Source organism: Aedes albopictus, chromosome 2, assembly GCF_035046485.1.
Source record: "Aedes albopictus strain Foshan chromosome 2, AalbF5, whole genome shotgun sequence".
Lineage (NCBI taxonomy): Eukaryota > Metazoa > Arthropoda > Insecta > Diptera > Culicidae > Aedes > Aedes albopictus.
In genome coordinates, this window is record NC_085137.1 from 498,247,302 (window position 1) to 498,319,390 (window position 72,089).

The 72,089-nt window shown below is 40.3% G+C and overlaps 3 protein-coding genes and 1 long non-coding RNA gene across 4 annotated transcripts; 1 reads left to right on the forward strand and 3 right to left on the reverse strand.

The window, feature by feature from the left end:
• Positions 1-27,600: 27,600 nt before the first annotated feature.
• LOC109622575 (uncharacterized) lies at positions 27,601-28,761 on the reverse strand. Its single transcript, XM_020076971.3, has 2 exons — positions 28,653-28,761; positions 27,601-28,589 (listed from the first exon to the last, which is right to left on the reverse strand). Exons 1-2 carry the CDS (start codon positions 28,669-28,671, stop codon positions 27,625-27,627), a joined length of 984 nt encoding a protein of 327 aa, XP_019932530.3. The 5' UTR covers positions 28,672-28,761; the 3' UTR covers positions 27,601-27,624.
• Positions 28,762-41,792: 13,031 nt separating this feature from the next.
• LOC109407258 (probable serine/threonine-protein kinase DDB_G0281745) lies at positions 41,793-42,684 on the forward strand. Its single transcript, XM_019680270.3, has 2 exons — positions 41,793-42,264; positions 42,346-42,684. Exons 1-2 carry the CDS (start codon positions 42,160-42,162, stop codon positions 42,619-42,621), a joined length of 381 nt encoding a protein of 126 aa, XP_019535815.2. The 5' UTR covers positions 41,793-42,159; the 3' UTR covers positions 42,622-42,684.
• Positions 42,685-44,109: 1,425 nt separating this feature from the next.
• Positions 44,110-48,321, reverse strand: LOC109425613 (uncharacterized protein K02A2.6-like). The gene has a single exon (XM_062848692.1). The coding sequence runs from the start codon at positions 48,319-48,321 to the stop codon at positions 44,110-44,112; it is 4,212 nt and encodes a 1,403-aa protein (XP_062704676.1).
• Positions 48,322-56,102: 7,781 nt separating this feature from the next.
• Positions 56,103-57,677, reverse strand: LOC115262673 (uncharacterized). The gene is made up of 3 exons (XR_003895402.2): positions 57,081-57,677; positions 56,785-56,997; positions 56,103-56,718 (listed from the first exon to the last, which is right to left on the reverse strand). It is a non-coding gene; the product is annotated as an uncharacterized LOC115262673 (long non-coding RNA).
• Positions 57,678-72,089: the final 14,412 nt, after the last annotated feature.

A 72,089-nucleotide genomic window follows, 5' to 3' on the forward strand; every position in this document is an offset into this window, starting at 1 on the left:
GTTATATTGCTGACTGCACCCCAAATTGGACTGACACAATAGTGTGCACACACCTTCAAAGTGTGATTATAGCGCAGGGATACGTCGGATCGAATTGAGGTCTTCGGTGCACTTATTCCTTGTAAATGGAGGAATAAGTGCACCGAAGACGTCAAGACGATCCGAGGCAAATGTGCACTTTTATCACACTTTTTAGGCGTACCAAAAAAAGTGTGATAGTCCAATTTGAGATGAAGTCTGCAATAACAGGCTCATCATGGGCTATGCTTCTTGAGTTTTCTAACAGTTTCTTAACGCATTATTCTCTTCCACTTTCCCTTCATGACAACCAAATCTACCTTCTCGATCCTGGTTCGTTTTGCTCCACGACTAACGTCCTTGGCCACCTCGTGTGTGAAGACAGTCCAATGCTTGATGTCGAATCATTGTTGATGAATCACCACATAATCCGTTTAACAGATATTCCCCTTACAAGCCCAGGTTAATCATCATCATCTAAATTTACAATTTGACAATGATTGTGGTCGGTTGTCAGTTTCCTGCAGTCCGGCATCTTAAATAGTTCACGTTAAGGGATAATGGATGGCTATCCGCTTCTCTTCCGACCTGGTTAAATTAGCTACAAAACCAAAAAAAATAGGAAGAATATTATCAGACAGCATGAGCCCAACAAAATCAGCAGCAATAAATTCCCATAGTATGTATGTATGTTGCACTCAAATATTCTACAGGTCAATACTGGCTTCACTAGGCCAAGCCCTTCGCCTTTCTTTTCTTCTATTTTCCTATCATTACGAAAGACGAAAGTCAACAAATTCCTTTCTACGAAATCGCTATTTGTCTAAAAATTTTGGAGTTATATAACTAATGTAACATTTTTAGGATAATTTGTTTTTTAGAAATAGTCATTCGTTGCCCAATTCATTTTTTTACCTCAAAACTAAATAAGCACGAAACTACCTGCAGTTCTTCATGATGTCGTCTTTACTTTAGGAATTACTAATTGAATAATATTTTACGTCATTGTTATCGAGCTCAACTGCTTGACTTATAATGTGAGAAAAGAACTTGCGAAGATTTCACTATCTGCTTTAAACTCTACTTAAATTTGTATGTATATAATTTTATGTAAACCGCTTCCCCCTATCATGAATTACAGGTCAAGACTTTTCTACAATATAAAAATAATTTAAGTTTACTATAAGAAAACAAAAACAAAAATTTTATATTGTCTTTCCGCCTAGTATATATCAGAACCTGGGAACAACGGTCTTTTTAATTCATGCTGTACTGCTCCTAAATTGTTTTAACCTTTCTACGATTGGATCCTACTCACAATTTTTACACTGGTTTAATTAAATATCTCCAGAGACTTCAGCACTGCTATGATCAAAGAAATATCAAAACTCCTAGCATTCTAAGAAAATACTCCAAACGAACAGAACTTCAGTGAACTGAAACTAATCCTACACATAATTGTACTGTTCTCCTGAAACTTTCATTATCTCCAGCCTGCATTTGTGAACATACAGTATTTTTTTCCAGCACCATATGTTCTACATGATCGAGTTGTATGACTTCAGCTAACTTCAGACTATCACACTGCACCAGCAGGAATCACATTAGCTTCTTCACCCAAATGATTACCTCCTTACCCCGTTCCGTAGAAGACGCAGTTAATGCTTGCTTTATCGCTGGATCTCTTCTTCAACCACTCCGTGCAATATCCGCTAGGCTGATATCTTAGGATACGTCGACCAAACTAATGGAAACATATGAATGTCTTATTTGTTCATAGAAGTAGTTTGGTATTTAGCCAATGAAGTTTCTCACTCCTACAAGGATTATGATAATTCCTATATAAAATCGAATCAAGATATTCCAGAATTCAAACGGATGTTCTCATCTACTAACACCTAAGTCTTTGATAGATTCCATTTCAAGTAAATGCTTTCCATGATGTTGAGTGGTAAGTAAAAATTAGTTTTTTGTACACTCAACGATACAAAGTTAGAAAATATGTTAAGTTCCGGACGACAATTACTTATTCCTTCTATCCTACATTGTTGCCTACTTTTTATAATTTTCCACCAGCGTACGATCTTATTCTCTCATTCTAAGGTCAACTGTTGTTGATAAAATTTAGCGTCAACCTCAGTTATACAGTTTTCTGTGGCACCTTAATTAGTGGTGTTAGTATTTCAAAATAACAATATAATGCAAAAACTCTGAGAAATTCAATTATTTTTCTTTGTTTGTCTATTTCGGGTACATCTCGATATGAGAACATTTATTTAATTTTGGTTGTACTGGTTACATCGAATTAAAATGCTACATTGTTTAATGAAAAACATTGAGATACGCCAGGAGTGACGCTCAATTGAAAATCAGTTATAATGAATAATCGAATTCTCACATTGAATTAACTATTCCCTTTCAAACAACCTAAAGGTAATTCAATGCTCTACTCTTCTACCGGTTTCGCCAACGCTTTCAATGAATCCACTTCAACTTCACTAAACATTCCTCATGGGTTTTAGTTAATGCAAAATCGATTTTGCCTATATTTACCCTCATCATCGTCAAACTGTAGAAAACCTTGCACCTAATTCATCAAGATTTGCTCTATCAAATTATTGATGAACAATAACGGTAATAAGTAAATTCAATTGGGGTTTTAAATTTTGAAAAACTTAATGGCTCCTTAATTTTATACGCAAAAGCACCTCCCTCTTAGCCATTATGACTCTCTTTAGCCCTCCAGAAATTCACCTTGGCACCCAAAATCAATCTTAAGGACAGACTTGTTAGGATCCCAAAATGGCCCTCACAATGGCCGACTTTGGTACCTACTCAAGATTTCGAGCGCACAAATCTCTTCGTAAACAAAACCAGCACGCTTGAACTTTTTATTTTAGGCTTTTTACAAGTGAGCAAGAACAGAATAATAAAATGTACTGTTGTTTGAAGCTCGCTTTTTGAGATTTGTGCGTCTGAAGTTCTGATGCATTGTTGAAGCGGGATTTCAAGACGTTTGTCCTTAAAGAATCGCCCAGTACAAAATCCGACGAGAGCGATGCAACAAATTACCTCCACTCAATCAGCCAACCGACCCACAAACAGGTTCCCGGGTCCCAAAATCCATGGAAACCCGAACCTTGGCCCAGCCTGGCATGCAGACTCAGAACATCTTGTCATCACAACACCAGCAAAGAAGCCAACACTCAACCGACTCCATTGCAGCTACTGTTTTCTTCCTTCCACAGATTATCGTGCCATGTTCTTTCACACGCGAACACCGATTACTCGATACACCAGCCACAAAACGCATTCGCATACCATGCCTGCTACTGACAGTTACAATACTTTCACCATTTCCGACACCCAATACAGCACTCATACCACATTACTCCATGCAGAATCCATCTATAATCGTCTATAAGTTCGGCACTTGACACCTGGCACTTAATTCCCCTTTACTCATGCTATCCCCTTCCAATAACCCTTTTTTGTAACATCAGTGAATCCAGTTCTCAACTATTTCACTTTATTTAGTTAGCTGTTCAACCCCTCCACTTCATTCATTTTTTTTAACAACTATCGCCAGTGAATCCGGTGCTCGATCCATTTCACTGTATCCATCACGACTGTCTCAAATGTCTTCCGGTAATCAATCCATCTCATCCTAAATAAATTCATCTGCAATTATTGGTGAATCCAGTACTCGACTCATTTCACCATCTTTTTTTTTCACCCCCGAAGCGCCTAACCACTTGTGAATCCAGTACTCGACTCATTTCACTTTATTTAATTCCATCACATCCATTTTTTTCCGCAACGAAATTCACCAGTGAATCCGGTACTCGACCCATTTCACTGTATTCATTACGACTGCTTCAAATGCATTCATGAATCCATATCAACAACAAACCCATCCAAAATTTCCAATGACTCCAGAACTAAACTCGTGTCTCATCACAAAGTCTAAATAGTGAATCGAACACTGCATCTTGCTTTGCTTCATAGATTACCGTGTAAATGTTCAATCGTCCAACATATTGGTTCACACGTCCAACATCAAGGAACGCAGCAAGTAAACAAACCGATAATTCCATGCACCACCCAAAAAGTGTAACCGACGCCAAACATTTGCAGCAGTGAAACGAACCAATGTTTGCTGAAACTGGTTGGAATACATTGTGGTGTGACAAAAAACTTCTGCAGGGGGTCGAATACGGTAGAAAAAAAACAATACTCAACCCACTATACTTCATTCAACCTTTCACCAAGAATCACCAGTGAATCCGGTACTCGACCCATTTCACTGTATTCATAACAACTGTCTACAATGCATTTAGGTAATGATTCCAGTTATCGACCCATCGCAATTCTCAACAAGCCCATCAACAACTATCAATGAATCCTTCCACTTCGTTCCACTTCACCACGTCTACACTCGCGTCTACATACAAATATCAGCCCAAAGTTACTATTTCCATTTCCAACATGCAAAGGCTTCACTTATTTCACACATAAAAGACAAGAAAAGCCATCTAGTGCAACAACAATTACAAAGTACTCTCCTCTTCCCAACCTCTCTCCACAACATGTCCTGTTAAGCATCTGTATCAACTCAGTAAGAATCCTCTCAATGCTGAACATGAAATAAAGGCTAGAAATATACAAAATTTCTGCCCACTGTTTGTCGATGAATCAAAAATTCGCCTTGCAATGGAACACAAAAAAAAATATACGCTCATCACAACTCCACCGCAATTACAATGTTGTGTTGACCACTAGGTTGACCATATACAGTGCTCTCTGTTTTGTCGCAATGAATGCCAAAAAAATAATTCCATTAAAATTTCACTGCAAATAAATTATGAACCACAATGTACAACGAAATGGGAACCGCTGTTGATACCGCGCAGAAAAACAATACCACTACTGGAACGCAACCACTTCCATATAACAAAATATGATTCGTCTCTTTCTACATTTCCTAATGGGAGCTTGTAAAGTGTCATTATCATCTTCTCTTTCTCTCGTTCGGCGTCGGTCCATCCTTGCCCTCAAAACAAACATGAGGTTTGGTTTCTACTACAAGCCTCTATCGCCTTTATCCGCTTTGTCTGCGCACCTAAATAAAACACAATCATTGACATCTTCAGCTGCAGTCAGAAGTATCCACGCACACATTTGAGCAAAGTGTCAACACTCGTTATTCTCACTCTTCCCTCATTTATCTCTACCATCCACGTTGGCAGCATCATGATAGCCTCCGTTACAACAAATTGCACTGAAACCTCCACATTCCTTGCTTCCCCACAATCCTATTTCCATTCTGCACGCGAAAACAATCTTTCACTTCATAAACAAAAACCGAAAAATTTATCCTCGAAGCCAAATGTAATGTCGGATGTTGGTCTTCGGATACGATTGCAGAGACACGTCGTCACGCGATGTTGGTCTGAACAGAACTGAACATTATTTATTTACATGTCATTCGACTACGGGTAGGTGACAGCATACACTCTAAGATTCTTTTACACAAGATATTCACAATAGTAGTAGTGTGGACACTACAACTATCACTACTCCTCCTGACGTGGAAGGCTCCTGTTTGGTCACCTCTTCAACACCACACTTCTCGTCGAACTTTGCGTCCCTGCTAATCACGACTCCTTTCGTTTTCAGGTTCACGAAACGATAGGCTTTCTGCCCCTCCGCGTAACCAACGAACACGAGCTTTTCCGCCTTATTGTCCAGCTTTCGCCGCTTCTCCTTCGGGATGTGGACGAATGCTTCCGACCCGAAGACTCGTAGATGATCATACGCCGGCTTCTTCCGATACCACAACTCGTAAGGCGTGGACTCCACAGACGACGATGGCAAGCGATTCTGCAGGTAATTTGCAGTCGAAATCGCCTCGCCCCAGAACACCTTCTCCAGTTTCGAATCCGCCAGCAGGCACCGCGTCATTTCAACGAGGTACCGATTTTTTCGTTCGGCCACCCCGTTCTGCTGCGGGGAGTACGGAGCCGTCCGCTGATGAACTATCCCGTGATCTGCAAAAAACTTCTGCAACGACTTACTTGCATATTCGCCGCCGCCATCCGATCGAATGACCTTCGGATATCGCCCAAACTGGTTCCTCATCATGGCGCAGTACTCTCGAATTCGGTCCTCGGCCTCCGACTTCGCATGCAACAGGTAGACAACCGTGTAACGGCTGTAATCATCCACCATCGTCATGAAGAATCGACTGCCGCGCGCCGTTGGCTCCTCCATGGGACCGCCCAAGTCCGTGTGCACCAGGTCACCGACGGCAGGTGCTCTCGAACCTGACACTTTTGGGAACGATTCTCGGCTCAGCTTGCCCTCGCAGCAGGGGCCACAAACGGACTTCACGTTGCACTGATCCACCTTCAAGCCGCTCCCCAGATCGTTTCGAAGAATCTTCTGCACCGCTTCCGCGTCACGATGCCCAAGTCGACGATGCCACAGGTGTAGGCAGGAGACTCCGTGATTCGAGTTCGCTAGCATCACTTTCTCCGGAAATCGCTTCAGGTGATAGAGCCCACCCTTACGTTCTCCTACTAAAAGCACTTTTTCGCCTTTCAGGACTCTGCACCCACTCTTATCGAATGCAACTTCAAACCCCAAATCAGTTATCTTACTCACCGATAGAAGATTGGTGGCGAGCGATGGTACGTGGTACACGTTGTCCAGCGAAACGTTCATGCGACCTCCGTCTCCTTTCACGGTCACAAGCCTGCTGCTTCCTACACCGGCCGACTTGATGCATTGGCCATCAGCCAACGAGATTGACGAGTGCTTCGATTTGTCCAGCTGCTTCAGGATCGACGCGTCGTTTGTCATGTGGGAAGTGGCACCGGAATCAAAATACCACAACCCGCCTTCATCCGCTTTCCCGACGAACAGACACAAATCCACACTTTCTTCCGCCTCCGCAGCAATGTTTGCGTTCTCACTATTTTCTTTGTTCTTTTTGTCCGCTGCCCACTTCCTGCAGTCTTTCCGGAAATGTCCCTCCTTCTTACAGTAGTGGCACAGCTTTACTCTCTTCTTCTCACTATTGTCATTTTTTCTTCGACTCTTTTCACCGAGTCCACTAGACACCAGCGCCTTTTCTTCTTCCACCCCCTCTTGCGCGCGCCGCCGGCCTTCGTCCAGCAGCTTTCCCTTGACGAAGTCAACCGTTAGGTCCGCGTCCGGCCGACTTTCAAGGGCCACGATCAAACCGTCGAACGATTTTGGCAAACTCGACAGCATCAAGGCGACGAAAGACGGATCCTTCATCTCCTCCCCAAGCGCAATCAACCGCAGCCGTAATGACGTCAGCTGCTTGAGGTGTTCTCCGATGTTTCCCCCCTCCGGCATCTTGGTGGCAAACATCTGGCGCATCACGTGTATTTTGCTCGAAAGGGACGAACGCTCGTGGTACCCTTTCAGAGCGTCCCACATCTCCTTCGATGTTTCCGTCTGCATCACGTGAATGAGCTGGCTGTCGTCCAATGCCAGACCGATCAGAGCCCTCGCCTTCTCGTCATTCGCGAGCCACGCGGCATCAGGGGCCGTCGGCGCTGCTTCCGTGACGACCTTCAGCACTTTTTCACGCGACAATAGTAGCTGCATCTTGAACTTCCATATTGTATAGTTCTGATCACTCAGCTTCTCGATCGAGACGTGTGACTCCGCCATCTTGTTTCCGAACAAGCACGATCGCGTTTACTACCGACCGACTACCGACGTTAATTTCGCAAAATTCACTTTTCCACTACCGAACCGCAAAAACTTGATCTTCCCGCGACTCTCTGGGCCAATAACCTCTTGGATTTGAGATTTGCAGCGGAAATGAAAGACCAGTTTTAGTTCACAACGAGAAAAGAAATTTAATTAACATAAACGATCTGTACGGTACAAAGTCTCACACACTTCTGAAATAAAATGGCGCCACGCGCAAGCGTCGTCGTCGTCGCTTCCGCCTGTTAGCAGTGCTGCCACCTTTTGACAGCATAGAGATCTTTTGACGAATAGAGTGGCGCACAGCAGTTGTACTCACAACAATACAGGCATGTCAAAGGCGTGTTTTGAACAAATATTCGTCATATGCGTTAATTCCCGTCATATCAGAGGTAAAATATCCATTAATTACATATATTCCTACTTACATTTACAAATGACTCATCAGATGGAAGCAAAAAGATGTAGCCTAACGATAACCACCCCTAGAGCATTGAAAATTAAATAATTACACAAACTTTCAATCCAAAATTTTGTCGATTTGCGTAGGACGAAGGCAACCGCACCAAATCAGCAGCAAGCCGAATTATTCTTCATCACCGTTCAATTTTCACTTCGCCAGATTCATTTGTTGAACCAGCCTACACTCCACAAAAGCTCTGCGGCACTTCAAAGTTGGATTTCACTGCTGTTGAATGCAGCAAAAATTGTTCAATTAATTAAATAAATTATTTTTTCCCGTCGGCAAAATGTAAACAACAGGTTGTCTTCGTCTAGGGAGGAAGCAAGCAAATGTGTGCGTGGATTTTCTGCATACGAAACATCGTTTTTCACAACCACAGAGAAAGATTTCTTCGTTGCACTGTGATGGCTTATTATGTTCCGGTAGGCAAAACATTTTGGTCGTTATTCTAAAGCTAGACCCATCTCAATATAAAGGCTTTCTGTCCTAAAGTATTTTGAACACACGATTTGATTTGGATTGCGAAGACGTTGATAGACTTTTCGAATAAACACCTACGGTCAATTTTTTTTTGACCATCCTATTTACCATAGTGTCACGTAAAATGTTCGCCGGGAATTGAATTCATCTTGTGCCCGAAATAGACGTGGACTAGACGGAAACAGAATTCGAAGGACAATTATTCAATCTTATTATTTTTTGGGAAATTGTAGTTCTTTCGCTATGTTTTTGACATGATATGAAAGTTAATTTATAAATTAGGAATTGATACCAAATTGGCCGTGAGGCGTTAGGCGAGGTTCATGAATAAATTCGATCATTGTTGGTCGGTGCTTAGATTGACGGAAATTAGATACCCAAGTAGCACATTTGTTCTACATTAGTTTGTGCAACTTTTATAAGACCTAAATTGGTCATATAGGATTTTGTTAGTTTGTATTATTGTGTATTTTAACTTATGCTAATTCTACACATGTCAGGTTGTATAGGAGTTATATACGCTTTTATAGAACATGTGTGCTAATAGGGTAGCAATAGGGCAGGTCGGTGAAGTACTAGATTTGTAGTAATGAGCTGAATTTTAGTATGGTGAGAAGGTCAGTTCTCTGTTTCTGCAATGAAATGATACAAAAAGCGTGGGTATTATGATTCCTTGCCTAATTTGATGCTGTTTGAGCAAAACTTTGGGCAACAATGTTGTTGTTTTTTTTTCATTTCTTGCTACATAAACAACATAGTTATCCAAAGTTTTGCTCAAACAGCATCAAATTAGGTAAGGAATCATAATACCCACGCTTTTTGTACCATTTCATTGCAGAAACAGAGAACTGACCTTCTCACCATACTAAAATTCGGCTCATTACTACAAATCTAGTACTACACCGCACGTGCCCCATTTTCAGTAGTTCGTATGGAAATAGCACAGAGAAACAGACGTAACACATAGAACAAATTTCATTAAAAAACATCGTCACGAAAACGTAATCGCCCAATGCTAAATGTACAGTGCTTGGCCGGGCCGCCACTAGATGATGGTAGTGAGCAAACGTCAAATAGGAGAAAAACGATACCAGCGCCGCGAGTGGTCAATCGACCTACTACTGAATATTTGAATCAACTGTTAAAAAGGTGATCGATGGGAAGCGATGAGAGTGTCACGTCTGTTTCTCTGTGGAAATAGTATTTAGTGTCGTAGACAAAGTTCTTCAGAAAGCCAAGAGCCATCGGGTGATGCAGGCACTTAGTTGTTGGTTGTTTCCCCTAGGTTTCGCTAATTCTCAAGTAAAGCTTTAAACTGATGTATTACTGGATCCAAAGCAGATAGAGAAGTGTCATATTCAGCAAAATGCTTGAGGAGATCAAGAGCAATCTGGATGAACACCAAAAGTTTGCTCATTTTGTCGCTAGATGTCGAGCAAAATCCTGTACCGTCTTACTCCTCTGGTTCGACACGTTTTAATACGACACTTTTTAATTCGTACCCCGCTTATACGACACATGTCGAATTAAAAATTGTTCAAATGTCACAGCGATGTACACTGTAAATGCAAAACAGCTGGATATTGCGCTCATACTCGTACCCGAAGCAACTCCTCTTGCAGCCGCAAATTTCGGAAGCTTTGAGTTGGTGCTATTCAACACCCAAACCGCCTGGAGACCAACCGGAATGAACTGAGGATGGCAACAATCGTAGAAAGAACGAGCTTTCATTCGCGCCACCGCAACATTTGATGAAATTATGTTTCATAACAAATCCGGAAATCAAAACAAAAACAAAAATAGAGTTGCCAAATTTCAATGAGCATGGTGGTGTAGGGTGACCAGTTTGTCGAATTAAAAGTTTACCCCGGTTATACGACAACAGTCGGTGTCGTATTAGCGGGGTAATACGGTATTGGTGTATCTCAGGATCCAAGGTAGATAAACCCAGTGACGTCTTCAGCAAAGTCCTTCAAGTGGTTATCTGGTTAATATTCCTCATACAGTTTGTTGTAATTCCCTGCAGGAATTCCGTAAGAAACTTTGTTCAATAGTTTCATCAGAAATTTAAAAAAAAAAGTTTTTTTTTCGAAAATTAACTAGAAATTTCTCTGGGTTTTCCTCTGAAGCTCTTCAAGAAATTCTTCACGGGCTCTGCCAGAAATTCATCAAAATTTTCCACCAAAATTTCGAGAAAAAAATCCTTCAAAATTCCGTCAAAATATCTCAGATATTTGAACCTTCACTTTAATCATAATTTAATTAATAATTCTTATAAAAATGTTTCAAAGCGACCCGTAACAATTTATTATTTGGAAAAATCCGTCAAACCCACAATTTAGTTTCCTTGAACAGATTTTCCAAAAAATTCTCGAGTATTCAATTCGTAAATTCTACCATACTTTTTGTAAGCCGATTTTTCGATTGGTGATGACATCTGAATGGTGACCAAAACATCAATTTTTAAAATTGCTAATACGCTTTAAAAGACACCAAAAACAAAATTTGAGATGTAAACAGATCAGTCCTTAATATCATCCAAAAATATATAAGTTTTGATTATCCCAGAAAGAAAAAATGCAAAAACGCTCATACTATACCATGTCTTCAAGCGGGCTTGGGTATTAGAGGGTTAAAGAAATCCCTAAAGGAGCATCCAAAATTTCGGAACTAGGGTATGTGTTCCATCATTAATCTCACGCTCCCATATTCATCCTATTCGAAAACAAGCGATTACGGCACCGATTGATTTCGTTCTTTTTGTTTTCATGGGTGCTCACTTCTAACAAAAAATACAAAAATAAGAAACAAAACAAACAGCGCTTCAATCCTTTGTTTTTCGTAGGATGAACATGGGAGCCACATGCTTAAGAAGGGAACCAATACCCTATTTCCGGTAAAGATTCTGGGAAAAGTTCTGGAAATAATGCAAATCTGTAAAAAAAATCTCAGATGGGTGACTGCAAGAAATTCGGTATAACTACGAGGAACAGCCTGGCCCTGGAAGAAATCACGGGAAGAATTCTATGAGAAATATCAGCAGTACTAGCTCTTGTAGAAATCCCAGAAGGCACTCCGGAAAAATCTTAGGAGGAAGAGTCCAGGGTAAATTCAGAAAAAAAAAACCTCTGCGAGACATCCCAGGACCAACATCGAAAGGAATCTTCTGACAGAAGTTTCAGAAGAAACTCCGAGAGAAATCTCAGTTGAACTTCAAAATAAACAACGCGAGAACCTTTAAGAAATATCCCAGCTGAAACTCCTGAAGAAATCGTTGAAGGAACTCTAGAAGAAAACTCACAAAAATTTTGTGAAGAAATACCGGAAATTGGAGGAAATAAAACTTTAGAGGAGATCTCGGGAGGAACTCCTGCAGAAAATTCTTGAAAAAATCCTTTAGTAATTCTTGGAAGAACTGTAGTTGAAATCCCAGGAATGACTCCTGTTGCAACACTGGGAGAAACTCTGGGACGATCTCCTGGGAAAGTCCCAGGAGAAACACCAGAAGGAATCGCGAGAAGTCCCGAGAGAAAATCTAGGAGAAATTCTGTGACGACTTCTATGATTTATCCCGTTAGAAATTTTTCGTCCAGTATTCTGTGATTTCATCAGCGAATGCAACATGGCATTCTCAGAAGCGCTTTATATGGCGTTTTCAGATATTTTTTGATTTTTTTCTTGAAATTTCTTTAATTATCTCGAATTTCTTCCAAAAATCCAGTTTAATCAGGAATTCGAAGGCTTATCCAAACAGGGATTCCCTCAGCTGTTCATTCCGGTATAGTGAAGGTTTTTTCCGTTTTTTTTTTGCGTTAGTTTATAAGAACATCATGAGTTCAAGCCGTTTTTGAGTTACATTTTTTTTGAAAACTTTAAGTTTTGTGCTCACATACGTATGGAATAACTATGCGTCTTCATCACTTTAAAATAGACGATCATTTGATTTATTATTCATTTATTTTTATACATACACAGCCATGGGCTACTAGGTCGACTTTAGTCAGTGAAATTCTGGTGTTCTTCCAGGAATTATTTCTTGGAATCCTCAAGAAGTTTCTACTCGGATTTTTTGAGAGTTCCTGCAGCAGTTTCTTCTGAGAATTCTTCAAAAGTCCCATCTGTGATTTTTCAAAGAGTTCTTTCTGAGATTCCTCCAAGATTTTCAAGAATGACCGGGCGTTGCTTTTAGTATTTATCCAAGAATTCTTTCAAAGATTCCTCCTTCTGGGAATTCCTGCATTCCTCCAGAAGTTCCTTCCGGAATTCACTCCTTCCTTCAAAACAAAGAGATTTTTGGGAGTTTTACATGAAGTTTCCTCTGAGGTTCCGGAGTGATTCTGGAAAACTCCAACGCGATTTCCTATGGGCGATTCTATTGATATTTTTCGAGAATTTCTTCAAAAGTTCTCTCTGTGATTCTTAAAGGAGTTTTTTCTATGATTTCCAAAGAGGTACCATCTGGCATGCATCTAGGAATTATTGTTGGAATTCCTCCAGGAAATTCTTGTAAAATTTCTATGAAGGATCGTGAAGGGAATGGGGTTCCTTTTAGAATGCCTTCAGAATGCCTTCTTCCGGGATTCGCAGAAAAAAAAATCTTGGATGACTGTAATCCCAGAAGAATCTTCTAAAGGAAACCCAGAACGAACATCATGAGGAATTTATCAAAACTGCTGGAAGAATTCCATTAAAAAATGTTGAGCAATGGAGAAGGAACGCTGGAAGGTGTTGCATTAGTAATCTCCGAAGAAGTTCCTAAAAGAATTCCGGAATAAGTTCTAGGAGAGAACCCGAAGAAGTTTTTTCCTGTGAAACAAAAGGAAATCGAGGAATTTCTGAAGGAATGCCTGGAAGGAATTTCCTAAGCTATCCCGGAAAAACATCTAGAGATAACCTGGTAAAAAAAATCCAACAATTCCTACAAAGATACCACAATCCATATCCATATAGGAACTTCTGAGGGAATTTTCGAAGGAGCTTCTGGAGGAACCCAAGAAAGACTTCAAGAAACTCCTTTGACTAATCTCAGGAAGAACTCCTTGGAAAATCACAGAAGAAAACTTTTGAACAATTCCCAGAGGAAATTGCTGAAGGAATTCCCGAAAAAGGAAATCCTAAAAGGAACTTCTTGATGAATCCAAGTAGGAACTTCCTGAGGATTCCCATAAATAATTCCTGGTGGAACGCCAGAAGAAACTGCTGGAGTAGCTTCAGTAGGAACTCCTGGGCTCCTGGGGGTCCCTCGAAGGAACCTCTGGATAAATCTAGGAAAGAACTGTTAGAGGTTCTTAAGACGCTCCTGGAGGAATTCCAGAACGAGCTCCTGAATGAATCTCAGAAGAAAAAAAAACTCTAGGAGGAATCTGAGAAGAAACTTACGTAGGAAAATCACGGTCGGGTAGAAAATATAGCAGAGACGGTAGGGAAGATGATAGGATGGCGAGTAGGATAGAGAGTAGCGTCAAAGGATAGGGTAGCGGGTCAGGGTAGAGAGTAGGGTAGAGAGTAAAGTAGAGGCAGAGGGCAGCGTTGAGGGTAGGGTAAAAGGTTAGGGTAGATGGAGGGGTTGAGGGTTAGGATAGAGCGTATATCAGGAGGTTGAGATAGAGGGCAGACAAGACGGTAAGGTAGAGGTTATCCCAGGATTCCTACCGGGATTCCTACAGATGTTCCTTCTGGGATTCCTGTAGAGATTGCTTCTGAAACCTTCTGAAGATTTCTGCAGGGATTGCTTAAGATGAACCTGAAAAGGATTCTTTTAGTTAATGTATGTATTCGTCATTCCTTCAGGGATTTGTGCCTGAATTCATCAAAGATTTCTTCCAAGATTTCTGCTGTGATTCCTTACAGGAATCTAAAGAATATATATTTCGTCACGTAATCCTAGATTTTTTAGGTATTCGTTGCTTGAATTTCTGATGCGATTCCTTCAAAAGTTCTTCTCGACCTTTATTAGAAATTTGTTCAAAAATTCCTTCCGCGATTTCTTCTATGGTTCTTTTAGGAATTCCTGTTCAGCTTCCAGCTAGTACATATTTCTGCCATGCTTCCTCTAAGGATTCGTTCAGTTTCTCTACGGGATTTTATAAATTTCTTCCGGAATAACTTCAGGGATTTCTGTCGGGATTGCATTACAAAATCTTGAAAGGATTCTTCAGGTATTCCTGCTGGGATTCATATTGGTATTCTGTCAAAGATTTCTGCCGAGATATATTCAGAGAGTCCTAGTGGAATTCTCTCAGGTAAACGTGTCGGGCTTCCTGCCGGTATTCCTTGGAAGATTCTTGTCGGGATTTTTTCAGGGATTCTTTTCGGGATTTCTTCTATAATTCATTCAGAGATTCCTGCCGAGCATACAGCTCAGATTCCTTTCCGGATTCTACCAGATATGCCTCACAGAATTTCTTTAGGAAACCCTGCCGGGATTCCTTTAGGGATTTATGCCGGGATTGCTTTAGAAAAACTTGACAGGGTTATTTCAAGTGTTCCAGTCGATATTCCACCAGGGATTACTGCTGGAGTTCTTGCAATGATCCCTTCCGCAATTTCGTAAAGGATTCCTTAAGGGTGACTGGTAGGATTGTTTCAGGGATTCCTCCTTGTATTCTTTCAAAGATTCCTTCAGCGAATCTGGCGGGATTCTTTAAGGTGTTCATATCAGGATTCCTGTAGGGATCCCTTCAAAAAATTTTCCGGTTTAATTTACATTATTGTCGGGATTTCTTCAATTGGGTTTTTAAATTAAGAAAAATGTATCAATTTTTTGATTTTATACGAAAGAGCACCTTTTTCTGAGCCACTATGATTTTTTTCAGATTTTTAGAACTTTTTTTCGATACTTAAAATCAATTTCAAAGATATTTTTTTAAATCACCTTTTGACAGCTGGGTAACTGTTTGACAGCTCCACCCAGTACAAAATGCGACGAGGGGTGATTCGACAAATCGCTCCCATACAAACTTCAAATTGATTTTTAAATAGGTTCCCGGGCACCAAAATTCATGAAAATTTGGATTTCAGCTCAGTTTCGCATGCAGATTCAGAATATGGAATTATCTCAACATCGCTAAAGAAGCCAATTATTCTCTCAGAGTCCTGCTGAGCTTCCTGACGGATTTCTTCCGTGATTTCTTTAACGATCCAATTAGCGACTCTGTACAGAATTTCATTTGTGACATAAAAAATAGCTATCAAAGAGTTTGTCTTGAGAAGTTCTTCCTGGGATCCTTCCACGATTTTCTTCGGAGATTCCTTCTGGAAGTTCAACGGATTTCTTCTGAGATTTCGTAAGGTGTTCTGGGAATGCATCAGGAATTCCATCCGGGATTCTCCTAATAGCTTCTTTTGGAATGTCTTAAAAGACTGTTTTTGACTTTCACAAAATATTCCCGGAAAAACTGTTGGAGAAAAACCTGAAGGAACTTGTTAATGTTTCCTCAAGGAAATCCCACAGGAACTTCATGAGGAATTCCATCAACAAAAACTTATGGAGGAATTTCTCAAAATACTCAATGAAATCCCTAATAAACTCCAGGAGGATTTCCATTAGAAACATCTGAAAGAATTCCAGAATGAACTCCGGGAGGAATTTCCAAATTATCTGCAGGAATTCCAGACGGAACCCTTGGTGAAAACCAGAAAAGCGTCCCTTGATTAATCCTGGAAAGAGTTCTTGAAAAAATCCCGGAAAGAGTCCAGTTCCAAAAGGAATCTCCCGAAAGGGATCTCAATGGAATCCCAAAACAAGTTGCTGAAAAAAAATCCAGAAGCAATTTCTGACAGTTTCCGTGGAGGTGTTCCGGCGGAATCTCGGAAGGAGTTTCCGAAAGAATCCTAAAGTAGTTCCTGGAAAAATCCTGGAAGAATTACACTAGGAATCCTGGAAGGAATTGTCGAATCCATCCCAAAAGTAGCTATTGAAAGAATGCCAGAAAAAGTTTCTGGAAGGATCCCGGAGAAGTTTTAGAGAAATACTAGCGGTGTCATGGTCGCGATTTTTTCCGCAGCCAAGTTCGCAGATTGTGAACAATCCTCGGTGCCCAATTGCGTAATTTATGTTTAGTCTTTTGTCGGATCGGTGTAACACGCTAAATATAATTTACACAAATAACAATTAACACTATTTAACCCCTTGGTGATGGATGGGTCATATGTGCCCAGCCGAGAGAATCGACCATTACGAACGTGTTCTAGACCAGCGAGGATGCATCCAGACAGGTGAAAATTCCGTCTCCAAAGGGTTGAATTAAAATAATTTTAAGGACAATTTTACAAAAATTAGAAAACATCGCCTTGTATCCTTGAACAAAGAATCCTCATATCCAGCAACAACAAGAGAAGTTTTCTTTTGTAATAAACGGAGAAATTGAACCGGTCTATCGCACACACCTACCTATACAGCAGTTGTTACCATTGTCAACAAAAACACTCGTTTTCACTCAAGGTGCGCCATGCTGTTTTCTTCCGCGGAGAAGCACTTAAAATTAACCACCACTTTTGTTTCACCGAGAAATTTTTCTCCTTGCAAGCGTGTCCTCCCGGAGGTGCCACTTCTAACGGTAGCCAAGTACGTCCTCACATGCAGGGGTCACAGCAACAAACGGCGCCAAAGGGAATCGAGACACATTTTTTGTGGTGACGATCTATGGTGATGATTGTCACGGGAGAGTAATCATCATTAGCATTAGCAACCATCAAAGTAGGCCCCACAGGTCACGTGCGTTGTCCAAAATTATCACTCAAAAAGGGTACGAGCTCCGAATCCCAGCACCAGCGCCTACTTCGAGGCAGGACACCTTCCCCGTTACACTCGCGAAACGCGCGTACACTTGAGATACCGGCTCAAGTGCCCGAAGGTAATGACACTCGAAGGTACACCTCGCGCCAACAACCACCGCAAAACAAACGTCAGACGAGAGCGATACATCACAGTAGATCCACGACACCGCGAACGGAACAGCGCTGCAGAACGTTGACCCTCTCGGCCATCCAGTACGACACCAACTGAACCTAGGACACGAAATTCGACAGCGTGCTGCTGCTGCTAGTCGTCCCCCAAAAACTGAAACCCGAGGAGATCCTCGCTCCACGCTCCAACGGCAGTTACATGGAGCTAGGAGCCCCAAACAGCTGACTCGGTTCTCGAATTTTTTGCACTGTCTCTCTCGTAAGACTTTCTCTCCGCAGCCGTCGCGTCATCGTAGTTAAGAACCAAAATGAAGCTTTCACCACACAACCTCGGGTCAGAATCCGACCATATAGTTATCTCGTTTCCTCACACACCGCCGCGCCGGTAGGATATGGCACGGCACGCCAGAGCTTTTCCAAACGACCAGAGCACGTGCTCGCTCGGGATTTCCATATGAAGAAAGGGAAAACGAGAGAACGATGGAAATGTATACGCTCGCGCCAGTGTTAAGCCAAAAAACACCATGCGTCTCCACCGCTCTCTCGCAGTTAGCAAGTTTTTACCGTTTTTACATTCCCTTGTGTTTCGAGAGTGATAGATAGGTATCGTTATATCGTTCTTCATCATCTCGGGCTTTTCGGTGCTTTGAAAATATAGCTTAGTGGAATGGGTGGGAAAGTCTCTTCGCATTTGCATCACAAAATCTAGATGTATAGGGAAATGCTAAATTTGAAACAATGCCGACTAGGGTGATGTTCGCTTTTGGAGTATTATGTTTCCAGTTCAAAACCGAATTAGCGACATTTTTTCTTTGACTTGCGCTGCTTTTGCCTTGCGTTAAACACAATGTCGGAAGTGGGGCGCTGTATAGAGCACCAGGTGTACAATACAGCGCCCCACTTCCGACATTGTGTTTAACACAAGGCAAAAGCAGCGGAAGTCAAAGAAAAAATGTCGCTAATTCGGTTTTGAACTGGAAACATAATAGGTATGGAGTATGAGATTCCTCTACGGATAGATACCATAAGAAAATCATACAGGTATGTATTTGTTTAGGAATTTTTCCACCAAAAGGAAAGGTTCCACCGAAGAATTTCTCCAGTAATTTTCTTCAGTGATTCCATCATGGATTCCTCCAGAGATTCATTCAGAATTCTCTCCTGGGATGTTCTAATAAATTCCTCATCGCATTGCTTCCTGGATTCCTCCAAGTATTCCTCCACTAATTCCTACAGGGATTCCGTCGGAAGCTCCTTCAGGAATTCACTCGAGAATTCCTTCTGCAATTCTTTAAGGACAAACGTCTTGAAATCCCGCTTGAATGGTGCATCAGAACTTCAGATGCACAAATCTCAAGAAGCAAGCTTCATATAACAGTACATTGTATTATTCTGTTCTGGCTCACTTGTAATAAGCTTTAAATAAGTAGGTCAGGTGCGCTGGTTTTATTTACGAAGAAATTTGTGCGCTCGAAATCGTGAGTAGGTGCTAAAGTCGGCCATTTTGGGATTCTAACAAGTCTGCAGACATGTCCTTAGGGTCCTTAGGTTTATTTTAAAAATACCTCCAAGGATTCATCCAGGAAGTCTTCTTGGTTTCTTTAGGAGTTCCTCCTTAAATTCTTTCAGGAATCCCTCCGAGAGTTCTACCAGGAATTGTTTAGGCATTCCCTTAGGAATTCCATCTTGGGATTGCTTCCGGGATTCTTCCTGGGGTTTCTTCAGGAATTCCTGCGGGGGTTTCTCCGGGGAATTTTCTAGTAAATATTTCTAGCTTTTCTCCAGGAATTCCTCCAGTGATTCGTCTGAGAATACAGGGATTCCTCCAGCAATGGACTACCCGCTTTGCGCGCAGCCACAGTTGATCAGCAGGAGTAAATAAATTTAATTTTGTATGGCGAAATGCATCTAAACTCGAATTACTTGAAATAGAAAGCTTTTCCCGAAAAAATATTTGGTAGCCTTAATAGTGGTCACCATTGTGCACAACCACTACCAAATATTTTTTCGAATAATGTATTCCACTTCGAGAAATTTGCCTTTAGATTGTATTCGCCATACAATATTTTTGCGATTTACTTTTAGCGATTTTTCGCGCATAGAAGCTAGCGCACATTGGTCGATGCGGAGAGTAGGAAAACAGCCGATGTAGTTAATTCATTCTTGCGAGAAATCCTCCAGGAATTGCTCCTGAGATTCCTCCAGGAATTGCTCCACGGATTCCTCCAAGGATTCCCCCTGAAATTGCTCCAGTGATTCTTCAAGCAATGTCTTCTGGGTTTACTCCAGGGATTCCTCCAGAATTTCCTCTAGGAATACCTCCAAGCACTTCTCCGGGAGTTCTTCCAGTCATTCCTCCAGGGACTCCTCCGTACAATCTTCTAGGAATTCCTCCAGGCATTCTTTAAGAGATTCCTCCAGGAATTCCTCTAGGAATTCTGTCATGCATTTCTCCAAATAATCGTCCTGATATTTTTAAAGAAATTCTTCCAGTCAATCCTTCAGGAATAACTCCAGAGATTGCTCTAGATATTGCTTCAGGGATTTCTCCAAGAATTCCTCTAAGAATTCCGCTAGAGATTCCTCAAGAATTCTTCTGAGGAGTCCTCCAAAAAATACTTAAGAAATTCCTTTAGGAATTCCTCAAGAGAATTCATCTCACATTTCTGCAGGAATTCTTCAAGGCATTCTGCTGGGAATTAATCCAAAAAATTATCCAGGGATTACAGGGATCCAGGAAATTCTGAAAGTATTCCTTCAGATATTACTGCAGGGATTCTTCCAAAAAATCTTCTTGGAATTTCTCCAGGGATTCTGCCTTGCTTCTATTCGTAGGGTTTATGCCTGGAAAATATGAAAAACATGTTGAACAGGTTGTTTTAACACAACAGTTTCAAACAGCATGAAATTATAAGGGCATTGCATACTTTCAGGCGTTTAAGGATTTCTGCTCCTATTTACAAAATGTATTCTAAATTGTAAAAACAAGCTTCGTTAAGAGATCCAAGGCCAGAGACTGCACTATGATTGATCTACCGAGAAAAGCGGCCAAGACGGCCAAATGATTCTCAATCCTCGCCAACAACTTGATTGGAATTGCAGAATAGCAGCTAGTAGCAGCCAAATTTGTTTTCAATGTCTCTCAGGGATCCTAAACAAAGACATAGAAGTAGTCCCGCAGCGAAACTTTGCGAAACTTTGTTTGTATGGAACGGTGTGTATGGTGAAAATTAGATTTTTTTTTAATGTGGTATCTTTTAATAGTTTTACAATCAACATTCCTACGTCTGATACGTCATTCGAAAGGTTTATAAGCAAGCTTTTAGAAACTACTTTAAAAGTATGACATTTTTTATTTAATCCAAAGATATGTAAAGTTGAACATTTCATTCGTTTTACCAAAAAATGACAATGGTCTCATTCTGCTACCAATATCTCGATAAGTATAGGGATTAGCTTATTCAAGAGCCATGGTCCAATAAACGAAAGATTCTTGGAGTTCTGACACAAAATAGTAAACTATTTTATGATGAGCAACAAGATTCACCCAGAACCGCTGTCCTAGTACACAAAACGTTAAAATGCTATCCTATTACAGAGTTTATCAGAAAGGACATTGTTGCGGTCATGGTAGAGGTACCAACCACTAGGGGTAAAACTGAGATCGCTGTGGCTTCAGCTTACTTTCCTGGTGATGTTCCTGAGGCACCTCCTCCTGAGATCGCATCATTTGTCCAATTCTGTAAAGAAAACAACAAATCGTTTATCATTTTGGCTGTGACGCCAATGCGCATCACACGATTTGGGGTAGTACGGATATTAACAGTCGAGGTGAGTCACTATTAGAGTATCTGTCTTCGAACAATATATGTAGACATTTGCAATAATGGTGATAAACCTACTTTCTCAAATGTAATCAGACAAGGGGTCTTGGATCTAACACTGTGCAATGCTGCAATCTTTGACAAGATCACAAACTGGCACGTGTCAAATGAGATTTCTCTATCTGATCATAAACACATAATCTTCAATTGGAGTGGTGGAGATTATTCTAGAACCGCATTTAGAAATCCCAGGAGGACAAACTGGGATCAATATGTAGAATTGTTGAATACGCATTCATTTACAATGGGAGAAACTATTGATTCAAACCAAGAGTTAGAATCGTTTTCTCAAAGGGTAAATGAAAGTATCATCAATTCCTTTAACAGAAGTTGTCCCACCATACAATCGTCTTCTACTAGAGACGTGCCATGGTGGAACTTTAAACTGGATCGCCTTAGAAAATTATCTCGTAAAATGTTCAATAGAGCGAAACAAACGGGAGATTTGACTCAGTACAGGAAAGCCCTGACTGATTACAACAACGAAATACGAAAATCGAAAAGAAAATCTTGGATGCTGACATGTGAAAACGTAAACAGCACTCCTGTAGTTGCAAGACTACAGAAAACGCTTGCAAAAGATCATTCAAATGAATTAGGAAACCTGAAGCGCGACGATGGAGCTTTTACCAAAACTCCTCGTGAAACATTGGATTTAATGATGGAAACCCATTTTCCAGGTTCGGTTCTAAGTGTGGATTCCAATGATACTATATCTCTGGAAGGTGAAGGATGTCCTAGTATAAACTCATCGGAGTCAACTAGTACAATAAACACCGCCTCAGATTTAGCTGATGAAATCTTCACGAAGGCCAGGGTGGAAAATGCAATTAGATCTTTTCAGCCTTTTAAATCTGCAGGAGTTGATTCAAAATGGAGAAGCGGTGTTGGTTCCACCACTAATTGAGATGTTCAAGGCTAGTTTAAGATTGAATTACGTTCCATCAAAATGGATACTTGTAAAAGTTATCTTTATACCAAAAAAGGGGAAGCGAGACAAGACGCATCCCAAAGCATAAGGCCAATTAGTCTTTCTTCAGTTTTGTTAAAGACTATGGAAAAGGTTTTGAAGGATTTTATCAATTCTTCTTACATAAAAGAGCATCCCCTATCTGACTTCCAGTTTGCTTATCAATCTGGTAAGTCAACGGTTACGGCACTTCATTCGCTAGTAACAAAGGTGGAAAAAACGTTCTCAGCAAAAGAAATAGCTCTATGCGCCTTTTTAGACATAGAAGGAGCAGCCTATTCATCTATGAAGCGTGCCATGGAGAACAAAAACTTCGACCAATGTATCATACATTGGATTTATACTGTGCTTGCAAAAAGAGAAATCACCTCTGAGCTGGGAAGTTCTTCTATAACAGTAAGGGCAACGAAAGGTTGCCCTCAAGGAGGAGTCCTCTCACCACTAATGTGGTCCTTGGTTGTAGACGATCTTCTAAGAAGCTTGAAGGAAAAAGGTTTCAAAGTTGTGGGCTTTGCAGACGATATAGTCATAATAGTGAGAGGACAGTATGACGAAACTGTTTCGGAGAGAATGCAAAGGGCCCTAAACTATACACATTCATGGTGTATTGAGGAGGGCCTTAGCATCAACCCGTCAAGTCGTAATTGTCCCTTTCACTAGGAGAAGGAAGATCAACCTAAAAGCTTTTCGGCTTGGAGGGATACAAATTCATCCTAGTGATCGAGTCAAATACTTAGGTTTAATACTGGATGCTAAACTTAACTGGAATGCTCAAATTGAGTCCGTGATCGGTAAGGCAACAAGTGCGTTCTGGTTATGCTCCAAAACTATTGGCAGGAAGTGGGGCTTGAAACCAAAAATGATAATGTGGATTTATACTGCCATAATCCGCCCAAAAGTGACGTATGCTTCGTTTGTCTGGTGGCCAAAAACAAAAGAGGCTACCACGCAATCAAAGCTTGCGAAAATTCAACGTCTTGCGTCCATTGCTGTTACAGGAGCGATGCGAAGCACACCATCAAAAGCTTTAGATGCGATTCTCAATCTGCTACCCTTGCACGAATACGTGCAATTAGAAGCAGAAAAGGAATTGCTGAGACTTGAACGAGTTGAAAAGTTTATGCCAGGTGATCTTGTAGGTCACCTGAGCATTTCACAATACTTCCAAAATAGGCCAGTAATGAAAATGATTAAAGACAGGACGAAACCTGTGGAGAACCATGATGTTCCTTACAAGTTGCACGAAACAACTCGTGCAGATTGGGAAGTCGGAGGTCCCACTGTTCGTCAAGGATCAATCAAATTCTATACAGATGGCTCAAAAGTTGGAATAAAAACGGGAGCAGGAATCTACGGCCCTGGAATACAAATTTCAGTGGCGATGGGACACTATCCTACGGTGTTTCAAGCAGAGATTCTTGCTATTTTGAAATGCACAAATATCTGCCTTGAGAGAAAATACAGATATGCAAATATTTGTATTTTCTCAGATAGTCAAGCTGCGCTAAAAGCATTGTGCGCTTACAAATGTACTTCAAAGCTTGTCTGGGAATGCATTCTTTCACTGCGCAGGCTGTGCCAGGGGAATTCAGTAAACTTATACTGGGTTCCAGGTCACTGTGACATTGAAGGGAATGAAATGGCAGACGAGCTTGCTAAAAGTGGTTCCAATTTACAGTTTGCTGGCCCAGAACCATTCTGTGGTATATCAAACTGTACAATTAAAATGGACCTGAAACGCTGGGCTGAGCAGAGGGTGATATGCAATTGGATGGATGTCAAAAATTGCAATCAGTCAAAACGATTTATAACACCAAATGCTTATAAAACCAAGGGCCCATATAGCCGAGGCGGTAAACACACGGGTATTCAGCATGACCATGCTGAGGGTGACGGGTTCGATTCCCGGTCGGTCCAGGATCTTTTCGTAAAGGAAATTTCCTTGACTTCCTTGGGCATAGAGTATCTTCGTGCCTGCCACACGATATACACATGCAAAATGGTCATTGGCAGAGGAAGCTCTCAGTGTTAATAACTGTGGAAGTGCTCATAGAACACTAAGCTGAGAAGCAGGCTTTGTCCCAGTGAGGACGTTACGCCAAGAAGAGAGAGAGAGAGTCAGATGAATTGCCAGAGGAATTTCTGGAGGAATTCTTTGCCGAATTTCTGGAGGAAATACTGGAGGAATCATCGAAGGAATTCCTGGAGGAATCTCTAGAAGCATCCTTAGAGGAATCTCTAGAAGCATCCTTTGAGGAATCTCTAAAGGAATTCCTGGTATACTCCTGGAGGAATTCCTTGTGCAATTTCTCGAGGAAGCCGTGAAAAAAATCGTGGAGGAATCTCTAGAAAATCCCTGGATGAGAAATTCCTGGAAGAACTTCCGGATGAATCCTTGGAAAAAATCCTGGAGAAATTTCTGACAGAATTTCTGAAGGAATCTCTTGTAGGATTTCCTGCAGAAATTCCTGAATCAACCTGGGGTAATTCCTGGGGGAATTCTTGGTGGAATTCCTGGAGGAGTCCCCGGAGAAATTCATAGATGAAATCCCGGAGTAATGCCTGGAGGAATACCTGGAATAATTCCTGGATAAATTCCCGGAGGGATTTCTGGGGAAACTTTTGAAGGGATTCCTGGAGGATTTATGAAGAAATCCTTGAAGAAATTTCTAGAGAAATCTCAGGAGAAATTCATGCAGAAATCCCTAGAGGAATCCTTGGAATAATTCCTGAATTAACTTCGGGAAGAATTTCTGGAGGAATTTCTGAAGGATCCTACTAGTAGCGGTGATAGAATACATACTTGCCTCACTCCAGCAACGACTCGGACGGGATCCGGCAAGACACCATTGGGCAGTACTCTTTTATTTTTCTTTGTGAAAGATTACTAACCAATCGCTGAATAGCGCTGAAACCTCTAAACTAGACCTTGGATAGGAAAGAACATAATCCTTCTGAAGCAGTTTACCAGACGTACACGGATGGGACGGCATCCAAGAAGACACTGTTGCAATCTGACCCGGAAGGTTACGGTAGAAAGTGTGAAAATTTGTTTTTATAGTAAGGTCTATGTAGTACGTTAGGTTCTCATCCATGTATCAGTTATTTGTCGTAGATTTCAAACTTAGGTAGTGTTACTGCTTTGCGATTAGTCTTATCAAACGAAAGATGTAGTTTCTACTCTATTAAAGTGTTATGTCAAAAAGTTATTTTCACTATGATTGTAATTGCTGGTCAATATGTTTATAAGCAGTAATTTTTGTTCAAATTGTTCAGATTTATTGACCTCAACACTAGCTTCAAAACTAATGAACCTTTACACTGAACACGTTTTGCTCCTAGAACATATAAAGAAAATATCACCAAGTAGGTATCATTGTGAAGCCCAAACAACATTTGGAAGTCAGCTGGCTGTCAAATCCAATCGACTTGTAACTTTTGCTTGGGAATAGATTCTACTGAATTTAGGGCAGTGTACAATAACCTTCTTAGCTTAGTCACTCCCAACGAACATCGCATATATCTTGAAATCCTACAAATATACAGAGCGGTTAGTACGAGATGTCCCCGTTCCTTCGTATCTTTTTGTGGAATCAATTCTGGAATTGATTTCTACAACAAAACCAAATAACGCTGCACAGTAGGCCTTTAATGTTTGTAATACATCTATGATGTGCTGCAAACATTATTAATGACAAGAAAAATGATAGAAGTAGTAGATTCTATCATTTTCCAGGATTCTTTCAATAAATGGCTGTGTATGTGTAGACTGGACTAGACTAGACAAGACTACATTTACTACAGCTATAGCTATAGCTATAGCACTATAGTGCAACAATTTTTTTACGAGATAAACCAGCCGAGGGCTGAAAATCTCGCAAAAAAAAATAATAATAATAACAATTTTTTTAAAGTGAAAATTTTGCCTGTCCCGATTATTTTGACTTCATTTATGAAACTTTCCTTCGAAGACCGCAAAACGATTGGATGCTTATGGAAAAAGTTATTGATTTATTACCGATTAGTGTTCCAACGAACGGCTTTTTGTTTTGTTTTATTAGCAGCACTGTAGCTGCTGCCTTGGATGCTGCCACCCCATGCAACAACGGCAGCAAGCAGTGCTGCCGATAAAATAAAACAAAAAGCCGTTCGTTGGAACACTAATCGGTAATAAATCAATAACTTTTTCCACAAGCATCCAATCGTTTTGCGGTCTTCGAAGGAAAGTTTCATAAATGTTATTTCTACAAGAAGCATTGATCGATTTGAATTAAGGAGACAAAGGGCGACCTCTGGGATTTTTTGTTTGAAAGTGTAACTTTTCCCATAGTAAATCCTATGCACACTTTGAACCGCTTGCGCTAAATTATAGTTTCACCGATTGCGCTGAAATTTTGTACAGTTCATACGGGACCTAAATGGGATCTAAAAAGTCTACTGGAGCGAGGATTTATTTTTTCCCATACAAGCGTGTCCCATACTAGTGTACATCTCTGATAGTTCAGAGATGAGTGTAGCAACGATACCGTTGTTGACAAGCACACATGTTCGAGACATGACACGCGACTTTTCCATTTAACGTTTACTGAAAATAGCAAACTCCGGGATCACAAGGTTTTCTAGATAGAAGTTCTCCTTACAAAAGTACGTTTCTTGGACTAGGTAAAGCCACTTGGACTATCTTTTTGCATAAGTCTGCAAAGATTGTTCCTTGCTGTTATTTCTTGCTGAAGATATGTAGATCTAAGTATCCTAACTATAACCTTTATCTAAACTAGGCAAGATTAAACTCTTTACATTCACAGCACAAAAAAATAACAGCAGCAATAAATCAGATCGGTATCTATAGGAAAACACCAAAGACGAGAATACCATTTAGGTCAACATTTCAAACTAATCAATAACATCTTCATAATCTTACCCTTATTCAGCTTCAAGTTTGAGACTGAAAGAGGGGCAGCTGATTGGTTCCGTTTGCGGCTAGGAACCAACCCCCCCTCAAATCATTTCTAAGCACGACGGTTACCATTTAGGCATGTAATTCTCTTTGGTCCACTTTGTTTATTTCTCTAGATTTAAAAAAAATACATTGTGCTTAAAACCTACCTATCGAAGCTAAAAATGTGATATGCACATACCTTGTTCCAACAAACTCACATGAAATTATTCGAGGGTGCCGACAGCGTCCGTCGCACCCTACCATGGTGTCGCCGGGCCAATAACGACGCCGTTGCCAGAGGGGCATTCAAACGCCGATACTTGGGCGGTGACTTGCCCAGTCCGGAATCGTCGAACGACTTCCAACGCTTGAGTGCACTCGAGGAAATCGTCCCAGCAACAACCGGAACGACCTGATCCTGGCCAGTGGCAGTCGGAATAGGTTTATCGGAAGTGGCGGTCGAAGCACCGCCGTTCAACAGCGTGTAGCAATCCATTCCCGGTTCCAGCAGGTCTTGCAGGCATATGCCCTTGGCGGTGAGAGCCAGCACGCGCTCGCAAATGTCTTCTACCTTCAGGATCGGTTTCTCAACAGTTTCATCACTTGTGTAGACCAGTTCCGAGAGCAGCTGGCAGAATCGTTGCTTTAGGCTTGCATCCAGCGAGTGGAGAACGGTGGCAGTCGCCGGCGCAGCAACCAGCTGCACGTTCAGCGGAGGTAGCTGAACGTTCCTGGCTACTTCGATTGGGCTGGATATGTAGTTGACCAACTGTTCGAAGTTCATCTCGCCGCCGTCGTTCGGAAAGGAGGCGGCGTCACGGGGTACATTCAGCACGTAGTCTTCTTCTTCGGCCATATCGCCAAATTCGAGCGCTTCCAGCTGGATCTGATTGAACCGGGGGTTGATGTACTGGTTGACCGCGTATTCCAGATCGTCAAAGTGTTCCGGTTCGTAGAGCACTTCGCCGTAGAACATAGCCCGAAGGTCCGGGGCGGACATTTCCACGTCCGGTGCAGCCTGACGAAACTGCTCCCAGAAAGCTAGCTGGCGGGCGGAAACGATGGCCGACCGGTCGTACACGTACAGCAACATTCGCTGGGCGAGGCTGCGTTCATGCTCCGGAATGAGAAGATTCGAGCTGACGGCGGATTGCGATCCGGTACCGGAAATGGACAATTCTGTTCGAAGAATGAAGGTACTAATCACATTCAAATCTACAAATGCAGCACTGGAATACTTACGCGAGCTCGAGGAACTCATTTTCGTCTAACTCAGCTGATATACCAGCTGTTGATGCTTCTTGAACAGCTGGTGGAATGCAAATGCGAAGACTTGGCGCGCTCTCATTTTCTCTTTTTTTTATTGCGCGCCAAAAATTCAAATTGAACGTCACGATCTGCCGACAAACCCCTCGTCGAGCATGACGTTCAACATTGCAGAGTTCGTCTCCGCGTCAGCTGATTGCCAAAAACAGGTGCTTTGTTTACGTTTTGACTGCTGCGATATGCGCGAGCAATCGGTTTGCGCGAGCAGTCATTTTCACCATGGGCAACCGGAAAGGAATAAATGGGGGCAACTTGCATGCAAGTGCGCGAGCAGTTGCAACATTAAATATATTGCATGCAAGTTGCTCGCGCAAACCTGTCGGCGCGGTAGAACGCTATAGAAATTTTTTTCACAACTTTTCACCGAAAATGGAACTTCGGAAGTCAGGGGGGGGTGGTAGATGTAGGGTCGCGTACCATTTGGGCAGGTGTACCTATTTTGGGCACTTGCCGCTATAACTAAGTCAATTTGAAACCGATTGATTTGAAAATTTGTATAGAGTTATGACTTATAGGCACGTACAGTATCTAACTCTGTACAAAAATTCAAATCAATCGGTTTGAAATTGACTTAGTTATAGTGGCAAGTGCCCGAAATAGGTACACCTACCCAAATGGTACAAGACCCTATCTGGATGCGAATCGATTGTGACCACGGGGACGGCAACCTATTTTTTTACTATGGAGTTTGACAGGTTGGATTGTGCCTTCTTACGTGGAGCATAAATTTATGCTCCAGCCAAAATATTCACCAACACAGTCGTGAAATTTGATTGTTTACCTTTTTACTAGGGATATCGGTGCAAAACGCTTACATCACATTAGATCTCATAAAAGTTTTGATCATAAAAAACGGCATTAATTGATAATTTTCAATTTTAGAGTGTCGATGTTTTGGTAAAGTTCCTACAGAGAGTGGGAATTGTTTGTGAAAAGACACACAATTTCTCTTTTCGCAAACTTTGTTCGCAAAAGTGCGTTTTCCTTATTTTCTCCCGCTGCTGTATTGAGTGAATGTTGGTATTAGTGAGCACTGGTTGCGCATGATAAGCGGCAACAAAATCAGATCACCGTAGCATTCCCGTGATTGTGACACTTCCAAAGTAGGGTATCTCGATAGAGAAGATCAATGCGCCAGAAAAGTATTATTTCCCATATTAAATATTTCCTTAGTGCGCCAGAAAAGGTAGCCTGCGACTTGACATACCCTTCACTGAACGATCCCACGACACCTGGCCAGGTCCTTACGATCAGCGGGGAAGGGAAGGAAATGTTGCTAAAATCTACTTCAGATGATGCCCAAGAACTTCGTCCACCATCACAGATTGTATCTGAAGTTGGAAATGGGTGGGAAATTCTGGGGCGCTTTCCTTGGCGAAAATGCGTTGTTTAAAATATGAATTATATTTAGGTAAGGTACCATATGTGTATGTGCATATGAAAATTATAATGAGTGTCAGGTGTTCTAAGCAGCAAGGATCGGACCCATCCATTCAGCAATGATCGCAGTCCCCGAACATAATAACAAAAATTCCAAATCAATTAAATAAAGCTTCGGAACATTATCTCACCAAAGAAGACTGATAGCAGGACACCTTAGGAAGAGTTTGTAACCATTCATTGATCCGGGTGTGCCTGCCTTGGAATTTTATAAGACATTTCCTAGAAGGTCTCTTAGAAAGTCAATAATTCCTATGAAGAAAATCACCGAATAACAAAAATTCCAAATCAATGAAATAAAGCTTCGGAACATTATCTCACCAGTTAAGACTGATAGCAGGACACCTTAGGAAGAGTTTGTAACCTTTCATTGATCCGGGTGTGCCTGCCTTGGAGTGTTATAAGAAATTTCCTACAAGGTCTCTTAGAAAGTCAATAATTCCTATGAAGAAAATCACCGAATAACAAAAATTCCAAATCAATGAAATAAAGCTTCGGAACATTATCTCACCAGTTAAGACTGATAGCAGGACACCTTAGGAAGAGTTTGTAACCTTTCATTGATCCAGGTGTGCCTGCCTTGGAATTTTATAAGACATTTCCTAGAAGGTCTCTTAGAAAGTCAATAATTCCTATGAAGAAAATCACCTAATAACAAAAATTCCAAATCAATGAAATAAAGCTTCGGAACATTATCTGACCAGTTAAGACTGATAGCAGGACACCTTAGGAAGAGTTTGTAACCTTTCATTGATCCGGGTGTGCCTGCCTTGGACTTTTATAAGACATTTCCTAGAAGGTCTTTTGCAAAGTCAATTATTCCTATGAAGAAGATCACCGATTAACAAAAAATCCAAATCAATGAAATAAAGCTTCGGAACATTATCTCACCAGTTAAGACTGATAGCAGGACACCTTAGGAAGAGTTTGTAACCTTTCATTGATCCGGGTGTGCCTGCCTTGGAGTGTTATAAGAAATTTCCTACAAGGTCTCTTAGAAAGTCAATAATTCCTATGAAGAAAATCACCTAATAACAAAAATTCCAAATCAATGAAATAAAGCTTCGGAACATTATCTCACCAGTTAAGACTGATAGCAGGACGCCTTAGGAAGGGTTTGTAACCTTTCATTGATCCAGGTGTGCCTGCCTTGGAGTTTTATAAGAAATTTCCTACAAGGTCTCTTAGAAAGTCAATAATTCCTATGAAGAAGATCACCGATTAACAAAAAATCCAAATCAATTAAATAAAGCTTCGGAACATTATCTCACCAGTTAAGACTGATAGCAGGACACCTTAGGAAGAGTTTGTAACCTTTCATTGATCCGGGTGTGCCTGCCTTGGAGTTTTATAAGACATTTCCTAGAAGGTCTCTTGGAAAGTCAATAATTCCTATGAAGAAAATCACCTAATAACAAAAATTCCAAATCAATGAAATAAAGCTTCGGAACATTATCTCACCAGTTAAGACTGATAGCAGGACGCCTTAGGAAGGGTTTGTAACCTTTCATTGATCCGGGTGTGCCTGCCTTGGAGTTTTATAAGAAATTTCCTACAAGGTCTTTTAGAAAGTCAATAATTCGTATGAAGAAGATCACCGATTAACAAAAAATCCAAATCAATTAAATAAAGCTTCGGAACATTATCTCACCAGTTAAGACTGATAGCAGGACACCTTAGGAAGAGTTTGTAACCTTTCATTGATCCGGGTGTGCCTGCCTTGGAGTTTTATAAGACATTTCCTAGAAGGTCTCTTAGAAAGTCAATAATTCCTATGAAGAAAATCACCTAATAACAAAAATTCCAAATCAATGAAATAAAGCTTCGGAACATTATCTGACCAGTTAAGACTGATAGCAGGACACCTTAGGAAGAGTTTGTAACCTTTCATTGATCCGGGTGTGCCTGCCTTGGACTTTTATAAGAAATTTCCTACAAGGTCTCTTAGAAAGTCAATAATTCCTATGAAGAAGATCACCGATTAACAAAAAATCCAAATCAATTAAATAAAGCTTCGGAACATTATCTCACCAGTTAAGACTGATAGCAGGACACCTTAGGAAGAGTTTGTAACCTTTCATTGATCCGGGTGTGCCTGCCTTGGAGTTTTATAAGACATTTCCTACAAGGTCTCTTAGAAAGTCAATAATTCGTATGAAGAAGATCACCGATTAACAAAAAATCCAAATCAATTAAATAAAGCTTCGGAACATTATCTCACCAGTTAAGACTGATAGCAGGACACCTTAGGAAGAGTTTGTAACCTTTCATTGATCCGGGTGTGCCTGCCTTGGAGTTTTATAAGACATTTCCTAGAAGGTCTCTTAGAAAGTCAATAATTCCTATGAAGAAAATCACCTAATAACAAAAATTCCAAATCAATGAAATAATGCTTCGGAACATTATCTCACCAGTTAAGACTGATAGCATGACACCTTAGGAAGAGTTTGTAACCTTTCATTGATCCGGGTGTGCCTGCCTTGGACTTTTATAAGAAATTTCCTACAAGGTCTCTTAGAAAGTCAATAATTCCTATGAAGAAGATCACCGATTAACAAAAAATCCAAATCAATTAAATAAAGCTTCGGAACATTATCTCACCAGTTAAGACTGATAGCAGGACACCTTAGGAAGAGTTTGTAACCTTTCATTGATCCGGGTGTGCCTGCCTTGGAGTTTTATAAGACATTTCCTACAAGGTCTCTTAGAAAGTCAATAATTCCTATGAAGAAGATCACCGATTAACAAAAAATCCAAATCAATTAAATAAAGCTTCGGAACATTATCTCACCAGTTAAGACTGATAGCAGGACACCTTAGGAAGAGTTTGTAACCTTTCATTGATCCGGGTGTGCCTGCCTTGGAGTTTTATAAGACATTTCCTACAAGGTCTCTTAGAAAGTCAATAATTCCTATGAAGAAGATCACCGATAAACAAAAAATCCAAATCAATTAAATAAAGCTTCGGAACATTATATCACCAGTTAAGACTGATAGCAGGACACCTTAGGAAGAGTTTGTAACCTTTCATTGATCCGGGTGTGCCTGCCTTGGAGTTTTATAAGACATTTCCTAGAAGGTCTCTTAGAAAGTCAATAATTCCTATGAAGAAAATCACCTAATAACAAAAAATCCAAATCAATTAAATAAAGCTTCGGAACATTATATCACCAGTTAAGACTGATAGCAGGACACCTTAGGAAGAGTTTGTAACCTTTCATTGATCCGGGTGTGCCTGCCTTGGAGTTTTATAAGACATTTCCTAGAAGGTCTCTTAGAAAGTCAATAATTCCTATGAAGAAAATCACCTAATAACAAAAAATCCAAATCAATTAAATAAAGCTTCGGAACATTATCTCACCAGTTAAGACTGATAGCAGGATACCTTAGGAAGAGTTTGTAACCTTTCATTGATCCGGGTGTGCCTGCCTTGGAGTTTTATAAGACATTTCCTAGAAGGTCTCTTAGAAAGTCAATAATTCCTATGAAGAAGATCACCGATAAACAAAAAATCCAAATCAATTAAATAAAGCTTCGGAACATTATATCACCAGTTAAGACTGATAGCAGGACACCTTAGGAAGAGTTTGTAACCTTTCATTGATCCGGGTGTGCCTGCCTTGGAGTTTTATAAGACATTTCCTACAAGGTCTCTTAGAAAGTCAATAATTCCTATGAAGAAAATCACCTAATAACAAAAAATCCAAATCAATTAAATAAAGCTTCGGAACATTATATCACCAGTTAAGACTGATAGCAGGACACCTTAGGAAGAGTTTGTAACCTTTCATTGATCCGGGTGTGCCTGCCTTGGAGTTTTATAAGACATTTCCTAGAAGGTCTCTTAGAAAGTCAATAATTCCTATGAAGAAAATCACCTAATAACAAAAATTCCAAATCAATGAAATAAAGCTTCGGAACATTATCTCACCAGTTAAGACTGATAGCAGGATACCTTAGGAAGAGTTTGTAACCTTTCATTGATCCGAGTGTGCCTGCCTTGGAGTTTTATAAGACATTTCCTAGAAGGTCTCTTAGAAAGTCAATAATTCCTATGAAGAAAATCACCTAATAACAAAAATTCCAAATCAATGAAATAAAGCTTCGGGACATTATCTCACCAGTTAAGACTGATAGCAGGACACCTTAGGAAGAGTTTGTAACCTTTCATTGATCCGGGTGTGCCTGCCTTGGAGTTTTATAAGACATTTCCTAGAAGGTCTCTTAGAAAGTCAATAATTCCTATGAAGAAGATCACCGATAAACAAAAAATCCAAATCAATTAAATAAAGCTTCGGAACATTATATCACCAGTTAAGACTGATAGCAGGACACCTTAGGAAGAGTTTGTAACCTTTCATTGATCCGGGTGTGCCTGCCTTGGAGTTTTATAAGACATTTCCTACAAGGTCTCTTAGAAAGTCAATAATTCCTATGAAGAAAATCACCTAATAACAAAAAATCCAAATCAATTAAATAAAGCTTCGGAACATTATATCACCAGTTAAGACTGATAGCAGGACACCTTAGGAAGAGTTTGTAACCTTTCATTGATCCGGGTGTGCCTGCCTTGGAGTTTTATAAGACATTTCCTAGAAGGTCTCTTAGAAAGTCAATAATTCCTATGAAGAAAATCACCTAATAACAAAAATTCCAAATCAATGAAATAAAGCTTCGGAACATTATATCACCAGTTAAGACTGATAGCAGGACACCTTAGGAAGAGTTTGTAACCTTTCATTGATCCGGGTGTGCCTGCCTTGGAGTTTTATAAGACATTTCCTAGAAGGTCTCTTAGAAAGTCAATAATTCCTATGAAGAAAATCACCTAATAACAAAAAATCCAAATCAATTAAATAAAGCTTCGGAACATTATATCACCAGTTAAGACTGATAGCAGGATACCTTAGGAAGAGTTTGTAACCTTTCATTGATCCGGGTGTGCCTGCCTTGGAGTTTTATAAGACATTTCCTAGAAGGTCTCTTAGAAAGTCAATAATTCCTATGAAGAAAATCACCTAATAACAAAAATTCCAAATCAATGAAATAAAGCTTCGGAACATTATCTCACCAGTTAAGACTGATAGCAGGACACCTTAGGAAGAGTTTGTAACCTTTCATTGATCCGGGTGTGCCTGCCTTGGAGTTTTATAAGACATTTCCTAGAAGGTCTCTTAGAAAGTCAATAATTCCTATGAAGAAAATCACCTAATAACAAAAATTCCAAATCAATGAAATAAAGCTTCGGAACATTATCTCACCAGTTAAGACTGATAGCAGGATACCTTAGGAAGAGTTTGTAACCTTTCATTGATCCGAGTGTGCCTGCCTTGGAGTTTTATAAGACATTTCCTAGAAGGTCTCTTAGAAAGTCAATAATTCCTATGAAGAAAATCACCTAATAACAAAAATTCCAAATCAATGAAATAAAGCTTCGGAACATTATCTCACCAGTTAAGACTGATAGCAGGACACCTTAGGAAGAGTTTGTAACCTTTCATTGATCCGGGTGTGCCTGCCTTGGAGTTTTATAAGACATTTCCTAGAAGGTCTCTTAGAAAGTCAATAATTCCTATGAAGAAAATCACCTAATAACAAAAATTCCAAATCAATGAAATAAAGCTTCGGAACATTATCTCACCAGTTAAGACTGATAGCAGGATACCTTAGGAAGAGTTTGTAACCTTTCATTGATCCGAGTGTGCCTGCCTTGGAGTTTTATAAGACATTTCCTAGAAGGTCTCTTAGAAAGTCAATAATTCCTATGAAGAAAATCACCTAATAACAAAAATTCCAAATCAATGAAATAAAGCTTCGGAACATTATCTCACTAGTCTAGGCTGATAGTGGGACACCTTAGGAAGAGTTTGTAACCTTTCATTGATCCGGGTGTGCCTGCCTTGGAGTGTTATAAGACATTTCCTAGAAGGTCTCTTAGAAAGTCAATAATTCCAATGAAGAAAATCACCGAATAACAAAAATTCCAAATCAATGAAATAAAGCTTCGGAACATTATCTCACCAGTTAAGACTGATAGCAGGATACCTTAGGAAGAGTTTGTAACCTTTCATTGATCCGAGTGTGCCTGCCTTGGAGTTTTATAAGACATTTCCTAGAAGGTCTCTTAGAAAGTCAATAATTCCTATGAAGAAAATCACCTAATAACAAAAATTCCAAATCAATGAAATAAAGCTTCGGAACATTATCTCACTAGTCTAGGCTGATAGTGGGACACCTTAGGAAGAGTTTGTAACCTTTCATTGATCCGGGTGTGCCTGCCTTGGAGTTTTATAAGACATTTCCTAGAAGGTCTCTTAGAAAGTCAATAATTCCTATGAAGAAGATCACCGATAAACAAAAAATCCAAATCAATTAAATAAAGCTTCGGAACATTATATCACCAGTTAAGACTGATAGCAGGACACCTTAGGAAGAGTTTGTAACCTTTCATTGATCCGGGTGTGCCTGCCTTGGAGTTTTATAAGACATTTCCTAGAAGGTCTCTTAGAAAGTCAATAATTCCTATGAAGAAAATCACCTAATAACAAAAATTCCAAATCAATGAAATAAAGCTTCGGAACATTATCTCACCAGTTAAGACTGATAGCAGGATACCTTAGGAAGAGTTTGTAACCTTTCATTGATCCGAGTGTGCCTGCCTTGGAGTTTTATAAGACATTTCCTAGAAGGTCTCTTAGAAAGTCAATAATTCCTATGAAGAAAATCACCTAATAACAAAAATTCCAAATCAATGAAATAAAGCTTCGGAACATTATCTCACTAGTCTAGGCTGATAGTGGGACACCTTAGGAAGAGTTTGTAACCTTTCATTGATCCGGGTGTGCCTGCCTTGGAGTTTTATAAGACATTTCCTAGAAGGTCTCTTAGAAAGTCAATAATTCCTATGAAGAAGATCACCGATAAACAAAAAATCCAAATCAATTAAATAAAGCTTCGGAACATTATATCACCAGTTAAGACTGATAGCAGGACACCTTAGGAAGAGTTTGTAACCTTTCATTGATCCGGGTGTGCCTGCCTTGGAGTTTTATAAGACATTTCCTAGAAGGTCTCTTAGAAAGTCAATAATTCCTATGAAGAAAATCACCTAATAACAAAAATTCCAAATCAATGAAATAAAGCTTCGGAACATTATCTCACCAGTTAAGACTGATAGCAGGATACCTTAGGAAGAGTTTGTAACCTTTCATTGATCCGAGTGTGCCTGCCTTGGAGTTTTATAAGACATTTCCTAGAAGGTCTCTTAGAAAGTCAATAATTCCTATGAAGAAAATCACCTAATAACAAAAATTCCAAATCAATGAAATAAAGCTTCGGAACATTATCTCACCAGTTAAGACTGATAGCAGGACACCTTAGGAAGAGTTTGTAACCTTTCATTGATCCGGGTGTGCCTGCCTTGGAGTTTTATAAGACATTTCCTAGAAGGTCTCTTAGAAAGTCAATAATTCCTATGAAGAAGATCACCGATAAACAAAAAATCCAAATCAATTAAATAAAGCTTCGGAACATTATATCACCAGTTAAGACTGATAGCAGGACACCTTAGGAAGAGTTTGTAACCTTTCATTGATCCGGGTGTGCCTGCCTTGGAGTTTTATAAGACATTTCCTACAAGGTCTCTTAGAAAGTCAATAATTCCTATGAAGAAAATCACCTAATAACAAAAAATCCAAATCAATTAAATAAAGCTTCGGAACATTATATCACCAGTTAAGACTGATAGCAGGACACCTTAGGAAGAGTTTGTAACCTTTCATTGATCCGGGTGTGCCTGCCTTGGAGTTTTATAAGACATTTCCTAGAAGGTCTCTTAGAAAGTCAATAATTCCTATGAAGAAAATCACCTAATAACAAAAATTCCAAATCAATGAAATAAAGCTTCGGAACATTATCTCACCAGTTAAGACTGATAGCAGGACACCTTAGGAAGAGTTTGTAACCTTTCATTGATCCGGGTGTGCCTGCCTTGGAGTTTTATAAGACATTTCCTACAAGGTCTCTTAGAAAGTCAATAATTCCTATGAAGAAAATCACCTAATAACAAAAAATCCAAATCAATTAAATAAAGCTTCGGAACATTATATCACCAGTTAAGACTGATAGCAGGACACCTTAGGAAGAGTTTGTAACCTTTCATTGATCCGGGTGTGCCTGCCTTGGAGTTTTGTAAGACATTTCCTAGAAGGTCTCTTAGAAAGTCAATAATTCCTATGAAGAAAATCACCTAATAACAAAAATTCCAAATCAATGAAATAAAGCTTCGGAACATTATCTCACCAGTTAAGACTGATAGCAGGATACCTTAGGAAGAGTTTGTAACCTTTCATTGATCCGAGTGTGCCTGCCTTGGAGTTTTATAAGACATTTCCTAGAAGGTCTCTTAGAAAGTCAATAATTCCTATGAAGAAAATCACCTAATAACAAAAATTCCAAATCAATGAAATAAAGCTTCGGAACATTATCTCACTAGTCTAGGCTGATAGTGGGACACCTTAGGAAGAGTTTGTAACCTTTCATTGATCCGGGTGTGCCTGCCTTGGAGTGTTATAAGACATTTCCTAGAAGGTCTCTTAGAAAGTCAATAATTCCAATGAAGAAAATCACCGAATAACAAAAATTCCAAATCAATGAAATTAAGCTTCGGAACATTATCTCACTAGTCTAGGCTGATAGTGGGACACCTTAGGAAGAGTTTGTAACCTTTCATTGATCCGGGTGTGCCTGCCTTGGAGTGTTATAAGACATTTCCTAGAAGGTCTCTTAGAAAGTCAATAATTCCAATGAAAAAAATCACATAATAACAAAAATTCCAAATCAATGAAATTAAGCTTCGGAACATTATCTCACTAGTCTAGGCTGATAGTGGGACACCTTAGGAAGAGTTTGTAACCTTTCATTGATCCGGGTGTGCCTGCCTTGGAGTGTTATAAGAAATTTCCTACAAGGTCTCTTAGAAAGTCAATAATTCCTATGAAGAAAATCACCGAATAACAAAAATTCCAAATCAATGAAATAAAGCTTCGGAACATTATCTCACCAGTTAAGACTGATAGCAGGACACCTTAGGAAGAGTTTGTAACCTTTCATTGATCCGGGTGTGCCTGCCTTGGAGTGTTATAAGACATTTCCTAGAAGGTCTCTTAGAAAGTCAATAATTCCAATGAAGAAAATCACCGAATAACAAAAATTCCAAATCAATGAAATAAAGCTTCGGAACATTATCTCACCAGTTAAGACTGATAGCAGGACACCTTAGGAAGAGTTTGTAACCTTTCATTGATCCGGGAGTGCCTGCCTTGGACTTTTATAAGACATTTCCTAGAAGGTCTTTTGGATAGTCAATTATTCCTATGAAGAAGATCACCGATTAACAAAAAATCCAAATCAATGAAATAAAGCTTCGGAACATTATCTCACCAGTTAAGACTGATAGCAGGACACCTTAGGAAGAGTTTGTAACCTTTCATTGATCCGGGTGTGCCTGCCTTGGAGTTTTATAAGACATTTCCTAGAAGGTCTCTTAGAAAGTCAATAATTCCAATGAAGAAAATCACCGAATAACAAAAAATCCAAATCAATGAAATTAAGCTTCGGAACATTATCTCACTAGTCTAGGCTGATAGTGGGACACCTTAGGAAGAGTTTGTAACCTTTCATTGATCCGGGTGTGCCTGCCTTGGAGTTTTATAAGACATTTCCAAGAAGGTCTCTTAGAAAGTCAATAATTCCTATGAAGAAAATCACCTAATAACAAAAATTCCAAATCAATGAAATAAAGCTTCGGAACATTATCTCACTAGTTAAGACTGATAGCAGGACACCTTAGGAAGAGTTTGTAACCTTTCATTGATCCGGGTGTGCCTGCCTTGGAGTTTTATAAGACATTTCCTACAAGGTCTCTTAGAAAGTCAATAATTCCTATGAAGAAGATCACCGATAAACAAAAAATCCAAATCAATGAAATAAAGCTTCGGAACATTATCTCACCAGTTAAGACTGATAGCAGGACACCTTAGGAAGAGTTTGTAACCTTTCATTGATCCGGGTGTGCCTGCCTTGGAGTGTTATAAGAAATTTCCTACAAGGTCTCTTAGAAAGTCAATAATTCCTATGAAGAAAATCACCGAATAACAAAAATTCCAAATCAATGAAATAAAGCTTCGGAACATTATCTGACCAGTTAAGACTGATAGCAGGATACCTTAGGAAGAGTTTGTAACCTTTCATTGATCCGGGTGTGCCTGCCTTGGAATTTTATAAGACATTTCCTAGAAGGTCTCTTAGAAAGTCAATAATTCCTATGAAGAAAATCACCTAATAACAAAAATTCCAAATCAATCCGGGTGTGCCTGCCTTGGAATTTTATAAGACATTTCCTAGAAGGTCTCTTAGAAAGTCAATAATTCCTATGAAGAAAATCACCTAATAACAAAAATTCCAAATCAATGAAATAATGCTTCGGAACATTATCTCACCAGTTGAGACTGATAGCATAACTTTTTGAAGACATTAGAAAAAATAACAATGATGAATAAGTAAATAGATCCACCTACTATTTACCAATTCATCATACTTATCCTATAGAGATTGGCTGCAATAAATAAGAGTGTATGAATGCTTACAAAAAAAACGAATATGGCGTGGTGTGATAAATGACCAACATTATCAAAACATTATTTTTTCATAATCATTGATGGAATTAGGTAACGAAGCGAAATAACGAAATTTACACTTTCCCAATGATAAAGTTTTTATTATATCTAGATTGAGTTGAAATAAGGGCGAAAGTAACATGATCGATTTCTCTTCATCGACTCTCTCTTCTTCTAATTACAGTGACAAGATGCGAGAAATGTTGCACTTTTTGGCCATTAAACGCTATCTTTCGTTTAAATGTAAAAAAGTTCAATCAAATTTGCATCTTGTCACTTTAATTCGAAGAAGAGAGGGTCGATGAAGAGAAATCGATCATGTTACTTTCGCCCTTATTTCAACTCAATCTAGATATTTACAATGCAAAATCGTGACACTTTATTTCTAGAAATTTGCTTTCGAATAAATTCATTTCATAAAACTCAATCGAACTGGCCACCATGAACGCCCTGAACCACGCACTGAGGGAATGGTCTTCGCTAAATCTGCTGGCTCTTTCGCACTGCTGGATAAATCGAATCAAAAAACTGAAGGGGAAAGTTTGACTTGGTTGATCTTGTTGGTTTTGTCAAACTGGACGATAGTGGTGGTTGGATCGATGATTGGATCGGTTGGATCAATCTTTCGGAGGAGAAATATTGAGGATATGGCCACCAACCTCAATCCTCGCTTTTTCAGGTTGGTCTGTATTTCTATCAAGTTTCAACATTATCATCCAACTTCTCCTCAATAAAAAGGCATGCAATACACTGAAAAAATTCTACACGTTCGAAACACATGTTTCGAACATAGATTTTCACTAGTTGGAAAACATCTGAATTTAACGTGTCAAACCAGTCGTAGATACTCTTTTCAAAATCATGTGCAAAACACGTTAATCTGGCATCATTACTGTCAACTTACTTATAATATCAGTAGCAGGCACCCAGCTACGGGCTCCTGTTCTCCAAAAAGTGAAGCATGCTATGACATACTTACCGCAGGCGAGTTCGGTGATGTACATTAAGTGATGGGCGAACCATTTCCATCATCGATACATAAACACACTGTCAAACACGATCAAATCATGTGTAAAAAACAGTGGTTTAGAATTACGTTAATTTAGCTTGCCGTTTTAAACGATACATTAACGTGTAAAAGAACATGAATGAGGCGTGTCGATTATTTTCAGTGTACATTTAGCAATATTTCCATCAAATTGAGTTTCTTGATGCAGTTGAAGGAAAGATTGAACCTCTTGGTTGAATCAACTTATTGATAAGTGTAAATGGCACTAGTGATATGAAAATTGAATGTCAACCATTGGATGACAAATCGGTGTGAATCACAAACACAACATGCTTCATCATTATGTACACTCCAAGCCGGTGTAGCAATCGTATCTTCATCAACCGGAATTGAAATGAGCCAGGTGAGAGGAAGCTCATTCTCGTATTCGATTGATTGAAGTTTTGCCTTTAAATCCTCTCAAATTTTAAAAATTTCTTTTCAGTTCTGTCCGAAGTGCGGATTTCCGCAGACTGCACTTTCCCCGTTCGGGATGGGAGTTCCAGCGCCGCCTCCAACGGCCCCACCCACGGCGCCGCCCATGTATCCGTACATGGTCCCACCCATGGCTGGAGGGTACTGGCCGTACCCATGGCGGCGCAGGCCACGTCAGCAGCAGCAGCAGCAGCAGCAGCAGCGTCAGCAGCAGCAGCAGCAGCAGCAGCAACAGCAGCAGCTACAGCAGCAGCCGGAGGAGCGACCGCCTGGTGTTCAGCAGTGAATTGGTAATAGTAATAATAAGATGAAATGTACTTGGAATGAAATAAAGATAAGATGAAATGTACTTGGAATGAAATAAAATGACAAAACTAATAAAATAAAATGAAAAAAAATCTGGCGTTCGATTTGAATAGGTCGAATGTTTGCTGTGATTCCTATGCAGATTCGACCTATTGAAATCGAACGCCAGAAATGTGTAAAAAAATAATAAAACAAAAATAATAAAACTTGAATAAATTTAAAAAAAGGTTAAAACTATATTAAAAAAAATATTATTAGCTTTATTAGGGAGATTTTCATCAAGAGGCAGGTTCATCTCCTAAAAAAAATCTGAACAATTTGCTTTTTGGCGAGCTTTTTGGGTAACTACACTGAACGGAAGCCCCATCCCCTCCTATGTAGGCCTTGATTTCAATTGTTCACGCACGTGAACAAGTATAGGTCACTGCATGAAATTCTCTCCTTCTCTTTCACTCTTAAAGAAATTTTGAAAACAACAAGGCCAAGAAACGTCAAAACCCCATGCAAAATCAAAACAGTGCAGTGCCCTATTGAGAGAATGGATAATAACATAGCTGCCTATGATGTAGCGCGCAAGTTTCGAATGGCGAACACGTGCTCCATGTAAATAACAACCGAGAGTAAACGGCGACAGAAGTCCTCATCCAGCTTTCGTAAGCTAAAACAGCAACTAAATTAGGTTTTATCATGATATGGTCTTCTACAAAGTTGTTCCTTAGGGTATCAACTACTACTTTTTCAATTCTGAGCCAAATCGAACACGCCAAACCGGCGTACTGGATGAGAGACTGGAGGTCATCCAATTTCCCATATAATTGGGCTGAGAATCCCATACAAACCTTCAACTCATTTGCGCCAGCTCATTTTTTGACCGATTGAGCTGAAATTTTCACAGATCTTTCTTCTCATCCAAAGGCACGATTCTAGAGGGTGCCTCATGAATTTTGACAACTTTTTTTTCTCACTATACAAATGTGGGCCGGTCTAATCAGGGTTGCCACATATACAGATTTTTCTGTAATCATACAGATTTTCTTGCAGCTTTTCATACAGAATTCTGTATGTACAGATGTACAGATTTTTGGAAATGATACAGATTATACAGATTTTTCAGAAACTTACAGAATTTCAAATAGATTTTTCGCGAAATATTACAGATTTCATACAGATTTTTGACAAAAAATGGTGATACAGATTATGTCGTAAACGCAGGGATTTGGCCGAATCACGGAGTCAAAGAAAACACCGTCTTGCTCCAGTTAGTTTACAACAACGAATGACGTTTATTCATTTTCTCTCTACATTCATAGGATTGGTAGTTTGGTAGACAGGTCGTACAATTCAGGTGTCAAATGCAAGGTTTGTACAAAATAGGTAAAGCAAATCATAACATCTTTCCCTCCCTTAAAGAAAATTCTGTTGCTTAACTGTCTACACATATTTGGTTAGTGGATTAGTTCACAACACATTACAGGTCCAATCTATGCGGAGCCTTTCTTTCTCGAGTTGATCTTCTAACTGTCTCACCAGCATTATCTACCAAGGTTCTAGACTTTACACTCCGCTTCTCTTGTACCCTTGAACCTGTTCCCGCATCGTTGATCGCAGTACTGATAGGAGTAGTTTGTCGAGAAATGAGAGGTGTTAACATATTTTGAGCAGAATCGCCTTCGGTAACATCTGATTCTGGTTCAGTAATGTCCAGTTCCGCTTTTACCTGAACTGCAGGCTGATAGTCCTGGGATCCTGGCATCAACATTTCACGACGTCGCTGGATATCATCTGGAACCTGTTCACGCAGTTCAGCACGCTGAGTAACGGGTCCTGGCACTGGTCCCGGCTTCAATTGATCGACATGCCGCTTCCACATTCTACCGTCATCCAACTCGATCATATAGTGGAGCTTCCCGACTCTCTCAACAACAAAACCGAACCTCCACTTTTCTGATTGTGACATAAAATCCCGTGCAGCCACTCTGTCATCGATCATGAACGAACGCATCGACTTTTCCTCCCCTCGAAGATCCTCGTGTGTTGACCTTTGTTCATCCTGTCTGGGAATCAAGAGATCAAGACGAGACTTAATCTGCCGTCCAAACACCAGCATCGATGGACTTTTTCCTATTGTAGGATGCACTGTTCTTCGATATGCCATCAGTATCTGTTGAAGCTCTACGTGCACCTCAGAGCGTGGACATTTCAGCGCTTTGATTTTGTCTTTGAACGTCTGGACATACCTTTCCGCCTGACCATTCGTCGCGGGATGGTATGGTGCTCCCATCTTATGCACAATCCCGTTTCTCTTGAGAAACTTTTGGAACTGGTCCGACGTAAATTGAGTTCCTCGATCCGTCACTAGAACTGATGGCAACCCAAATACAGCGAAAAACTCCCTCATCTTTTCAATCGTTGTTTCCGTAGTCATATCGGGGATAACCTTCACTTCAGGCCATTTGCTGTGAGCATCGACTATGATCAAGAAATACAGCCCCATAAACGGTCCTGCAAAATCAGCATGAATCCTTTGGAACGGCTCTGAAGGACGTTCCCAGCAATGAACTGGTACTTTAGCGGGGTTTGATCGAACGCGAGCACAGTCCACACAGTTCCGAGCTATCTCCTCTATATCCCGATCGATATTCTCCCACCAACAGTAGGATCTCGCCAACGACTTCATCCTGGATACTCCGAAATGACCAGCATGCAGTTCGTCCAAAACACGACTGCGAAGGGTTGGAGGAACGTATACCCGAATTCCGCGCATCAAACACGAACCCTGCAAACTGAATTCTTTCTGATCCACACCAAACCTGAAACGACCTTCCACAGTACGACCCGACTTCAACGCTTGAATCAGTTCTTTGACACTTCTATCCCTAGTAGTAGCCTCACCGAGTTCTTTGGAGTCTACCGGAAGCGTTTCAATCTGACTAACCTGAACAACATCGACTTCCTCTACCTGATTCCGATTACTTCGATCAACAACCGGTAAGCGCGACATTCCGTCAGCATTTCCATGATCCTTAGAAGCACGGAAGCGAATTTGAAAATCGAAAGACTCAAGGAAGACCGCGTAATGCTGCATACGCAATGCGCAGAGTGTTGGCAATCCTTTGTCTGGCGAAAATATCTGTACAACAGGCTTGTTGTCCGTAACCAAAATAAACTTCCGCCCAAAGAGATACTGATGGAATTTCCGAACACCAAAGATAATCGCGTACGCCTCTTTGTCTACCTGACTATACTTTTGCTGAGTAGCATTGAGTGTTTGCGAAGCGTACTGAATTGGCCGTTCGCTACCATCTGGGTAAATGTGACTCAATACTGCCCCCACTCCATACGGCGAAGCGTCCGTAGCTAGAACCAGCGGCAACTTTGCATCATAATGCACCAACACACGTTCCGACTGCATCTCTGATTTCACCCATAGAAAAGCTCGCTCGCAGGCATCAGTCCACACAAATGGGGTCTTGTCCTTCAGTAGGTTATTTATTGGATATACCTTCGTACTCAGATTTTTCATAAATCTGCCGTAATAGTTTACGAGCCCTAAAAACGCACGGACCTGTTCGCGATTCTCTGGACGTGGCATGTTTTGGATGGCATCGACCTTCTGCTTCATCTTGTGAATCCCATGCTGATCAACGATGTACCCGCAATACTCGATGCTATCGGCGAAAAACTCACATTTCTTGACATTAACCCGCATATTGTGTTCATGAAACCTTTTTAGTACCTCACGCAGCCGATTCAAATGTGTTTCATCGTCTGGACCCGTAACTTCCACATCGTCAAGAAATACCGTGACTCCAGGAATTCCCTGTAGAATTTGAGAGATCTCTCTCTGAAAGATGGCTGGTGCAGAAGCGACTCCATACATCAGCCTTGTTGGCTGATACAGACCAAGATGGGTATTCAACGTTAGCATTGGTTGATCCTCTTGCCTTACTGACATTTGCAAGTATGCTTGAGTCAGATCTAACTTGGTGAATTTCTGTCCACCTGCCATGTTAGAGAACATCTCGTTGATCGTAGGAAGTGGATGTTCGTCGACTACCAAACTCTTGTTCACAGTGAGTTTGTAATCCCCGCACAAACGAATTCTGCCCCCAGATTTCATTACTGGTACGACCGGTGTGGCCCATTCACTACGATTAACTTTCACCAAAACACCTTTCTCGACCATGCTATGGATCTCTTGTTCTACGGAATCACGAATCGAAAACGGCAGTGGCCGTGCCTTGAGAAAAACAGGTTTTGAATCCGGTTTGAAGTGCAAAGCGGCTTGTATACCTTCAATGTTACCCATCGATTCATCGAATACGGAAGGAAACTCTTCAATCAACCCCTTAACCGCCGCTGGGAGAGGAGCATGCAAAGTAATTTTGTCAACAGAACTAACAGAACCCCCCAGGATGTCATTCCAGTCCAACCGTAGAGTTCGCATCCACTCACGTCCCAGTAATGGATGCCGCCTTCCCTCCACTACAAACAAACGCAAACGTTCCGTCTGGTTTCCGTGCTCAACTTCCGTCTGAATGACGCCAATGACCCCGATTTTGTTTCCACAGTAACTACGCAGTTCAATATCTGTTGATTGCAATGGCAAATCGTTCAAAAACTTGACCTTGTCAGTACTACTGATCAACGATACCGGAGATCCGCTATCAACCTCAAACTGAACTAGTGCTCCCCCCATAATAACCTTGAGAAAAATCTTTGACAAATCATTAGACCGGTGTTCCAACTTACATACATCAACAACATACACCCGGTCTCCATCTGAGCACTCTGATTCAGATACATCATCTTCAACAAAGTTTGTTGAGTGTTTCTTCGTTCGGTTCTGATTCTTACTCATTTGAGAATGGTTTGCATTGGAGCTGAGGCACACCCGCTTCAAATGGCCCTTCTTTTTGCACAGGCCGCAAATTTTGTTTTTATGTTCACACTTATCAGCCAAGTGTGCCTCACTTCCGCAGCGGAAACATGTAAACTTGTTAGTAGGATTAGTTACCTTCGTGGCTGCGGTGGCTGCTGAATCCCTTCCGGCGTGAAGCCTCTTACGATCCATCAGATTGACTTCCTGCATCCGTCGATTCAGCACTTCCGCACCCTCGCCGGATGCCTCCATTGATAGCGCGATCTGCTTAGCCTTGTCAAAAGTTAGTCCCTTCTCTTCAATCAGTCGGCTCCGGATCCTCTGGTTCCGCAGACCGAACACCAACTGATTCCGTAGTCCTTTCTGCAAGTAATCTCCAAAACCGCAGTACTTGGCTTCTCGCTGCAGTGCCGTTATGTATTCCGCAACGGTTTCGCCTTCACGTTGCATCCGCTGGCGAAACTTCCACAGCTCCACCATCTCTAACGGCTCTGGATCGAAGTACTGCTCCAGCAACGTAACGATTTCGTCGTAGGTTTTGGCTTCCGGATCTTCTGGGGAGAGATGGTCGCAGAGCAAATTATATGTCTCGGCTCCCATGTAATGAAGTAGCATGTTCCTTTTCATCGCCGGTCCGATGCCGAAAATCTGGAGCGCTCCTTCGAAGCGTTTTACCCATCGCCCCCACTTCGATTTGTGTTTGTCGAATGCCTCAAGAACAAAGGTAGGCGGTATGATCGCAGCAGCAGCGACGGCTCCACCGCCGACAGCATTCTCATCATCAGAGTCTTCCGCCATCTTCCACTTTGTCGCAGCTCACAAGTACGCCGACGCACCCGATTGCAGTAGCAGCAGCAGCATGTACACCACAGCAGAGATTTGTGTGTACCGATTCCCGGGTCGTTGCACAGCGGCACCTCCAACAACACCCTTGCAAGTATGGGTGTGAGTGCAATCTTGTCTTCGATGGCCCCAACGCAGAATTCCACTTGTCCGGATCTCGTCACAAACAGTACTCCGCCCCGGTTGCGCTTGCGGGGTTACTAATCCGCTCGTCGTCAACTGTCGTAAACGCAGGGATTTGGCCGAATCACGGAGTCAAAGAAAACACCGTCTTGCTCCAGTTAGTTTACAACAACGAATGACGTTTATTCATTTTCTCTCTACACTGAAAAACAAGAGAACTCAAATTAGAGTATTTTTAAACTCACTTTTGAGTTCTATTTTGCATCCTGTTTCATTCGCTCTTTTTATTGTTGTCAGAGAGTGAATAGCAAAACAACCCAACTTTGAGAGTTCGATGCGGGAAGCCAAAATTGAGTAAGTGACATAGTACCGAAAGTTGAGTAATTTTAACTGACGGTTGAGTAAAAAGAACTTTGACGCTAGGTACTTTGGCCGTATACGCCTAAATGCAAACTACCTACCTCAACATCGACTCTATCAACTCAAAATTGGCTTCCCGCACGCAACCTCAAAGTTGGGTGGAATGAACTCACTTTTGGGTACTTTCGTTTCTCCGTGTACATTCATAGGATTGGTAGTTTGGTAGACAGGTCGTACAATTCAGGTGTCAAATGCAAGGTTTGTACAAAATAGGTAAAGCAAATCATAACAGATTATAAAGATTTTTGACAGGCAAAATACAGATTTAAATGTGGCAACACTGGGTCTAATCTCCATTCGGGACTACGAAGGTAAAAGAGATTCCAACTCTTTTTCGCTCCAATGAAAAACCTCGTAAGGAACTGTACTCAGTATGTGCGTGAAAAAAAAGTAAAAAATATTTCCCTCTCGTTTTCTCTCACGTAAACCTTCACGCACATTCTGCAACTTCCAAGTCGCGAATTCGTGTATGAGACGATGCACGCACGCTATGAGAATGAACATTGGTTGCAACTGAAGGCAACTGATCACATTCATCGATAACGTAACAAGTCTGATGATAATCATAGTCGCGACGTTGACAATTTGCTATTGCTTGTACTTTTTGCCAACATGTCACGGTTGCTATAAATTTATTTTTAAGATTTTTGAAACAATGATGCTCTGGTTTTCTTGGAAAAATAGGTTTTGTTAAGGCCGGGGACGGTGGTTGAATCGTCCGCCATTGCTCTGTGGCTAGTATAACCCGACGTCTCCACTAGACAGAAATGTCTTGCCATTTTGCTGGACAGATGTGTCATGACAAAATGTTCTCTCGCTGTTTGCATGGAAAGCAGCGGTGTTGCTCATTTCTGTTACGTTTTCTCTTTCTGGCAGCAAAATGGCAAGATATTTCTGCCTAGTGGAGACTAGTAACCCTACATTATAGAGATGTGCGGAGGCGACCATTGTGAGCCAATCGTGCAGAGAGAACTGTCAAAGTGTGAGCCAAATGAACATGTTTATCGTTTGTAAGAAGGCGTCGTTTGAACGGTATTAGAATCTGAACTTAATAAATTATAATTATTTATTTAAATTACCGAGAAATTGACGGCATATGTAAATTTAGTAAAAAGATTATATTTTATTAATTCTACTTTATAGAGCTCATGTTCATGACGAAACTTTTGTCGTTGCTCATCTTGAAAAACTTCCATTGCTGCTGCTGGCTTCACCTCTGCTGCTATTATTTGCGCAACATTTTGGAATGCATTTCAGATTTCATCGATTGCGCTGCTATTTTTCAAAATTTTTGGAGAAAAAAGTTCGACCATAATTTTTAAACGTAAATTAAACAAGTTAAACCACAGAAAAGTCACGCACAAAGTTTGAACATCTAGCTTTGTGGTAAGTGTTGGCAGTGGTTGTAAACAAAACAAACAGTATTGCCGAATCAACATTTGTAACTTCCGCTCATCTCTATGTAAAGGATTTCTAGTGGAGACGTGAGGTAAGTGTAAATTGATATTTGCATCTTCAAAATTGCGAGGCAAATTGCAGGGCTGTTACAGGTGGCGCAGATTTTGCGTCTTTCGCGGTTTGTTTTTGCGTTTCGCGCGTTTTTGCTAATTTCAGCGCGGATTTTGCGGAAATGGTTTTCAAATGCAGTTACATCAAACATTTAGACAAGGAGCTCAACGAAATCAGAAAAAAGAACGTCCCTAGCTTGAAGTGCACTGCACTATACGCATTTGTTTGAACTGAGCAGGGGGAGCGACACTAGTTTTGCCAAGCAAAAAAAACCAAAAAAAAGCTGAAAAAAGCCCAAAAAAGTCGCTAAAACCCGCAAAAGTTTTGCGGGTTTTACCGGGTTTTTTCGGCTTTTTTTGGGGTTTTTCGGCTTGGCAAAACTAGTGTCGCTCCCCCCGGAACTGAGAAGACTTTTTTTCTGAATTGCTTAGTCGATCTATTGAAGATATTTTTGTCTTTACCCCGAAATCAATTTCTGGCTAAAATTTTGAATAGAATGGCAAGATTTCTGAAATAATTGCTGAAGTTTCTTGGTGATTCTGAAATCTTTTTATTTGTGGGATTTACAAAGAAATATTTACTAGGTTTAATCACCGCATGACTTTATCATAATTAATTTTAATTGGCTTTTTTCGGTGATATCAATACTACTCGAAGTAAGAGGGAGTAAGGAAAGTAATGAAAGAATACGATGGATAGATACGCAAGCGAGCGATAAGAGAAATTGAACAGAAATTGAAATTAACAGAGGGTCATTGTTGAGCAACACAATCACAACGACGATCTTCTTGCCATACGTTCTCGAGTTGAACTTGGCATCATAATGCCCAATTTTCAGAACTGGCTCATTATGCAACTGAAATGAGTTGCATAATGAAAAATAGTTGTATAATGACACATGAACATTATGCAACTCAAATGGGTTGCATTATGAAAAAAAAATCATTGCATAAAATGTTGTATATAAATAACTATTAAAATATTTTAAATAGTACTGTCCCGATTCTTTCGTTGGCGGCTCGTTAGATGGGCTGTCTCGATGGTTGAATGTTCGCTGGTTGGGGCAAACCCCAACTAAAAAGCACTGTCAATGTCAAAATCGATGTCGTCTGACAGCCGTCGCATCGCAGCTGCTTTATACAGAACATATGTGCAAGTATGTGAGTGTTTCGTGACGTATTTCTCGTCACTTGCGTGTGTCTAGAGCATTTTGATCAGTTGTCAGTTGCCCCAACGAACGAACACGATTCGCTAAGGCAGTTAAGGCAATAAGAGTCAAAACATGGGAAGTTCAATAACTACGTAACGGTCGAGATTTGACCATATGCGTAGAACATTTTTTTCACCATTTATGGTCCTCTATCACCCCAAGTAGGGTATTGTACCATTTGGGCAGGTGTACCTATTTTGGGCACTTGCCGCTATAACTAAGTCAGTTTCAAACCAATTGATTTGAATTTCTGTAGAGATATATACTGTACGTGCCTAACTCTATACACAATTTCAAATCAATGGGTTTGAAATTGACTTAGTTATAGCGGCAAGTGCCCAAAATAGGTACACCTGCCCAAATGGTGCAAGACCCTATCACCCTTTAAAAAGTTTGCACTCAGGAACCTAACACCCTGTAGAAAATAGACCCCCAATTGTAGAGAGATGAGGAGAAAATTGTTTGTTTACATCAAAAATTCAATTTTTCGTCAAAATTAACCAACACTGAAAATATTCTACACGTTCGAACCACAGATTCCGAACATGTATTTTTACTAGTTGGAAAACATCTGAATTTAACGTGTCAAACCAGTCGTAGATACTCTTTCCAAAATCATGTGTAAAACACGTTAATCTGGTATCATTCGCGACTACGAAGGTTGATGAGCCGGGAAACACTCTTTCTTCCTACGGGGTTTCTTTATGGAGTATGAGTAAAAAAAAAGCAAAAAATCTTCCCTCCTCACTTTCTCACCGAAAACCGGAAACAAAATCATCACCTTCGTAGTCCACAATTACTGTCAACTTTCTTAAAATATGAGTACCACAGTACCAGGCACCCAGCTGCGGGTGCCTATTCTCCAAAAATTAAAGCATGTTAAGACATACTAACCGCGGGCGAGTTCGGTGATGTATCTTAAGTGATAGGCAAACCATTTCCATTATCGATGCATAAACACACTGTCAAAAACGATCCAATCATGTGTAAAAGACAGTGGTTTAGAACCTAAAATTTGATGTCGCCCCCCAGCCTATTCAGAAACTTAATTAGATGCACCGTAAACGTGAGGAGTGATCATAGAACTGGTTACGCTATCGACGCATATACACACTGTGACTGAGCGACTGAGAAACGAAAATCCGAGCAACGACAAAAACTAGGTAACTGAACATTTTTCTAAGGTCTAAATTATGTCAAAGACCGTTTCATAATTGGGTTGTTTTTGTTTAGTGAATAAAATATTATGCTTTTGGTTGAAATCCGAAGTGACCTGGGGTGCGAAAATTGAATACCTTCGAAATTCGTGACTCGACTTGAACTAGTGCATATTGTAGCTTAATGCGCAACAGAAAAACAAAAACGAATTTACGTCGGTCATTTTTCTGAGTAAATATAAGATCATTTTATTGCGTTCCAATTCCTTTGTATTGATGGCTAGATAAAAAAAAACAAGCGAGATGGACCGTAATCGGTCTTAGCCGTATCTAGTGATAATCGAAAGAAAAATAAATAAATAAATAAATAAAATAAAACAACTTTTATTTCCTTAGAATTACAATTCAATCGTAAGTACGCTCCAAATAAAAAAAAAATCCGCATGCAAACTTTAAAAGCATTAGTGAAATTTTGGATTTGGACTAATTTTTCGATTATGAAATAATAGTCCTGTTCAATGAAGTAGGTTGAACATTATTGAAGTTGCTGCATCTTGATCTTACCCATTTGTTGACGAATAGGTAAGAGCAGGATGCAGCAACTTCAACAATGTTCAACCTACTTCATTGAACAGGACTAATCTGGATACCCCTAAAGAACCCAATTCATAACGATTAGAGTTTCTTAAAGGGTCTTCGTTTAGTGTAGTTGTTAGGAATCATCGATTGATGAACCAAATTCACTCGGTCCGAGAATTTTGACGCCGCGCGGGGCAGTTTCCAATCAGAAAAGGAACATTCTGGTTGGAAATCATCCCCCTTGTCTACACCGAGAAAAATTATTACTCAATGACTGAGTTGGCCTTACTCAGAAGTCGAGAAATCCTTTGTTTTCTTACTCAGTTTCGGCTAAAAGTGGGACAACCCATTGGCAATGGGTTGTCCCACTTTTAACGGAAACTGAGTAAGAAAACAAAGGATTTTTCGTTTTCTGAGTAAGGCCAACTCAGTCACTGAGTAGAAATTTTTCCCTGTGTAATTCTCGGACCGAGTGATTTGTGTTCATGAACACCAATGGATTGGTCAAGTGAGTCATTTCACTTTGAAATATCGGCGCGGTAGGTTCGTTAGAACGGGAACAGCGTTCTTAATTTAATTTGTGTTTTATTTGTTTCTTTATTCAGAGTGTTTAGTGCTTTTAGTGCTTTCTGGTGCTCATTCAGGTAAGTATCTGACACATTTTATCATTGAATATAGGTGCTAGAATTCAAAATTAATAGATGCTTCCGAATGGAATTTAATTTTACGTAGATATAATGCGTGTGTACACCGTGTCCAATAAGTTCTCATATTGTGTTTCCAGTTCAAAACCGAATTAACGACATTTTCTTCTTTTACTTCCGCTGCTTTTGCTTTGCGTTATACACTATGTCGGAAGTGGGCGCTGTATAGTCCATTTTACGAGCCGATTTTATGAATGAATTTTGACAGGAGGTAGTGTACAATAACCCGTGAAATTAATATCATCATCAACATTGTTGTCACTTCGTAAAATGGCTCATAGAATACCAAATGTACGCCCAAATGTAGCGCCCCACTTCCGACATTGTGTTTAACGCAAGGCAAAAGCAGCACAAGTAAAAGAAAAAATGTCGCTAATTCGGTTTTGAACTGGAAACAATACAAATTACATACATTTAGAAAATATTATTTTATTTCACATTTGTGATTCATATTTTCAAAATGAATGCATGCATTTAAGGGCCACACTGATTAAATAAAGCATGCGGTTCAAAATAACTTTATTTTCTATAAGTTTTATTAGCCGTTTGTCAACCGATTTGGGTTCTCTTGGCGCCAAATAAAAACAACATCCTAGTAGAATCCTATTAATTTTGATTACGATAGGACATTTGGTTACTGATATAACTTTCGAAGAGTACTTTATAACTGAATTTTTTGAGATTTTTGACAAAGTGTATCACATTAAATATCTTTGCCATCTGTCAACCGATGTTGGTTCTCTTAGCACCAAATAAAAACTACAAGGCTACTTCGTTGCTAATTTAATCGGCTGATTAAGAGATATTAGACAAAGTGTATCTCGATGATTTTCTTATCTATTTGTTAATCGATTAAACATCTTTTGGCAGTTAACGAAATATACAATACTCCAGAATATGAGAACTGGGGTCTCCAGGTAGCCTAGTGGTTAAGGCTATGTATCGCCAATCCGGAGACGGCAGTTTCGATTCCCGTTCCAGTCGGGAAAATTTTCTCAACTCCCTGGGCATAGTGTATCATTGTACTTGCCTCACAATATACAAAATCATGCAATGGTAGGCAAAGGTGCTCAAAAGAACACTAAGTTGAAACGAGGCAGGCCAAGTCCCTGTGGGGACGTAGAGCCATAAACAAGAAGAAGAAGAATATGAGAACTATTTTTTAAGAATTCCATACAAGATTCTAGGAGATGCTTGGCATTTCTGCCAGATTAGTCCATGGTGCATAAATCTATTTTGGAAACCAATCCACTAGATGCCAAATCCACAATATTTTTTAGAAGGCACAATCACACAAAATAAATATGTTAAATACGCATAACACAACAATAATTTTAATAAGTGTAAGAAGGGCCCATAAGAAGGGCCCATATAGCCGAGGCGGTAAACGCACGGGTATTCAGCATGACCATGCTGAGGGTGACGGGTTCGATTCCCGGTCGGTCCAGGATCTTTTCGTAAAGGAAATTTCCTTGACTTCCTTGGGCATAGAGTATCTTCGTGCCTGCCACACGATATACGCATGCAAAATGGTCATTGGCAGAGGAAGCTCTCAGTTAATAACTGTGGAAGTGCTCATAGAACACTAAGCTGAGAAGCAGGCTTTGTCCCATTGAGGACGTTACGCCAAGAAGAGAGAGAGAGAGAGAAGAAGGGTTCTGTTCACCACAGGTGGATTAAATCGGGGTTTTCAGTCACTAAAGTCACTATTTTCGTAAATCTGACAACATTGAGAAGATTATAAAAAAATTTTAATAAAACAGCAATGTCGAAATAGGAAGCAATCAGTGAAGTACTAGATTGAAAGTAGTGAGCTGGATTTTTGTATGGTGAGATGATCAGTTTTCCATTTCTGCAATGAAATATTGCAAACAACGTGGGTTATATGGTTTCTTGCCTAATTTGATGCTGTTTGAGCAAAAGCTTGGGTAACTGTGTTGTTGAAGTTGCAAGAAATAAATAATACAACAACACAGTTTCCCAAACTTTTGCTCAAACAGCATCAAATTAGGCAAGAAACCATATAACCCACGTTGTTTGCACCATTTCATTGCAGAAATGGAGAACTGATCATCTTACCATACAAAAATACTTTCCATACTTTCAATCTAGTACTTCACTGATTGCTTCCTATTGATGCCCAAATTTTCCTCACACGTCAGTTTACCCAAATATGAGTAAAGTTTACCCATAATCGCCAAAAAGTGCACAACCTTATTTTATGAGTAATGGGGCTTTACCCATATTTGAGTAAAGGGTTTTTGTGGAATTATGAGTAATTGAAATTACTCAAAAATGAGTAATTTTACGCTGCTTTTGGTCGGCTATAGAGAAAAGAAAATTCAAAAATACTCATTAAAATAAATACAATCATAATAAAACTCAATGAAACAATAATTTATTAATCATACAGACAATTAGTGTAAAAAATGTACAATTTAACTTCACTAATGTTTCATTAGACAAAATACCCTTTCATTCCAAGATTATCCTATTCTTCCTAGCTGGAGTCCTGCTTGTTGATAACTCCCCGATTCGGAACAAGGATAGGTAGGCATATCATTGAAGATCCAAGTATCCTCACTGCGTTTCCGCGGAGCAGATAGTGATGAAGCCGTCGGAACAGATTTCCGCTCATTCGACGAGTTACCTACAAAGGAATTAAAATAAATTTATGATGGATAGAAGAATCACTCACCGATATTTTCAAACTCACCTTGATAATGCTAATGTTATATAGAGCTCCGACCCTTGATCCGTCACATCCGGAACTTTCCTTGGCAGAATGAGTTTCAGTCGGAACTCGAATACCTTTAGCGTAACATTTGCTTCCATTCCATGCCCTTTGTAGTTATCCGGGCCTGCAGGCGGTTCGCCTCGTTTTTTATTTATGCATTACGCAGCTTTAGTTGAAATTTTCTGGATCGACCTTCAACCAAACAAAATAAAAAATATTATGAACAATTCAGTTTAATCTAATCAACGAATATTTAATTATTTTGCCTATCTTACCTTTTAGATCAACTGTTTTTGCTTTAAAACATTTTTTTTATTTCCAACTATGACTTAATCTTGTTTTCATCTGCTCGCCATTTTGATCACCGAGGAATGTTGAAGTTTTATTTTTTCATCCAAATATGGGTAAAATGCATTACCCATATTTGGGTAACGTTACTTTACTTGTAATATGAGTAAAGTTTACCGATTTTTGTTGGTATATTTTACCTATAATATGCGTAATGCATACAAAACTCAAATTTGCGTAAATAAATTACCTACTTATGGGTAAACTGATCTAAGCGTGCAGACACTAGTTAAATTATTAGTGTGTCGACTTACAGATACAGTTTCATCGTATTTGAGAGAAGAGAAGATGGATTTATAGCGAAGATTAGATGAATTTCTGAATTACTATACTTTTTAAAAGTAACACTACAATAATCTTACATTTAAAATTTCTGTTTAATTATACCACCATATGTCTACGAATTCAAAAACTGGTAATCATTACATGTGTGAAAATTAAGTTTATCGGATCAAAATAGGAGAACTTATAGTGAGCCAAAATTAGTTCCGTTAGGGGTGGTTCGGTCGTGCGGTAGATTTGAAGCTAATCATCCAAATTAGTGCGCGCTTGCCTTTGTGATTTGTTTGACGTCGAGATACACAGATAACCAGCGATGGAGACACATATTGCGGATTTTTAGAAAAATTTCCACTCTGCGGTAGCCGCCGAGTCCTACCGCAGCTGTCAAAGTCCTACCGCAGCCATGAAAATCATCATATCATTGAAAAAGATGGCCAAATCAAAGTAAGCTTGCAAGTGAAATGTTCTGAAAACCAACAACAAACAATGATCATCGGCGTCGTATCCAAGGCATCGGTTGGGCCGCTTGATGATACCAAAGTGAAAATCAGTAGTCTGACAGCTGCGGTAGCTTTTCGTTCTACCGTAAAACGGAAAGTTTTCTCTAAAATTGCAATAAATGGGTAAGCTCGTTTCATGCTATTATTTTATTGTGAATGTTCATTGTAAAATAACATGAATTAGATAGTCGTAGACTTTATTTTGTATTCTCTCAAGCACACTTTGTATAGTCCGTCACTTCAAGTAACGGCGCTGACTCTTTTTTTTTGCAGACTAGGTTAAGTTTTGAGAAGAAACATCGATCAATTATCTGATGTGAATGATCCGTTGTTTGCTTTCCGCGTGAAACGAACAATAGCGCGAAAGTCTTCACGGCATGATTCAAAATCAAAAAGTTGTATGACCAAAGTGAATCATGATCCTACGATACATTCTTTAGTAAATATAACTCTAAGCGTCGCGTTCAGTTCATTCCTGTGTGGATTGAACTAAAGACTTCTATTGTGGTGGAGACGCGCGATAAGATTTTCTTTTTTAGTAAACAATCTAAAAAGTGAGGAAAAATGGTCGTGAGTATCGTGTTGTTCTTCGCTGTGCAGTGTGCTGTGCAGTGAGTATCGCAGCATAGCGTTCGCAATTATCTCGCGTGAAAACGAAAACATCCCAATTAACAATCACCAGCCGCAAACAAGCATGCATGCTGAATTGTTGCTTTATAATAGTAATTATAGCTGAACTAAAATTATGCTGTACACATTACTGTACAAACCCTATTTCAATTGAAAAAGTAGCCAATGTTCAACTTTTCGTATTGGTATTAACAATGATAATTTAAAACATTTTCCAAGCGTTTAATAAGATTTTTATTCGACTCGCAGTAAATCCTTTACAACATACCGTATGCGTGATAATGTTTGCAACATCGTTAAATAAAATTCCAGTTTTACTTGTGAAGACAATGTATTGGTTTTATTTGCAGGCATTTAAGCTATAACTCATATCATAGTAGGCTGTGAATAAAAAGTGTTGATTTTCTTAGTTTAACACTTGCATAATGACTAAGTGGCAACCTAGCTCGTAATTTGTCCACGCGCAAATGTCGAAAAGTATCCATGGTAGTGTCAAAGTCAAGATTGACAATTTTTGAATTTATATTTTTATTTTGACATTGGTGTAGACATTGACTAGTGACAGTGACTAATGGTGTAGACATTGACACACAAACAAAAGTTATAATAACTTTTGATTCTGGAATTTGGTACGGATCGATAGTTTTTCGGAAATCGAAAAAACGGAGGTTGCGTTCGGGCAAATTCAAGACTTACTTATACAGTGTATCAAACAATTGTCCGTACAGTAATTTTTTGGTCAAAATAATTTTTCATTTAAATGTTTATAACTTTTTTATACGTCAATCAAAAACGCTGAAATTTTGACCAATTATAACCCATATATTAAAGCTCCATTGGTAAAATTTTGAGCGAGATCGAATAAGTTTCCTGAAAGTTATAGAACTTTCAGTAAAACTTATATGATTGTTGAACACATTTTCAAAACATTATACCGTGAGGTCGCCATTCACCGCTCATTTAACGGCATTTTTGTAAAGTATATGACATTAAAAATAGACGTTTGCGAATATTGCACTTTAATTTACGTTAACAACTCAACAATTATGTTGTTATTATACAAAAAATATAAAACGATTGTAAAATATGTTTACAGTCGAAAAAATAAAAATTCAAATGTGTAATATCTTGGCTCCTATTACCGCTCATGCATCCATTCACCGCTCATAATGGATCCATTCACCGCTCACTGGATTATTTTTTCATGGAATCACAGAAACTATTCATTTATAAAAACAAAATAACTTTTATTTACCAAAGTATTGATGATTCATGACATTCAGTTCATCCTGTTTTGTCAAAATGGTTAAACCTGTTGGATATTTTTTCTGCTGTTTGCCCTGAACAGTTCCCATGTTGTCCTGCAGCGCAGTGTGAGAAATATTTTTTGAGAACGTGATTTCAGGTACACCATTATAAAAACTTGGTGAAATGAAAGTTTTTTGAAGTAGCAGCATGGTATATTCACTTTTGTTACGATACTTTACTAACATTTGATCATTTTTGTATGATTGACCCAAAATGAGCGGTGAATGGGGCATGAGCGGTGAATGGCGACCTCACGGTATCTCAATATGTACTTGATGAAACTTTTTCATTTTTTTTTTGTGTTACAGCTTATACCTAAGGCTTTCATATGCAGCTTCGTTTGAAGTTTTATATTCACTACAAAAAATATGAAAAATCTGTATATGTTCAGAGTGCCATTTGAAAATTTATCATATATTGATCAATAAAAGTGCCAAGTGTTTTCAACTTTTTTAAACTCTCTTAATGTAATATTTTTATACAGGACCTACTAAACTACATATGAAGAGTAGATCCTATGGATTTTTCGTTCAGTCAATGCACTTTTATTGGTGGAAAACGTTTGGCAGATTATATGTGGAAATTGTGGTAAATTATTAAACACCGTCGACTACATAATCCCATTTATCATATTTTTTTGTAATGAATATAAAACCCCAAACATAGCTGCAAATGAAAGCCTTAGGTATAAGATGTAACACAAAAAATATTGAATAAATTTCATCGAGTACATATTGAGATATGATGTTTTAAAAATGTGTTCAAAAATCTTACTAAAAGTTCTATAACGTTCACAAAACTTATTCGATCTCGCTCAGAATTTTACCAATGGTGCTTTAATATATGATTCATGATTGGTCAAAATTTCAGCGATTTTGATTGACTCATAAAAAAATTATAAACATTTGAATGAAAAATTATTTGGACAAAAATTTGCTGTACGGACAAATGTTTGATACACTGTATGGCGCAACTCGTAGCTCCTGGATGCCATTAATAATAATGTAAGTTTTTTTTCTATGGTCGAAGGATCATAAAGGCCATCGTAACGCGATTTAACAACAAACAGTTCAGTTGGTTCACAACACTATGGTTTATAGTTTCTCCAAATTTGTGTGAACAAAACCCGAACAAAGGTTGTGCCTGAAAATTATCCAAATGTTATTCAGCATCATGCTGAATCAATTCGTCGTAAAAGTGCTTGTAAAATGAGTCCACTCTGGCCGGCACCTTAGATATATTTTCGTATAGAAAAGTGGACGAATGTGCGCGAAAGTTAGTGTTTATTAATCCATTGTCAAATGACGAGTCCACTCTGGCCGGCACCTTAGATATATTTTCGTATAGAAAAGTGGACGAATGTGCGCGAAAGTTAGTGTTTATTAATCCATTGTCAAATGACATCACCAACCATAGGTGACTCCCAGATTGACAATGTACCCTACTCTCTTAACAAAAATTCCTTCCTGAGACAAACGTGGAGATGCAGCGATTCGCGATCCTCGATGACCGCAAGGACGTGGCCGGCGCCGTAATTGACCTTACTATAATTGAGAGCTCTCGAACTGTGCACACTGAGAATAGTAAGCTAGTCCCAAGCCCTATTCATTGGTTCCTTGTGCAATTTCGATTGCTTTGGTCAATCACATGCTCATGCTCAAAATAGGAGAACTTATAGTGCATAGGCCTTTTCATGTGACAGATCCGTGCATGCATTTGTTTACAAAGCTTGAACAACAGCTGCTAACAAGAACGTGTCATCTTCATAGAAGAACTGTCAAACGCCCGAACAATCAGCTGATTTAAGACGTCAAATGAAAAGGCCCATTGCATTCTTCTGAATTCACGCAGAAGTCGGTCCACTCAATAATGAGCAAGGTCTACTCAAATTTGTATTCATCCCATGGCACTCCTAAAGTGAGCAAGTGGGGCCTTACTCATTTTTGAGCAAGTGCTTCAAAGCCAAAGCAGCATGAGTAAGCTTCACACATTGAAGCGTTTCGTCACCATTCCGGAAGAATGAGTAACCGTTACACATAAATGCGTATGCTTCGCTTGCTCTAAAAATGGCTAAATAATTAATTTTTAAATGTTTTCAGAAAAATAAGAAACAGTAGTACGAATTAATTAAATATGTAAGAAATGTATTAAATAATTGACAAATAAATTGAAATTGAAGAAATAAATCGTGACGGCTCCGCATCGGGTGTCCTTCAGGGTGTCATCTACACCCGATTTATCCATTATACATACCAACATCCAGCGATGCAGTTTTTCACCTAAATAAAATAAAAACTAAGTTTAACTACTTAATTTAATCATTTTTTTAATGGAATACTTACTTTTGGAGATCACGCCAGAGAAAACTGTTTTTTTTTATTTATTTTTTGTTGTAGTAATTGACAGACGCTTGCTTTTTAAAGCGTTTGTCAACACAAGCCAGGAGCTCAAAAATGAGTAACTGGCCATTAGCTCACGGCGTGAGTAAGACGTGACGTACACATAATTTTCACACATTCTCCCGGATTTGCAGCGATGCTCCACAGTGAGTAACTGTTACTCATGTGATGTGCGGAGCAGTTTAAGCGTGTTCGATTATCTTGATTTATCAGAAGCTTTTTTAATAAATTTTTGAGTTTGCAGTTACATATACGAGATGAATTCTGATGAAATTACTGGAGGTAGTTGTGGCGTCATTTGTTCAGCAGCTTCTTGTTGAAATTTGGAAGAGTTTATGATGTTGTTTATTTGAGAGTTTCTGATGAAAATCTTCATGCACGTGATATTTTATTGTTCAATCTAGTGAAACAAAATTTGGAGGAGTTATTTGAAGTGTATTATTTTGAATGAATCTCGAAAAGATGTTTACAAAGTTCTTACAGATAGATTAACACGGGAAATCTGAACACAAACCACTACCACATAGGAATTTGGATTGGTCAATTTGGCAAACTGTCGATTTTAAGTGGCATACAGTGAAATACATATGTGTAAGTGTGTTGCGCAAATATAACCACAAACCGTTGGAGAAAAGGTCATTCTATATTGCCACCATGCCTCCCGAGTTTTCATCCTTATATTATTTGACAATTTCTGCACAATATGATAGATTGTTACAGCTTGGGATGGGTTACATAAACCGTTCTTTATGATAGAATGCTTCGAGTTTCATTGCTTCAACAGAAAAGCAACTGTTCGTGATACAGTGACAGATAAAGGAGACTTACTGTGCGGACTGTAATACAAATTGAATGTTTGTTTTATAGCTGCTTCCGATCACTGTAATGCACTTGGATAAGGAGGCCAAATAAAGCTTAGGGCCGATTTCTTCACCTTGGCTTAACCGATAAGCCAGGCTTACCCATACAGTTAAATCTGGCTTAACGCTTAAGCCAGGGTGAAGAAATCGCCCCTTAGTTTCTTGTTGCCAAGTAGAGCGCTCAAGTAAAATTCCACCTTTTTCCGCAAGTAATTTTGACAACTGATCCAGTATGCATGAGCATGAGCATGAGATGACCGTACAATTCGTAGTTGCTACTCCGTTACTGACCAGAACAGTCAACATTGCACAGGGAACCAAATGGATGGGGCCTGGGTGTAGCTTTCCATCCTCAATGTGCAATTTTGAAGGTTCAAAACTTTATATTGTCAGTACCGGCGCCGGCCACGTCCTTACGGTCATCGGGGAAGGGAAGGAATGTTGGTGTGACATCCGTTGCTACTAGAGACTGTGTGTACCTCCGCATCCCCACGGTTGTCACAGGAAGGAAGTTTGTTAGTGGGAAGGGAAGGGATAGAAAGTTACATAGATCTGGATTCACATTGGTAAGTGATGTGATCTATGCAACCCTTGATATGATTTAGTCTTCCGCCAGCCGGCTGTCGGAAGAATACAATAATTTTATTGTATGTTTGTGTAATAAATTTAATTATATACCGGATATGAATAATTTTTAAACCACGCTTATGTCGGATCAACTCGTAATAACGCACGTTTTAAGCTTATCGTTTCTCAGTTAGAAAATAAACTGTATGCAATTCCGTTTAGTGTTACTGCTAATGCTGAAAAACCGAAGCTCGCGCCGTAGCTTTACGAGAATACTGGATAACTAAACAACTAGAATCGTTGATTTTGAGTTTCATCTATGTTCTTGTATTACTTTTTTTCGCGTTCCCGTGTCAATAAGATTGCGTATAATAAAACCGTTGTACATATTTATTATCCGTGAATGTTCGCAACGCGTAATATAACTTGAAGGTGTGATGAACAAAAATACATTATCGTAAATGTTCGAAAAAGAAATCGAAATTATGGAACTCGGCACGAATAAGTTGACGCGGAAAACGTGGTCTACCTTTCACTGTATCGAACGGTAATCTTGACCTTTCTAAAGAAAGAGATACTTCGCCGTTTTGATCGCTGATTGCCTGCTTGTAAATCTGAAATAGAAAAAAGTATGAAATGGTGATACGTTCTCCACTCTTATATTTTTGTAAATTGTTATTTATACATATATAGGTTAAACTTACCTCCATCCCTCTGAAACAAACGGTATATTAGCAGTGAAAAATAAATAGAATAAATAAATAGTAAATAGTAAAAAAGTACACCAAATCTTGATCCTGGAATGTTCCTGCATTTAAATAAACCAGGCTGGAAAATAGCAAGATCAAAACTTGAAATGGTAGATCTTACACCGTAACGCATCATTCCAAGGTGATCTACCCACGTTACGGGTTGTAAATCTGACAACTGATCCAGTATGGAGAGAAACGTTACTTTTCCATACGGAATAATAGCGCGGACTATTTTTCCGCAAGGAAAAGTGACAGCTCCATTGGATTCGCACGGGAGGCGTTCCGAGTGTTACACTTTTTTCCTTACTTGCCATCTGCGAACAGCTCAAGTAATTTTGAAGCGGAATCATTACTTGATCATAACTTGTCCTATCTTTTTGCACAGTACCTACGTACCTACCAGGTGGAAACTAGCCATAAAGCGATAGAATAATCGATTATGGTTTAAAGCACAGCAAAATAAAAGAGCATGTAGCCAACCAATGTGTTCTGAAACTGATGTGCACATTTTGTGGTGGGACAATTTTCTTTTGCCTGTGCATCGCATCACGTGCAAGATCGTCAATAGGTTTTTGGTTATTTTTTTGTTTAGCTCCAATATGGATATGAAAATGAACTTAAATTCACATTTTATTGTTATCTGACAGCCCTGCTCAAATCATACAGTTCTGCGTCAACAACTTTGTTTGTTTGACTCACTCTATTTGCTCACCTATGGCGGGATGTTCAATTTTTGTTTTCATATTACTAACATAATTTACAGGATGAAATTCGGAGATCTCCAAATTCGGCGGTTGCAGCAGTATTGTTCATCCATGTTTGGAGTAGCGTGGATGACTAACCCTGCTGTGCTGGAGGACGATAATGCGTACCACGCAGTTGGTATGTCGTCGCGGAAGCGGCTGCGAAGGCGCAATAAGCAGCGTTTGCGCAAGCTGCTCGACAAATGTAGAAGGGGGGCTCTGTCTGAGCAAGAGGAAGAAGAGGAGCATCAGTTGGGCGCGCCAGCCCAACACGTCGCTGTGGAGGCTGACGAAAACGGAGACATAAAGGAAGGTGAGAAGATCCATTTCGGCGAGGATGCACAACGGAAGTATGTGGAGGTTGGTGCCGAAAGAGAAGACGCGTGCGAGAGAGGAGAATCGCACGAGAGTAGTGCGAATTCCCAGCGCGTTTGTGAAGCTGACGAAGAGGGAGACATAATGGACGGTGAGAAGATTCATTTCGGCGAGGATGACCAATGGAAGTATGTGGAGGTTGGTGCCGAAAGAGAAGGCGCGTGCGAGATAGGAAAGTCGCACGAGAGTGGTGAGAATTCCCAGCCGGTTTGTGTTGAGACGGTCAACAGAGCCGAAACGATGGATGAGGACATCCATTTGGGAGCGACAGCCCTACATGTTGATCTCGTGGCGAACGAGAAGGGAAAGGCTGTTCATCTCGGCGAGAGAGGAGAGTCGCATGAGGAGGAGGTTGTAGCTGAGGACAACCTGCTGGGTGCGAATTCCAAGAGCGTTGATACGGAGATGCATACGGAAGTTGAGACAGTATCACAGACTGTATTTGCCCATTGCTCTGCAATGGGCAAAGAGGAGGAGGTGGTGTTTGTGGAGCAGGATGCCGTATTGAATACGGCATCCTATAGGATGGAGGAGGCTTTGGGGAAGGTAACGCCATTCCCACATGAAACCGAAGAGAATGCCCGCCATACTTCGGTTAACAACATAACAGCGGGGAGCACACTGGACGAGAAACTTGAGGACATCCATTTGGGCGCGGCAGCCCTTGTTCTCGTAGCGAACGAGAAGGAAAAGGCTGTCTATTTCGGCGAGAGAGGAGATTCGCACGAGAGCGAGGAAGTTGTAGCTGAGGACAACCTTCTGGGTGCGAATCCCAAGAGCGTTGAGACGGAGATGTATACGGAAGTTGAGACAGTATCACAGACTGTGTTTGCCCATTGCTCTGCAATGGGCAAAGAGGAGGAGGTGGTGTTTGTGGAGCAGGATGCCGTATTGAATACGGCATCCTATAGGATGGAGGAGGCTTTGGGGAAGGTAACGCCATTCCCACATGAAACCGAAGAGAATGCCCGCCATACTTCGGTTAACAACATAACAGCGGGGAGCACACTGGACGAGAAACTTGAGGACATCCATTTGGGCGCGGCAGCCCTTGTTCTCGTAGCGAACGAGAAGGAAAAGGCTGTCTATTTCGGCGAGAGAGGAGATTCGCACGAGAGCGAGGAAGTTGTAGCTGAGGACAACCTTCTGGGTGCGAATCCCAAGAGCGTTGAGACGGAGATGTATACGGAAGTTGAGACAGTATCACAGACTGTATTTGCCCATTGCTCTGCAATGGGCAAAGAGGAGGAGGCGGTGTTTGTGGAGCAGGATGCCGTATTGAATACGGTATCCTATAGGATGTGTAAGGAGAGGCTTTCAGCCCTTACCTGCTATAGCCCGGCAGGGCGGCCTAAAGCAGGGTACCTCCACTAAATTCTGGATTTCGGATGGAATTTAATGATAAAATAAATAATCGTGCAATTTTAATTACTTATATTCTAATCTGACCTTTTACCCCGTTTTCCCCTTTGCACTTCGGGTTCGGTCGACTTCGTTGGGGCCCTTGCTGCAGTGGTGGTGGTCGGCACGATGGTCGTCGGCTTCTGCTCCACACGGTTTGTGCGGAGCTTCCTCCTTCTTCTTCTTTCTTCTTCTCTTGCACTTTTCTTCTGGGCACTTTTAGACCGCAAAGCGGTCGTCCTTTGCGTTTAGCTAGGGGGAAGAGCGGGCTCCTTTGTCGGATCCCCCCTAGCGACGGTGGCGATAAAACGCCGGGCAAGTTACTCGCCGTAACTAGCCCTGGTAGTAACCGCAGTTAATACCCAGGAAAACACGCCCCTTTGTGAATTCCTGCTTCGTCCTTCTTGACTATTAACTGTAGGGGCGAGAAACTCAATTGACTGAGCCCCCACAGTAAGGACGGAAGGTGTTTGGACCTTTGACGATACCGCAATGGCGGTGGTCCACACCTTGAGCACTTTCACAAGCACTTCACAGTTCCCGAACCGCGGGCCGGCACTTTTCCCTTTGGGAACTATTGAAATGCGCACTCCCGACGTGGCTGGGAACAACCATCCAGCAGAAAATAAAACGACACGGGGATTTAATTGCACTTTTTTCCGGACCAATTGATGCGGGAATCAAAATTGTGTCCGTCGCGCTTCGCGGTTCGTAACTTTCTCTCTTGGCTCAAAACAAAAAAAAAACACACACCGCACTCGATTGTTTCTGCTGCTGATGTGTGCCTTGGAGTGGGGAGATTGGGGGTCAAATGCCTCACCGATACAATATACATACGAATTTATATCCCTAATTTTAACTAAATAAATAAAAATTAATAAAAATAATCAAATTAAATGGCACAAAACACAGTGGTGTATGTGGGTAAAATGCACGCAACAACAAAAGTACACAAAATTGTAACCACAGGTTACAATCTCGCCCACACCGAGGAGAAAAAAATTGTGAACAATTTTTTTTTAACTAGCCCTAACACCTAACACCGATAACAATGATTACATATAACGAATTAAAAGGAAATAAATTAACATGAAAATATGAATAAAATAAATAAAAAGTGAAAAATAAAAAATCTGCCTAACCTAACCAATCAAAGACATTTTCCACAGATTAAAATGTGTTGACATGGACACTATCAGGGAAACGACCGAACAAAAAGATAAAGCTAAATCGGTACATCGTCTCGTGGTTGTTCTGCAGACAAGGACTGGGACCCGTCGCTATTAACGGCACCAGACCACCCTCGGACACATCCGGTTCTCAATGGGAGAGCTAAGAATCTTCAACTCCCCCAGACCAATTCGGGATAACACTCAAAACAACCTGACTTCCTAAAACCCTGCTAGCCTCCGGTTGGAAGTAGCGTAGCAGAGGAACGGTTGTCGTGGTCTTATTGTTTTTCCAAGTTATTTTTATTTTTTTGACGTCCACTTTTCTCGTCCTGACGGTATTTATACTTACTAGACAGGTGGGGTTCCAATTCAATCCACATTCATCCAAAGTGTATCACTCATTCATCCCAATCACTGGCCTACGCGTACACACAATCACACAAGACATTTGAATGAACACCCCGCCATTTCACACACTTTCACTCATTCTCATTCACTCTCATTATTTTCACTCATACAATATAACTCATACAGCACACAAAATACCAAAACAAACGGGCAATGGACGCAAGGTATTGTCTTTTACGCTACAAGTAATTCCTTTCCCAAGGATACTTGAGCAAGACACCGAACGTGAATGCAGATCAATTACGAACTGATTCCGTGGGGAATCAGTCGAATTTCCCTGATTCTGGCAGATAAAAACAACGAAGAACAAATAAATTAAAAAGGTTAAAAATGGTGTTGTCATCTATGCGCGGGAAATCAACTTGAAGATAACTTGCAGTGTTCAGGTGCGCATACATAGATGACCTCCCGAATGGATCGGCGATCGCGGTTTGAGTCCTTCTGTCAGGGAAGGAAGATTAAATTGGGGTGTTGGTAATGAATTGAGATGATGATCCCTAGAGGTTCACCACCTCGAAGAGTTGTCAGGTGCCGGGAGATTTAGGTGTCGGCTCCTGAGGAAAGAAGATGATTGCCAGCGTGAAGTGATGCGTGATGCTCCCGGATCCATCGATCTTCGGAAGCTCCCAAGTGAGCAACCTGGTGAAGTCGATATGGTGGATCCGAAGAGCTCCTGGAAAATTTTATATTCACGCTGGCTTGGGAAAATTTGCTGTCACCCTCCAACGGCTCAATCAGGCTGTGTGGGCGACACCATTCTTCTTCAGGTGAGTATTGTGATTAAAGCTAGTGTACTAACCAGTGTCCTAGTATTGACAACCGTGGTTGTCAAGCCAATGTTTGACAGTCTTGGGCTGCCGCTAAGATTCTGGAATCGGGCACTCCCCGGTGTTCCACTAACTTTTCCCACAACCTCACACTGAATTTGATATCTACTTGCAGGTCATCGTTGAGCAATATGCAAGCAACCGATGCCTGGATCAAAATAATGGGGAAGTATTAAAAATTTGAAGTTAAATTTAATATTCACTCTCACTGTACCAATTTGGGAAAATTTGCTATGAAAATTTGATTGGGAAATCTGTATTTGAAGAATTGGTACAGATAGGAGCTACGGGAATTTTCCTTTGAAGAATTACAGAGAGATTAGATTTCCAACCGGTTTAGTTGGATCTAATCCCATTTTGCAAACAATAAGGGCAGCGAGAAGCTTCAAATCCCTTAAATCCACACAGTACGCAGAAAACACGCTTGGGCTTTGAACACTTTTCATGTTCATGCCCCTGAATTCCGCAGTTGTAGCACACTCCCAAGTGTGGCGGACGGTGTTTGTCCACCAGGGAGCTCAAACATATTATGCCTTCTTGTCGCGACTGTGGTGATTTAGGGATTGGGCTAGTCTTCTCTCGGAGATTTCTTTCGGGTCGACCTCCCGATTCTTTGAAACGAAGAGGTGGAGGTCTATTTCGTTTTGGTGACGATGGAGGGCTATTCTTGTTGTAGAATACCCTTGGTTTGTACCCATTTCCATTGTCACGAGATTGTTGTTGCTGCTGGCTTTGTTTATAGCCATCATATGCAGGCTTACTTGAAATTGTAGATGCTTCCTTGGGAACTCCAAATACTTTTTGGTAAATGGAGGTTTTGGAAGCATCAATAGTCTTTCCGATGAGCATCAACTCGGACAATGTGTTCACCGGCTTGAAGACGAGTACCTGTTTGTAATCAGGCCTCAGGTTTCGCTTGAGGATGTCTAGCTTCTCATGGGAACTTAGCGGCGCAGGCATAGCACGGAAGATCTTCTCCATCTCAAGATAAAAATCTTGGAAGGATTCATTCCTCTGCTGTCGCCGCTGAGACGCTTTCATCCTCAGCGCAGCATCAAGTTCCGGGTGCACGAAGTTCGCCTTCAACTCGCACACCAGGTGGTTCCAGTTGTAGAACCGCTTCTGGGAACGCATCGCTTGAAACCAAGCCAACGCGTTACCGGTGAACAAATGCATTGCCGAGCTAAACAGTTCTGCCTCGGACATTTGTTCTGACTCAGCGTAATGGTGGACACATTCCAAAAATTCGTTGAGTCCCATTCCTTCGTCATTCCCAGCATACTTCCTAATTTTCCAATCGGCCACCCGTTGGGGCCGCCGCTGGTAACCGGTGAACTCTACCGATGTTGCTCTTTCCGGCTGACGCGGAAGCGTTACATTCGGAAGAATAGTTCGATAAAAGTTCTGGGAATTGTGCGAAGGTCCGAGATTCTCGAAATTTTTGGAATTGTCCGCATTACGGAAGTCAAAACGTCTTTGAAATGGTTGATTGGGTAGTCCAAGGTTCTTGCTAGAAGTTTGCTTCAGCAGGTTCTCCGGAGTACCCAAACCTTCTAACGCTTGCCGATCAAAATCAGGCAAATCCGGTAGATCGGGACTTTGTTGCAATCGAAGATCTTGCGTATCTACCGGCAAACTCGGAGAATTTACGTTAGGCATTATTTTGTTGACGATGTCCTGTAACTCAGAAATCTTTTCACGAAGTGTTTGCACTTCGAGGTTAGTTTTCTGTAGTCCGGATGCAATCGTACCAATGGACGCAAGGCCGCTACCTAGTTTTCCGACTACATCTTCGAGTGAATCAACTCTAGATGCAGTCCTAGTTTCGCTTTGATTGATTTGCTCTTGCGTCCTTTTAATCTCCGCCCTTATGTCAAGTAAGACATCGCGAATTTCTTCGCCCACCGCCTGATTGGAGGATGCTTCAACGATGGGAAGTTGGTTTCCTTTCGGTGAAACATCCTTTCCCGCGGCAATTTGAGTCAACAAATCCTCCACATCATCTTCTTTGTCTTCCTCGGTTGGCGTGAGGGGAGGCACCAAACTATTCGCGAAGTGGTAGTTATGGAGGGCTACCACATCGCTCAACAAATCTACAAAGGCCTCATTGGCCTCCCCCACGACATAGTTTTTGACGATTTGGAGCCGAGCACCCAGATGGAGCAGTCTGCTCCGGTAAACCTCCTTATTCGGACACCTGTACCCCAAATCCTCCTTCATGGACTCAAATTTGCCACGACAAAGCTCCAATTCAGCGTCAATACCCCCTTTAAAGGAGCGGACAGTGGTCTCGGAGCATTTCTGCTCACTGACCAATAACGCTTGCAGTTGACGACGCTTTTTGGAACTGGATTGACCCGATTCAGAAGGGACGACAACACCGCGGGAGTTCAATTCAAAGTCGATTTCGTCAGGTTCTAAGTGATCGGCACGCAAATGGAAGTAGGCGACGTTGAACTCCCCCAACGTCAACATGTCGATCGGCATTTTGACGAATGAGCAACACAAATTTTCAAAATGTGGACGAAATCAAAACTTACCAACTGTTTCGTTAGTATAAATACGGTGAGGAACCAATTTTCGACTTACTGACGGTTCCAAAATGGTTCTCGGTCACCAGGTTGCGTCAAATGCTATCCCAAATCGGCCCAGAAGAATCAAAAATCCCGCCCTGAGAACAAAGAGACCCAAAATGCACCAATTCGTTCTGCA

What these genes read in the sequence shown, in the direction of transcription:
- LOC109425613 (XM_062848692.1), bottom strand. Translation starts at nt 48,321, where the DNA reads ATGGCGGAAGACTCTGATGATGAGAATGCTGTCGGCGGTGGAGCCGTC.
- LOC109407258 (XM_019680270.3), top strand. Translation starts at nt 42,160, where the DNA reads ATGACAAATCGGTGTGAATCACAAACACAACATGCTTCATCATTATGT. An exon ending in CCGGAATTGAAATGAGCCAG is followed by an intron (nt 42,265 to 42,345) that starts GTGAGAGGAAGC and finishes ATTTCTTTTCAG; the next exon opens with TTCTGTCCGAAGTGCGGATT.